Source organism: Salvelinus fontinalis, chromosome 25, assembly GCF_029448725.1.
Source record: "Salvelinus fontinalis isolate EN_2023a chromosome 25, ASM2944872v1, whole genome shotgun sequence".
NCBI classification, from domain to species: Eukaryota; Metazoa; Chordata; class Actinopteri; order Salmoniformes; family Salmonidae; genus Salvelinus; species Salvelinus fontinalis.
The window spans coordinates 42,733,441-42,805,529 of record NC_074689.1 but is presented as its reverse complement, the minus strand read 5'-3'; the positions used below and the strand labels follow the sequence as shown (position 1 = coordinate 42,805,529).

At 46.8% G+C, this 72,089-nt stretch overlaps 1 protein-coding gene across 1 annotated transcript; it reads right to left on the bottom strand.

Moving 5' to 3' along the window:
- Window positions 1–18,517: 18,517 nt before the first annotated feature.
- gars1 (glycyl-tRNA synthetase 1) lies at window positions 18,518–58,086 on the bottom strand. Its single transcript, XM_055882227.1, has 16 exons — window positions 57,780–58,086; window positions 37,881–37,982; window positions 37,593–37,695; window positions 32,898–33,039; window positions 28,950–29,038; window positions 27,260–27,336; window positions 26,982–27,127; window positions 24,561–24,710; window positions 21,523–21,685; window positions 21,282–21,446; window positions 19,806–20,059; window positions 19,630–19,715; window positions 19,392–19,501; window positions 19,144–19,237; window positions 18,802–18,992; window positions 18,518–18,692 (listed from the first exon to the last, which is right to left on the bottom strand). The coding sequence occupies exons 1-16, from the start codon at window positions 58,026–58,028 to the stop codon at window positions 18,567–18,569; spliced, it is 2,247 nt and encodes a 748-aa protein (XP_055738202.1). The 5' UTR covers window positions 58,029–58,086; the 3' UTR covers window positions 18,518–18,566.
- Window positions 58,087–72,089: the final 14,003 nt, after the last annotated feature.

Genomic DNA, 72,089 nt, shown 5'->3' with positions numbered 1-72,089 from the left:
AAAGTAGTGATGCTAGGGGCCTGGTCTAAAGTAGTGATGCTAGGGGCCTGGTCTAAAGTAGTGATGCTAGGGGCCTGGTCTAAAGTAATGCAGGCTAGGGGCCTGGTCTAAAGTAGTGATGCTAGGGGCCTGGTCTAAAGTAGTGATGCTAGGGGCCTGGTCTAAAGTAGTGACGCTAGGGGCCTGGTCTAAAGTAATGCAGGCTAGGGGCCTGGTCTAAAGTAATGCAGGCTAGGGGCCTGGTCTAAAGTAATGCAGGCTAGGGGCCTGGTCTAAAGTAGTGATGCTAGGGGCCTGGTCTAAAGTAATGCAGGCTAGGGGCCTGGTCTAAAGTAATGCAGGCTAGGGGCATGGTCTAAAGTAGTGATGCTAGGGGCCTGGTCTAAAGTAATGCAGGCTAGGGGCCTGGTCTAAAGTAGTGACGCTAGGGGCCTGGTCTAAAGTAATGCAGGCTAGGGGCCTGGTCTAAAGTAATGCAGGCTAGGGGCCTGGTCTAAAGTAGTGACGCTAGGGGCCTGGTCTAAAGTAGTGACGCTAGGGGCCTGGTCTAAAGTAGTGACGCTAGGGGCCTGGTCTAAAGTAGTGATGCTAGGGGCCTGGTCTAAAGTAGTGATGCTAGGGGCCTGGTCTAAAGTAGTGATGCTAGGGGCCTGGTCTAAAGTAGTGATGCTAGGGGCCTGGTCTAAAGTAGTGATGCTAGGGGCCTGGTCTAAAGTAGTGATGCTAGGGGCCTGGTCTAAAGTAGTGATGCTAGGGGCCTGGTCTAAAGTAGTGATGCTAGGGGCCTGGTCTAAAGTAGTGATGCTAGGGGCCTGGTCTAAAGTAGTGATGCTAGGGGCCTGGTCTAAAGTAGTGATGCTAGGGGCCTGGTCTAAAGTAGTGATGCTAGGGGCCTGGTCTAAAGTAGTGATGCTAGGGGCCTGGTCTAAAGTAGTGATGCTAGGGGCCTGGTCTAAAGCAGTGATGCTAGGGGCCTGGTCTACAGTAGTGATGTTAGGGGCCTGGTCTAAAGTAGTGATGCTAGGGGCCTGGTCTAAAGTAGTGATGCTAGGGGCCTGGTCTAAAGTAATGCAGGCTAGGGGCCTGGTCTAAAGTAGTGATGCTAGGGGCCTGGTCTAAAGTAGTGATACTAGGGGCCTGGTCTAAAGTAATGCAGGCTAGGGGCCTGGTCTAAAGTAGTGATGCTAGGGGCCTGGTCTAAAGTAGTGATGCTAGGGGCCTGGTCTAAAGTAGTGATGCTAGGGGCCTGGTCTAAAGTAGTGATGCTAGGGGCCTGGTCTAAAGTAGTTACGCTAGGGGCCTGGTCTAAAGTAATGCAGGCTAGGGGCCTGGTCTAAAGTAATGATGCTAGGGGCCTGGTCTAAAGTAATGCAGGCTAGGGGCCTGGTCTAAAGTAGTGATGCTAGGGGCCTGGTCTAAAGTAGTGATGCTAGGGGCCTGGTCTAAAGTAATGCAGGCTAGGGGCCTGGTCTAAAGTAGTGATGCTAGGGGCCTGGTCTAAAGTAATGCAGGCTAGGGGCCTGGTCTAAAGTAGTGACGCTAGGGGCCTGGTCTAAAGTAGTGATGCTAGGGGCCTGGTCTAAAGTAATGCAGGCTAGGGGCCTGGTCTAAATTAGTGACGCTAGGGGCCTGGTCTAAAGTAGTGATGCTAGGGGCCTGGTCTAAAGTAGTGATACTAGGGGCCTGGTCTAAAGTAATGCAGGCTAGGGGCCTGGTCTAAAGTAGTGATGCTAGGGGCCTGGTCTAAAGTAGTGATGCTAGGGGCCTGGTCTAAAGTAGTGATGCTAGGGGCCTGGTCTAAAGTAGTGATGCTAGGGGCCTGGTCTAAAGTAGTGACGCTAGGGGCCTGGTCTAAAGTAATGCAGGCTAGGGGCCTGGTCTAAAGTAGTGATGCTAGGGGCCTGGTCTAAAGTAGTGATGCTAGGGGCCTGGTCTAAAGTAGTGATGCTAGGGGCCTGGTCTAAAGTAGTGATGCTAGGGGCCTGGTCTAAAGTAGTGATGCTAGGGGCCTGGTCTAAAGTAGTGATGCTAGGGGCCTGGTCTAAAGTAGTGACGCTAGGGGCCTGGTCTAAAGTAATGCAGGCTAGGGGCCTGGTCTAAAGTAGTGATGCTAGGGGCCTGGTCTAAAGTAGTGACGCTAGGGGCCTGGTCTAAAGTAGTGACGCTAGGGGCCTGGTCTAAAGTAGTGATGCTAGGGGCCTGGTCTAAAGTAGTGATGCTAGGGGCCTGGTCTAAAGTAGTGATGCTATGGGCCTGGTCTAAAGTAGTGATGCTAGGGGCCTGGTCTAAAGTAGTGATGCTAGGGGCCTGGTCTAAAGTAGTGATGCTAGGGGCCTGGTCTAAAGTAGTGATGCTAGGGGCCTGGTCTAAAGTAGTGATGCTAGGGGCCTGGTCTAAAGTAGTGATGCTAGGGGCCTGGTCTAAAGTAGTGACGCTAGGGGCCTGGTCTAAAGTAGTGACGCTAGGGGCCTGGTCTAAAGTAGTGACGCTAGGGGCCTGGTCTAAAGTAGTGATGCTAGGGGCCTGGTCTAAAGTAGTGATGCTAGGGGCCTGGTCTAAAGTAGTGATGCTAGGGGCCTGGTCTAAAGTAGTGATGCTAGGGGCCTGGTCTAAAGTAGTGCAGGCTAGGGGCCTGGTCTAAAGTAATGCAGGCTAGGGGCCTGGTCTAAAGTAATGATGCTAGGGGCCTGGTCTAAAGTAATGCAGGCTAGGGGCCTGGTCTAAAGTAGTGAAGCTAGGGGCCTGGTCTAAAGTAATGCAGGCTAGGGGCCTGGTCTAAAGTAGTGATGCTAGGGGCCTGGTCTAAAGTAGTGATGCTAGGGGCCTGGTCTAAAGTAGTGCAGGCTAGGGGCCTGGTCTAAAGTAATGCAGGCTAGGGGCCTGGTCTAAAGTAATGATGCTAGGGGCCTGGTCTAAAGTAATGCAGGCTAGGGGCCTGGTCTAAAGTAGTGATGCTAGGGGCCTGGTCTAAAGTAGTGACGCTAGGGGCCTGGTCTAAAGTAATGCAGGCTAGGGGCCTGGTCTAAAGTAGTGATGCTAGGGGCCTGGTCTAAAGTAGTGCAGGCTAGGGGCCTGGTCTAAAGTAATGCAGGCTAGGGGCCTGGTCTAAAGTAATGATGCTAGGGGCCTGGTCTAAAGTAATGCAGGCTAGGGGCCTGGTCTAAAGTAGTGACGCTAGGGGCCTGGTCTAAAGTAATGCAGGCTAGGGGCCTGGTCTAAAGTAGTGATGCTAGGGGCCTGGTCTAAAGTAGTGATGCTAGGGGCCTGGTCTAAAGTAGTGCAGGCTAGGGGCCTGGTCTAAAGTAATGCAGGCTAGGGGCCTGGTCTAAAGTAATGATGCTAGGGGCCTGGTCTAAAGTAATGCAGGCTAGGGGCCTGGTCTAAAGTAGTGATGCTAGGGGCCTGGTCTAAAGTAGTGACGCTAGGGGCCTGGTCTAAAGTAATGCAGGCTAGGGGCCTGGTCTAAAGTAGTGATGCTAGGGGCCTGGTCTAAAGTAGTGATGCTAGGGGCCTGGTCTAAAGTAGTGATGCTAGGGGCCTGGTCTAAAGTAATGATGCTAGGGGCCTGGTCTAAAGTAATGATGCTAGGGGCCTGGTCTAAAGTAATACAGGCTAGGGGCCTGGTCTAAAGTAGTGACGCTAGGGGCCTGGTCTAAAGTAATGCAGGCTAGGGGCCTGGTCTAAAGTAGTGATGCTAGGGGCCTGGTCTAAAGTAGTGATACTAGGGGCCTGGTCTAAAGTAGTGCAGGCTAGGGGCCTGGTCTAAAGTAATGCAGGCTAGGGGCCTGGTCTAAAGTAATGATGCTAGGGGCCTGGTCTAAAGTAATGCAGGCTAGGGGCCTGGTCTAAAGTAGTGACGCTAGGGGCCTGGTCTAAAGTAATGCAGGCTAGGGGCCTGGTCTAAAGTAGTGATGCTAGGGGCCTGGTCTAAAGTAGTGATGCTAGGGGCCTGGTCTAAAGTAGTGATGCTAGGGGCCTGGTCTAAAGTAGTGACGCTAGGGGCCTGGTCTAAAGTAATGCAGGCTAGGGGCCTGGTCTAAAGTAGTGATGCTAGGGGCCTGGTCTAAAGTAGTGATGCTAGGGGCCTGGTCTAAAGTAATGCAGGCTAGGGGCCTGGTCTAAAGTAGTGATGCTAGGGGCCTGGTCTAAAGTAGTGATGCTAGGGGCCTGGTCTAAAGTAATGCACGCTAGGGGCCTGGTCTAAAGTAGTGACGCTAGGGGTCTGGTCTAAAGTAGTGATGCTAGGGGCCTGGTCTAAAGTAATGCAGGCTAGGGGTCTGGTCTAAAGTAGTGATGCTAGGGGTCTGGTCTAAAGTAGTGATGCTAGGGGTCTGGTCTAAAGTAATGCAGGCTGGGGTCTGGTCTAAAGTAATGCAGGCTAGGGGTCTGGTCTAAAGTAATGCAGGCTAGGGGTCTGGTCTAAAGTAATGCAGGCTAGGGGTCTGGTCTAAAGTAATGCAGGCTAGGGGTCTGGTCTAAAGTAGTGACGCTAGGGGCCTGGTCTAAAGTAATGCAGGCTAGGGGCCTGGTCTAAAGTAATGCAGGCTAGGGGCCTGGTCTAAAGTAATGCAGGCTAGGGGCCTGGTCTAAAGTAATGCAGGCTAGGGGCCTGGTCTAAAGTAATGCAGGCTAGGGGCCTGGTCTAAAGTAATGCAGGCTAGGGGCCTGGTCTAAAGTAGTGATGCTAGGGGCCTGGTCTAAAGTAATGCAGGCTAGGGGCCTGGTCTAAAATAATGCAGGCTATAGGCCTGGTCTAAAGTAGTGATGCTAGGGGCCTGGTCTAAAGTAGTGACGCTAGGGGCCTGGTCTAAAGTAATGCAGGCTAGGGGCCTGGTCTAAAGTAGTGATGCTAGGGGCCTGGTCTAAAGTAGTGATGCTAGGGGCCTGGTCTAAAGTAATGCAGGCTAGGGGCCTGGTCTAAAGTAGTGATGCTAGGGGCCTGGTCTAAAGTAGTGATGCTAGGGGCCTGGTCTAAAGTAGTGATGCTAGGGGCCTGGTCTAAAGTAATGCACGCTAGGGGCCTGGTCTAAAGTAGTGACGCTAGGGGCCTGGTCTAAAGTAGTGACGCTAGGGGTCTGGTCTAAAGTAGTGACGCTAGGGGCCTGGTCTAAAGTAGTGATGCTAGGGGCCTGGTCTAAAGTAGTGACGCTAGGGGCCTGGACTAAAGTAGTGACGCTAGGGGCCTGGTCTAAGGTAGTGATGACAGGGGCCTGGTCTAAAGTAATGCAGGCTAGGGGCCTGGCCTAAAGTAGTGACGCTAGGGGCCTGGTCTAAAGTAGTGACGCTAGGGGCCTGGTCTAAAGTAGTGACGCTAGGGGCCTGGTCTAAAGTAGTGACGCTAGGGGCCTGGTCTAAAGTAGTGACGCTAGGGGCCTGGTCTAAAGTAGTGACGCTAGGGGCCTGGTCTAAAGTAGTGACGCTAGGGGCCTGGTCTAAAGTAGTGACGCTAGGGGCCTGGTCTAAAGTAGTGATGCTAGGGGCCTGGTCTAAAGTAATGCAGGCTAGGGGCCTGGTCTAAAGTAATGCAGGCTAGGGGCCTGGTCTAAAGTAGTGACGCTAGGGGCCTGGTCTAAAGTAGTGACGCTAGGGGCCTGGTCTAAAGTAGTGACGCTAGGGGCCTGGTCTAAAGTAGTGACGCTAGGGGTCTGGTCTAAAGTAGTGACGCTAGGGGCATGTTCTAAAGTAATGCAGGCTAGGGGCCTGGTCTAAAGTAATGCAGGCTAGGGGCCTGGTCTAAAGTAATGCAGGCTAGGGGCCTGGTCTAAAGTAATGCAGGCTAGGGGCCTGGTCTAAAGTAATGCAGGCTAGGGGCCTGGTCTAAAGTAATGCAGGCTAGGGGCCTGGTCTAAAGTAATGCAGGCTAGGGGCCTGGTCTAAAGTAATGCAGGCTAGGGGCCTGGTCTAAAGTAATGCAGGCTAGGGGCCTGGTCTAAAGTAGTGATGCTAGGGGCCTGGTCTAAAGTAATGCAGGCTAGGGGCCTGGTCTAAAGTAGTGATGCTAGGGGCCTGGTCTAAAGTAATGCAGGCTAGGGGCCTGGTCTAAAGTAGTGACGCTAGGGGCCTGGTCTAAAGTAGTGACGCTAGGGGCCTGGTCTAAAGTAATGCAGGCTAGGGGCCTGGTCTAAAGTAGTGATGCTAGGGGCCTGGTCTAAAGTAGTGATGCTAGGGGCCTGGTCTAAAGTAGTGATGCTAGGGGCCTGGTCTAAAGTAGTGATGCTAGGGGCCTGGTCTAAAGTAGTGATGCTAGGGGCCTGGTCTAAAGTAGTGAGTCTAGGGGCCTGGTCTAAAGTAGTGATGCTAGGGGCCTGGTCTAAAGTAATGCAGGCTAGGGGCCTGGTCTAAAGTAGTGATGCTAGGGGCCTGGTCTAAAGTAGTGATGCTAGGGGCCTGGTCTAAAATAGTGATGCTAGGGGCCTGGTCTAAAGTAGTGATGCTAGGGGCCTGGTCTAAAGTAGTGATGCTAGGGGCCTTGTCTAAAGTAGTGATGCTAGGGGCCTGGTCTAAAGTAGTGATGCTAGGGGCCTGGTCTAAAGTAATGCAGGCTAAGGGCCTGGTCTAAAGTAGTGATGCTAGGGGCCTGGTCTAAAGTAGTGATGCTAGGGGCCTGGTCTAAAGTAATGCAGGCTAGGGGCCTGGTCTAAAGTAATGCAGGCTAGGGGCCTGGTCTAAAGTAATGCAGGCTAGGGGCCTGGTCTAAAGTAATGCAGGCTAGGGGCCTGGTCTAAAGTAATGCAGGCTAGGGGCCTGGTCTAAAGTAGTGATGCTAGGGGCCTGGTCTAATGTAATGCAGGCTAGGGGCCTGGTCTAAAGTAGTGATGCTAGGGGCCTGGTCTAATGTAATGCAGGCTAGGGGCCTGGTCTAAAGTAGTGATGCTAGGGGCCTGGTCTAAAGTAGTGATGCTAGGGGCCTGGTCTAAAGTAGTGATGCTAGGGGCCTGGTCTAAAGTAGTGATGCTAGGGGCATGGTCTAAAGTAATGCAGGCTAGGGGCATGGTCTAAAGTAATGCAGGCTAGGGGCATGGTCTAAAGTAGTGATGCTAGGGGTCTGGTCTAAAGTAGTGATGCTAGGGGTCTGGTCTAAAGTAGTGATGCTAGGGGTCTGGTCTAAAGTAGTGATGCTAGGGGTCTGGTCTAAAGTAGTGATGCTAGGGGCCTGGTCTAAAGTAATGCAGGCTAGGGGCCTGGTCTAAAGTAATGCAGGCTAGGGGCCTGGTCTAAAGTAATGCAGGCTAGGGGCCTGGTCTAAAGTAGTGATGCTAGGGGCCTGGTCTAAAGTAATGCAGGCTAGGGGCCTGGTCTAAAGTAGTGATGCTAGGGGCCTGGTCTAAAGTAGTGACGCTAGGGGCCTGGTCTAAAGTAATGCAGGCAAGGGGCCTGGTCTAAAGTAGTGACGCTAGGGGCCTGGTCTAAAGTAATGCAGGCTAGGGGCCTGGTCTAAAGTAATGCAGGCTAGGGGCCTGGTCTAAAGTAGTGACGCTAGGGGCCTGGTCTAAAGTAGTGATGCTAGGGACCTGGTTTAAAGTAGTGATGCTAGGGGCCTGGTCTAAAGTAGTGATGCTAGGGGCCTGGTCTAAAGTAATGATGCTAGGGGCCTGGTCTAAAGTAATGCAGGCTAGGGGCCTGGTCTACAGTAGTGATGCAGGCTAGGGGCCTGGTCTAAAGTAGTGATGCTAGGGGCCTGGTTTAAAGTAGTGACGCTAGGGGCCTGGTCTAAAGTAATGATGCTAGGGGCCTGGTCTAAAGTAGTGATGTTAGGGGCCTGGTCTAAAGTAGTGATGCTAGGGGCCTGGTCTAAAGTAATGCAGGCTAGGGGCCTGGTCTAAAGCAGTGATGCTAGGGGCCTGGTCTAAAGTAATGCAGGCTAGGGGCCTGGTCTAAAGTAGTGACGCTAGGGGCCTGGTCTAAAGTAGTGACGCTAGGGGCCTGGTTTAAAGTAGTGACGCTAGGGGCCTGGTCTAAAGTAGTGATGCTAGGGGCCTGGTCTAAAGTAATGATGCTAGGGGCCTGGTCTAAAGTAGTGATGCTAGGGGCCTGGTCTAAAGTAGTGATGCTAGGGGCCTGGTCTAAAGTAGTGATGCTAGGGGCCTGGTCTAAAGTAGTGATGCTAGGTGCCTGGTCTAAAGTAGTGATGCTAGGGGCCTGGTCTAAAGTAGTGATGCTAGGGGCCTGGTCTAAAGTAGTGATGCTAGGGGCCTGGTCTAAAGTAATGCAGGCTAGGGGCCTGGTCTACAGTAGTGATGCAGGCTAGGGGCCTGGTCTAAAGTAGTGATGCTAGGGGCCTGGTTTAAAGTAGTGACGCTAGGGGCCTGGTCTAAAGTAATGATGCTAGGGGCCTGGTCTAAAGTAGTGATGCTAGGGGCCTGGTCTAAAGTAGTGATGCTAGGGGCCTGGTCTAAAGTAGTGATGCTAGGGGCCTGGTTTAAAGTAGTGACGCTAGGGGCCTGGTCTAAAGTAATGACGCTAGGGGCCTGGTCTAAAGTAGTGACGCTAGGGGCCTGGTCTAAAGTAGTGATGCAGGCTAGGGGCCTGGTCTAAAGTAGTGATGCAGGCTAGGGGCCTGGTCTAAAGTAGTGACGCTAGGGGCCTGGTCTAAAGTAGTAATGCAGGCTAGGGGCCTGGTCTAAAGTAATGCAGGCTAGGGGCCTGGTCTAAAGTAGTGATGCTAGGGGCCTGGTCTAAAGTAATGCAGGCTAGGGGCCTGGTCTAAAGTAGTGATGCTAGGGGCCTGGTCTAAAGTAGTGACGCTAGGGGCCTGGTCTAAAGTAGTGACGCTAGGGGCCTGGTCTAAAGTAATGATGCTAGGGGCCTGGTCTAAAGTAGTGATGCTAGGGGCCTGGTCTAAAGTAGTGATGCTAGGGGCCTGGTCTAAAGTAATGCAGGCTAGGGGCCTGGTCTAAAGCAGTGATGCTAGGGGCCTGGTCTAAAGTAATGCAGGCTAGGGGCCTGGTCTAAAGTAGTGACGCTAGGGGCCTGGTGTAAAGTAGTGACGCTAGGGGCCTGGTTTAAAGTAGTGATGCTAGGGGCCTGGTCTAAAGTAGTGATGCTAGGGGCCTGGTCTAAAGTAATGATGCTAGGGGCCTGGTCTAAAGTAGTGATGCTAGGGGCCTGGTCTAAAGTAGTGATGCTAGGGGCCTGGTCTAAAGTAGTGATGCTAGGGGCCTGGTCTAAAGTAGTGATGCTAGGGGCCTGGTCTAAAGTAGTGATGCTAGGGGCCTGGTCTAAAGTAGTGACGCTAGGGGCCTGGTCTAAAGTAGTGACGCTAGGGGCCTGGTCTAAAGTAGTGACGCTAGGGGCCTGGTCTAAAGTAGTGACGCTAGGGGCCTGGTTTAAAGTAGTGACGCTAGGGGCCTGGTCTAAAGTAATGACGCTAGGGGCCTGGTCTAAAGTAATGACGCTAGGGGCCTGGTCTAAAGTAGTGATGCAGGCTAGGGGCCTGGTCTAAAGTAGTGATGCAGGCTAGGGGCCTGGTCTAAAGTAGTGACGCTAGGGGCCTGGTCTAAAGTAGTAATGCAGGCTAGGGGCCTGGTCTAAAGTAATGCAGGCTAGGGGCCTGGTCTAAAGTAGTGATGCTAGGGGCCTGGTCTAAAGTAATGCAGGCTAGGGGCCTGGTCTAAAGTAGTGATGCTAGGGGCCTGGTCTAAAGTAGTGACGCTAGGGGCCTGGTCTAAAGTAATGCAGGCAAGGGGCCTGGTCTAAAGTAGTGACGCTAGGGGCCTGGTCTAAAGTAATGCAGGCTAGGGGCCTGGTCTAAAGTAATGCAGGCTAGGGGCCTGGTCTAAAGTAATGCAGGCTAGGGGCCTGGTCTAAAGTAATGCAGGCTAGGGGCCTGGTCTAAAGTAATGCAGGCTAGGGGCCTGGTCTAAAGTAATGCAGGCTAGGGGCCTGGTCTAAAGTAGTGATGCTAGGGGCCTGGTCTAAAGTAATGCATGCTAGGGGCCTGGTCTAAAGTAGTGATGCTAGGGGCCTGGTCTAAAGTAATGCAGGCTAGGGGCCTGGTCTAAAGTAGTGACGCTAGGGGCCTGGTCTAAAGTAGTGACGCTAGGGGCCTGGTCTAAAGTAATGCAGGCTAGGGGCCTGGTCTAAAGTAGTGATGCTAGGGGCCTGGTCTAAAGTAGTGATGCTAGGGGCCTGGTCTAAAGTAGTGATGCTAGGGGCCTGGTCTAAAGTAGTGATGCTAGGGGCCTGGTCTAAAGTAGTGATGCTAGGGGCCTGGTCTAAAGTAGTGATGCTAGGGGCCTGGTCTAAAGTAGTGATGCTAGGGGCCTGGTCTAAAGTAATGCAGGCTAGGGGCCTGGTCTAAAGTAGTGATGCTAGGGGCCTGGTCTAAAGCAGTGATGCTAGGGGCCTGGTCTAAAGTAATGCAGGCTAGGGGCCTGGTCTAAAGTAGTGACGCTAGGGGCCTGGTCTAAAGTAGTGACGCTAGGGGCCTGGTTTAAAGTAGTGATGCTAGGAGCCTGGTCTAAAGTAGTGATGCTAGGGGCCTGGTCTAAAGTAATGATGCTAGGGGCCTGGTCTAAAGTAATGATGCTAGGGGCCTGGTCTAAAGTAATGCAGGCTAGGGGCCTGGTCTACAGTAGTGATGCAGGCTAGGGGCCTGGTCTAAAGTAGTGATGCTAGGGGCCTGGTTTAAAGTAGTGACGCTAGGGGCCTGGTCTAAAGTAATGATGCTAGGGGCCTGGTCTAAAGTAGTGATGCTAGGGGCCTGGTCTAAAGTAGTGATGCTAGGGGCCTGGTCTAAAGTAGTGATGCTAGGGGCCTAGTTTAAAGTAGTGACGCTAGGGGCCTGGTCTAAAGTAATGACGCTAGGGGCCTGGTCTAAAGTAGTGACGCTAGGGGCCTGGTCTAAAGTAGTGATGCAGGCTAGGGGCCTGGTCTAAAGTAGTGATGCAGGCTAGGGGCCTGGTCTAAAGTAGTGACGCTAGGGGCCTGGTCTAAAGTAGTAATGCAGGCTAGGGGCCTGGTCTAAAGTAGTGATGCAGGCTAGGGGCCTGGTCTAAAGTAGTGATGCTAGGGGCCTGGTCTAAAGTAGTGATGCTAGGGGCCTGGTCTAAAGTAGTGACGCTAGGGGCCTGGTCTAAAGTAGTGACGCTAGGGGCCTGGTCTAAAGTAGTGACGCTAGGGGCCTGGTCTAAAGTAATGCAGGCTAGGGGCCTGGTCTAAAGTAATGCAGGCTAGGGGCCTGGTCTAAAGTAGTGATGCTAGGGGCCTGGTCTAAAGTAGTGATGCTAGGGGCCTGGTCTAAAGTAATGCAGGCTAGGGGCCTGGTCTAAAGTAGTGATGCTAGGGGCCTGGTCTAAAGTAGTGATGCTAGGGGCCTGGTCTAAAGTAATGCAGGCTAGGGGCCTGGTCTAAAGTAATGCAGGCTAGAGGCCTGGTCTAAAGTAGTGACGCTAGGGGCCTGGTCTAAAGTAGTGACGCTAGGGGCCTGGTCTAAAGTAGTGACGCTAGGGGCCTGGTCTAAAGTAGTGACGCTAGGGGCCTGGTCTAAAGTAGTGACGCTAGGGGCCTGGTCTAAAGTAGTGACGCTAGGGGCCTGGTCTAAAGTAGTGACGCTAGGGGCCTGGTCTAAAGTAGTGAGGCTAGGGGCCTGGTCTAAAGTAGTGAGGCTAGGGGCCTGGTCTAAAGTAGTGAGGCTAGGGGCCTGGTCTAAAGTAGTGAGGCTAGGGGCCTGGTCTAAAGTAGTGAGGCTAGGGGCCTGGTCTAAAGTAGTGACGCTAGGGGCCTGGTCTAAAGTAGTGACGCTAGGGGCCTGGTCTAAAGTAGTGACGCTAGGGGCCTGGTCTAAAGTAGTGAGGCTAGGGGCCTGGTCTAAAGTAGTGAGGCTAGGGGCCTGGTCTAAAGTAGTGAGGCTAGGGGCCTGGTCTAAAGTAGTGAGGCTAGGGGCCTGGTCTAAAGTAGTGAGGCTAGGGGCCTGGTCTAAAGTAATGCAGGCTAGGGGCCTGGTCTAAAGTAGTGATGCTAGGGGTCTGGTCTAAAGTAGTGATGCTAGGGGTCTGGTCTAAAGTAGTGATGCTAGGGGTCTGGTCTAAAGTAGTGATGCTAGGGGTCTGGTCTAAAGTAGTGATGCTAGGGGCCTGGTCTAAAGTAGTGATGCTAGGGGCCTGGTCTAAAGTAGTGATGCTAGGGGCCTGGTCTAAAGTAGTGATGCTAGGGGCCTGGTCTAAAGTAGTGATGCTAGGGGCCTGGTCTAAAGTAGTGACGCTAGGGGCCTGGTTTAAAGTAGTGATGCTAGGGGCCTGGTCTAAAGTAGTGATGCTAGGGGCCTGGTCTAAAGTAATGATGCTAGGGGCCTGGTCTAAAGTAGTGATGCTAGGGGCCTGGTCTAAAGTAATGATGCTAGGGGCCTGGTCTAAAGTAATGCAGGCTAGGGGCCTGGTCTACAGTAGTGATGCAGGCTAGGGGCCTGGTCTAAAGTAGTGATGCTAGGGGCCTGGTTTAAAGTAGTGACGCTAGGGGCCTGGTCTAAAGTAATGATGCTAGGGGCCTGGTCTAAAGTAGTGATGCTAGGGGCCTGGTCTAAAGTAGTGATGCTAGGGGCCTGGTCTAAAGTAGTGATGCTAGGGGCCTGTTCTAAAGTAGTGATGCTAGGGGCCTGGTCTAAAGTAATGATGCTAGGGGCCTGGTCTAAAGTAGTGATGCTAGGGGCCTGGTCTAAAGTAATGATGCTAGGGGCCTGGTCTAAAGTAATGCAGGCTAGGGGCCTGGTCTACAGTAGTGATGCAGGCTAGGGGCCTGGTCTAAAGTAGTGATGCTAGGGGCCTGGTTTAAAGTAGTGACGCTAGGGGCCTGGTCTAAAGTAATGATGCTAGGGGCCTGGTCTAAAGTAGTGATGCTAGGGGCCTGGTCTAAAGTAGTGATGCTAGGGGCCTGGTCTAAAGTAGTGATGCTAGGGGCCTGGTTTAAAGTAGTGACGCTAGGGGCCTGGTCTAAAGTAATGACGCTAGGGGCCTGGTCTAAAGTAGTGACGCTAGGGGCCTGGTCTAAAGTAGTGATGCAGGCTAGGGGCCTGGTCTAAAGTAGTGATGCAGGCTAGGGGCCTGGTCTAAAGTAGTGACGCTAGGGGCCTGGTCTAAAGTAGTAATGCAGGCTAGGGGCCTGGTCTAAAGTAATGCAGGCTAGGGGCCTGGTCTAAAGTAGTGATGCTAGGGGCCTGGTCTAAAGTAATGCAGGCTAGGGGCCTGGTCTAAAGTAGTGATGCTAGGGGCCTGGTCTAAAGTAGTGACGCTAGGGGCCTGGTCTAAAGTAATGCAGGCAAGGGGCCTGGTCTAAAGTAGTGACGCTAGGGGCCTGGTCTAAAGTAATGCAGGCTAGGGGCCTGGTCTAAAGTAATGCAGGCTAGGGGCCTGGTCTAAAGTAATGCAGGCTAGGGGCCTGGTCTAAAGTAGTGACGCTAGGGGCCTGGTCTAAAGTAGTGATGCTAGGGGCCTGGTTTAAAGTAGTGATGCTAGGGGCCTGGTCTAAAGTAGTGATGCTAGGGGCCTGGTCTAAAGTAATGATGCTAGGGGCCTGGTCTAAAGTAATGCAGGCTAGGGGCCTGGTCTACAGTAGTGATGCAGGCTAGGGGCCTGGTCTAAAGTAGTGATGCTAGGGGCCTGGTTTAAAGTAGTGACGCTAGGGGCCTGGTCTAAAGTAATGATGCTAGGGGCCTGGTCTAAAGTAGTGATGCTAGGGGCCTGGTCTAAAGTAGTGATGCTAGGGGCCTGGTCTAAAGTAATGCAGGCTAGGGGCCTGGTCTAAAGCAGTGATGCTAGGGGCCTGGTCTAAAGTAATGCAGGCTAGGGGCCTGGTCTAAAGTAGTGACGCTAGGGGCCTGGTCTAAAGTAGTGACGCTAGGGGCCTGGTTTAAAGTAGTGATGCTAGGGGCCTGGTCTAAAGTAGTGATGCTAGGGGCCTGGTCTAAAGTAATGATGCTAGGGGCCTGGTCTAAAGTAGTGATGCTAGGGGCCTGGTCTAAAGTAGTGATGCTAGGGGCCTGGTCTAAAGTAGTGATGCTAGGGGCCTGGTCTAAAGTAGTGATGCTAGGGGCCTGGTCTAAAGTAGTGATGCTAGGGGCCTGGTCTAAAGTAGTGATGCTAGGGGCCTGGTCTAAAGTAGTGACGCTAGGGGCCTGGTTTAAAGTAGTGACGCTAGGGGCCTGGTCTAAAGTAATGACGCTAGGGGCCTGGTCTAAAGTAGTGACGCTAGGGGCCTGGTCTAAAGTAGTGATGCAGGCTAGGGGCCTGGTCTAAAGTAGTGACGCTAGGGGCCTGGTCTAAAGTAGTAATGCAGGCTAGGGGCCTGGTCTAAAGTAATGCAGGCTAGGGGCCTGGTCTAAAGTAGTGATGCTAGGGGCCTGGTCTAAAGTAATGCAGGCTAGGGGCCTGGTCTAAAGTAGTGATGCTAGGGGCCTGGTCTAAAGTAGTGACGCTAGGGGCCTGGTCTAAAGTAATGCAGGCAAGGGGCCTGGTCTAAAGTAGTGACGCTAGGGGCCTGGTCTAAAGTAATGCAGGCTAGGGGCCTGGTCTAAAGTAATGCAGGCTAGGGGCCTGGTCTAAAGTAATGCAGGCTAGGGGCCTGGTCTAAAGTAATGCAGGCTAGGGGCCTGGTCTAAAGTAATGCAGGCTAGGGGCCTGGTCTAAAGTAGTGATGCTAGGGGCCTGGTCTAAAGTAATGCAGGCTAGGGGCCTGGTCTAAAGTAGTGATGCTAGGGGCCTGGTCTAAAGTAATGCAGGCTAGGGGCCTGGTCTAAAGTAGTGACGCTAGGGGCCTGGTCTAAAGTAGTGACGCTAGGGGCCTGGTCTAAAGTAATGCAGGCTAGGGGCCTGGTCTAAAGTAGTGATGCTAGGGGCCTGGTCTAAAGTAGTGATGCTAGGGGCCTGGTCTAAAGTAGTGATGCTAGGGGCCTGGTCTAAAGTAGTGATGCTAGGGGCCTGGTCTAAAGTAGTGATGCTAGGGGCCTGGTCTAAAGTAGTGATGCTAGGGGCCTGGTCTAAAGTAGTGATGCTAGGGGCCTGGTCTAAAGTAATGCAGGCTAGGGGCCTGGTCTAAAGTAATGATGCTAGGGGCCTGGTCTAAAGCAGTGATGCTAGGGGCCTGGTCTAAAGTAATGCAGGCTAGGGGCCTGGTCTAAAGTAGTGACGCTAGGGGCCTGGTCTAAAGTAGTGATGCTAGGGGCCTGGTTTAAAGTAGTGATGCTAGGGGCCTGGTCTAAAGTAGTGATGCTAGGGGCCTGGTCTAAAGTAATGCAGGCTAGGGGCCTGGTCTACAGTAGTGATGCAGGCTAGGGGCCTGGTCTAAAGTAGTGATGCTAGGGGCCTGGTTTAAAGTAGTGAAGCTAGGGGCCTGGTCTAAAGTAATGATGCTAGGGGCCTGGTCTAAAGTAGTGATGCTAGGGGCCTGGTCTAAAGTAGTGATGCTAGGGGCCTGGTCTAAAGTAGTGATGCTAGGGGCCTGGTTTAAAGTAGTGACGCTAGGGGCCTGGTCTAAAGTAATGACGCTAGGGGCCTGGTCTAAAGTAGTGATGCAGGCTAGGGGCCTGGTCTAAAGTAGTGACGCTAGGGGCCTGGTCTAAAGTAGTGACGCTAGGGGCCTGGTCTAAAGTAGTAATGCAGGCTAGGGGCCTGGTCTAAAGTAGTGATGCAGGCTAGGGGCCTGGTCTAAAGTAGTGATGCTAGGGGCCTGGTCTAAAGTAGTGATGCTAGGGGCCTGGTCTAAAGTAGTGATGCTAGGGGCCTGGTCTAAAGTAGTGATGCTAGGGGCCTGGTCTAAAGTAGTGACGCTAGGGGCCTGGTCTAAAGTAGTGACGCTAGGGGCCTGGTCTAAAGTAATGCAGGCTAGGGGCCTGGTCTAAAGTAATGCAGGCTAGGGGCCTGGTCTAAAGTAGTGATGCTAGGGGCCTGGTCTAAAGTAGTGATGCTAGGGGCCTGGTCTAAAGTAATGCAGGCTAGGGGCCTGGTCTAAAGTAGTGATGCTAGGGGCCTGGTCTAAAGTAGTGATGCTAGGGGCCTGGTCTAAAGTAATGCAGGCTAGGGGCCTGGTCTAAAGTAATGCAGGCTAGAGGCCTGGTCTAAAGTAGTGACGCTAGGGGCCTGGTCTAAAGTAGTGACGCTAGGGGCCTGGTCTAAAGTAGTGACGCTAGGGGCCTGGTCTAAAGTAGTGACGCTAGGGGCCTGGTCTAAAGTAGTGACGCTAGGGGCCTGGTCTAAAGTAGTGACGCTAGGGGCCTGGTCTAAAGTAGTGACGCTAGGGGCCTGGTCTAAAGTAGTGACGCTAGGGGCCTGGTCTAAAGTAGTGACGCTAGGGGCCTGGTCTAAAGTAGTGAGGCTAGGGGCCTGGTCTAAAGTAGTGAGGCTAGGGGCCTGGTCTAAAGTAGTGAGGCTAGGGGCCTGGTCTAAAGTAATGCAGGCTAGGGGCCTGGTCTAAAGTAGTGATGCTAGGGGTCTGGTCTAAAGTAGTGATGCTAGGGGTCTGGTCTAAAGTAGTGATGCTAGGGGTCTGGTCTAAAGTAGTGATGCTAGGGGCCTGGTCTAAAGTAGTGATGCTAGGGGCCTGGTCTAAAGTAGTGATGCTAGGGGCCTGGTCTAAAGTAGTGATGCTAGGGGCCTGGTCTAAAGTAGTGATGCTAGGGGCCTTGTCTAAAGTAGTGATGCTAGGGGCCTGGTCTAAAGTAGTGACGCTAGGGGCCTGGTCTAAAGTAGTGATGCTAGGGGCCTGGTCTAAAGTAATGCAGGCTAGGGGCCTGGTCTAAAGTAGTGACGCTAGGGGCCTGGTGTAAAGTAGTGACGCTAGGGGCCTGGTCTAAAGTAGTGACGCTAGGGGCCTGGTCTAAAGTAATGCAGGCTAGGGGCCTGGTCTAAAGTAATGCAGGCTAGGGGCCTGGTCTAAAGTAGTGAGGCTAGGGGCCTGGTCTAAAGTAGTGATGCTAGGGGCCTGGTCTAAAGTAGTGATGCTAGGGGCCTGGTCTAAAGTAGTGACGCTAGGGGCCTGGTCTAAAGTAGTGATGCTAGGGGCCTGGTCTAAAGTAATGATGCTAGGGGCCTGGTCTAAAGTAGTGATGCTAGGGGCCTGGTCTAAAGTAGTGATGCTAGGGGCCTGGTCTAAAGTAGTGATGCTAGGGGCCTGGTCTAAAGTAGTGATGCTAGGGGCCTGGTCTAAAGTAGTGATGCTAGGGGCCTGGTCTAAAGTAGTGATGCTAGGGGCCTGGTCTAAAGTAGTGATGCTAGGGGCCTGGTCTAAAGTAGTGATGCTAGGGGCCTGGTCTAAAGTAGTGATGCTAGGGGCCTGGTCTAAAGTAGTGATGCTAGGGGCCTGGTCTAAAGTAGTGACGCTAGGGGCCTGGTCTAAAGTAGTGATGCTAGGGGCCTGGTCTAAAGTAATGCAGGCTAGGGGCCTGGTCTAAAGTAGTGACGCTAGGGGCCTGGTCTAAAGTAGTGATGCTAGGGGCCTGGTCTAAAGTAATGCAGGCTAGGGGCCTGGTCTAAAGTAGTGACGCTAGGGGCCTGGTCTAAAGTAGTGATGCTAGGGGCCTGGTCTAAAGTAATGCAGGCTAGGGGCCTGGTCTAAAGTAATGCAGGCTAGGGGCCTGGTCTAAAGTAGTGAGGCTAGGGGCCTGGTCTAAAGTAGTGATGCTAGGGGCCTGGTCTAAAGTAGTGATGCTAGGGGCCTGGTCTAAAGTAGTGACGCTAGGGGCCTGGTCTAAAGTAGTGATGCTAGGGGCCTGGTCTAAAGTAATGCAGGCTAGGGGCCTGGTCTAAAGTAATGCAGGCTAGGGGCCTGGTCTAAAGTAGTGAGGCTAGGGGCCTGGTCTAAAGTAGTGATGCTAGGGGCCTGGTCTAAAGTAGTGATGCTATGGGCCTGGTCTAAAGTAGTGATGCTAGGGGCCTGGTCTAAAGTAATGCAGGCTAGGGGCCTGGTCTAATGTAGGGCAGCATAAATGTTATTTTCCAGTCATTGACACAGACACAGGCTGGTTCCAGTAAGAGCAGGCTCACTTTATTGAACCAGAGATGTTTTCCATTTATTCAGTCCTGAAACTGGAAGCCTCTCTTCCCACACAAGACTACCTGAACACATTTCCCTTTTTATACCAGGCTGAGATCCCTTCCCCCCTCACGCTCTCTCCCTCCTCCCTTCTCCACCCCATCCCCCTCTTTCTCTCCACCCCATCCCCCTCTTTCTCTCCACCCCATCCCCCTCTTTCTCTCCACCCCATCCCCCTCTTTCTCTCCACCCCATCCCCCTCTTTCTCTCCACCCCATCCCCCTCTTTCTCTCCACCCCATCCCCCTCTTTCCCCCCCGCCTCTCTCTCCAACTCTGAGCAGATTCCAGTACACAGGTGAATATTTACCAGAACATGGACAAATTATTACTCTGTCACCCTATTTATAATTGTTCGGTACAATGATTATATTAGATTTATTTTGAAGTTTAATTTCAGTGGTTGCAGGTGTGTGTTAGGACACGGTGAGGACTGACTGCTTCCCTAATTACAGTTGCAGTAAAATCGTCCCTATGGATGCAGAAATGTAAAAATGTCTGTGGGCGTTTCATAGGAGTGACTTGACAGACATACGGAGTAAGATTAAGTTCATTCCTCGGCCGTGTCCTTCTTGCTGGTCTCCTGTCCCTCAAAGACAGGGTACTTGCTTTCCACCTCGGCCCACGTCATGACACCGTTTGCCAGATCACGGATGATTCCTGGCAACTCACTAACCTGGAGAGGTAACGGAAAACAGTCAAGCCAGTTCATTAACTTTCCCTTTCCGTTAATCACTTGTAGTACAGAGCGGTACGTTGACATGTATGAAGCAAAGACGGCGTACCTCGGCCCTGATCTGCCTCATGGAGTCGCGGTCCCTCAGAGTGGCGGTGTGGGGCGTCTTGTTCACCGTGTCAAAGTCGATGGTGATGCCGAACGCCACTCCGATCTCGTCTGTCCTGGCGTAGCGCCTCCCAATGGATCCTGACGAGTCGTCCACCTTGTGGGACACGCCCTGTTTGGTCATCGCTTCGGCTGCAGGGAGGGAGGGAGGGGAAAGGGTGGGGGGGGGGAGACCGTACATGTTAGTTAAATAACGTATGTAGAATCTGACACTGAACTGTTCAACGTTTGTTCTGAGATAGTCTTGTTTTAAACAGAAACGGAGCGTGGAAGGAGGACTTACAGAGTTCCTTAACAAAAGGCACAAATTCCTGGTTTTGGCTCAAAGGAAGGACGGAGCATTTATACGGAGCTACAGTGGCAGGGAAGCTGAAGAACTGGAGACGGAGACAAAACCATTATTACACTGGAAAAAAACCATTAAAGAACTGGAGACAGAGACAAAACCATTATTACACTGGAAAAAACACCATTGAAGAACTAAGTTCTAACAGCCCAGTCAGTGGTTGTAACATCTGATGCCTCCCTTACCGTTCTCTGTTCGTCTCCCTCTCGGACTTGGAATGTGTGCTCGAAGATGGAGTACATGACTCTACCGATGCCAAAGGAGGGTTCGATGACATTAGGGACCACCTCCTCCACTGTAGTGAAGCAAAAACACATTCGGGAATCAGTTACACAAAGTACAGTCTTCCTGCATGTCTTCCATCCAGTAGAAAGAGGACGTCATTCAACAACCTCCTCTAGAAGATGTCTAGGTTGTCCTCACCATGCAGGGTCTTCTGAAAGCGCTTCACACTGACCATGTCCTTGGTGAGTTTAAAAGTCTTTCCCTCCGTCTCTATGGTGAACTCCCTGGGGGGAAGGTGGCCATTAGGTTGAGCATTACGGAGGTTAAAGTATAACATCTATCGATTCTGTCACATATGGACCTTCACTACTCACCCGCTGCTGTTGAGTAGCATCTCCTGTTCAGTGATGAAACACTCGTCACAGACAGCTAGGTACTCCATCGCTAGTTTGGCGTCCTTCTTATAGGCTTTCCCGATGGCTCCCTTATTGGGCTCAAACTGGACGATATCTACTACTTTGGGTTCTTTAAGAGGCTTCTCGGCCACTAGAGGGACCTTGGTAGCCCGGGCGTGGCACAGCAGGTCGAAACAGGAGCGGTCGGCACAGCCCACTATCTCGATCCAGCCCTGCAGGAAGCAGGAGGAACACAGGGTTATTATGGGCTGAGCACTATCTCGATCCAGCCCTGCAGGAAGCAGGAGGAACACGGGTTTATTATGGGCTGAACACTATCTCGATCCAGCCCTGCAGGAAGCAGGAGGAACACAGGTTTATTATGGGCTGAACACTATCTCGATCCAGCCCTGCAGGAAGCAGGAGGAACACGGGTTTATTATGGGCTGAACACTATCTCGATCCAGCCCTGCAGGAAGCAGGAGGAACACGGGTTTATTATGGGCTGAACACTATCTCGATCCAGCCCTGCAGGAAGCAGGAGGAACACGGGTTTATTATGGGCTGAACACTATCTCGATCCAGCCCTGCAGGAAGCAGGAGGAACACGAGTTTATTATGGGCTGAACACTATCTCGATCCAGCCCTGCAGGAAGCAGGAGGAACACGGGGTAATTATGGGCTGAACACTATCTCGATCCAGCCTTTCAGGAAGCAGGAGGAACACGGGGTTATTATGGGCTGAACACTATCTCGATCCAGCCCTGCAGGAAGCAGGAGGAACACGGGGTAATTATGGGCTGAACACTATCTCGATCCAGCCCTGCAGGAAGCAGGAGGAACACGGGGTTATTATGGGCTGAGCACTATCTCGATCCAGCCCTGCAGGAAGCAGGAGGATCACAGGGTTTATTATGGGCTGAACACTATCTCGATCCAGCCCTGCAGGAAGCAGGAGGAACACAGGGTTTATTATGGGCTGAACACTATCTCGATCCAGCCCTGCAGGAAGCAGGAGGAACACAGGGTTTATTATGGGCTGAACACTATCTCGATCCAGCCCTGCAGGAAGCAGGAGGAACACAGGGTTTATTATGGGCTGAACACTATCTCGATCCAGCCCTGCAGGAAGCAGGAGGAACACGGGTTTATTATGGGCTGAACACTATCTCGATCCAGCCCTGCAGGAAGCAGGAGGAACACAGATAACTACTTCAAAGTGTAGACACGGCTAGCAGTGGAGGGTGGGACTTACGTAGGATGTTTTGGTCTCTGCGTCCCAGCAGTCAGTGGGGTAAGGTTAGAGGTTAGGGGTCATGGAGGATGATTTGGTCTCTGCGTCCCAGCAGTCAGTGGGGTAAGGTTAGAGGTTAGGGGTCATGGAGGATGTTTTGGTCTCTGCGTCCCAGCAGTCAGTGGGTTAAGGTTAGAGGTTAGGGGTCATGGAGGACTTACATAGGATGTTTTGGTCTCTGCGTCCCAGCAGTCACAGGCGTAGTGGGCCATCTCGTTGTCCATGTGCTGACGGAAGCGAAGCTTGTCTTTGGCCACACCCACTTTAGTGAGGTAGAGGTAGATTCTCCCGATGAAATATCCCAGGACGGAGTTATTGATCACCCCCTGAGAGAGACAAAGTTATCAATATGACTCTGGTATTGGTTACTTCCTTACTGAAGCTACTGCTATAGCATCCTACCTGCTCCACAGCATCGCCCAGCCTCATGACGTGAGCAGACTGGCCGCTGGTCTGGGCCTTGGAGGAGTACAGGATGATCTCCAGGTCAGCCACGTTGGGGAACTTGGGGTGGAACTTCTCAGTCGGGTCCACAAAGTGCTCAATCTCAGCCATGGTGAACTCTCTGGATGCACCAGGACAACCATTACTATCTCAACAGACCCTCTAACACCACAGACTGACTGACAGGTAGAAACTAACACCACAGACTGACAGGTAGAAACTAACACCACAGACTGACTGACAGGTAGAAACTAACACCACAGACTGACAGGTAGAAACTAACACCACAGACTGACAGGTAGAAACTAACACCACAGACTGACAGGTAGAGACTAACACCACAGACTGACAGGTAGAGACTAACACCACAGACTGACTGACAGGTAGAGACTAACACCACAGACTGACTGACAGGTAGAAACTAACACCACAGACTGACTGACAGGTAGAAACTAACACCACAGACTGACAGGTAGAAACTAACACCACAGACTGACAGGTAGAAACTAACACCACAGACTGACAGGTAGAAACTAACACCACAGACTGACAGGTAGAAACTAACACCACAGACTGACTGACAGGTAGAAACTAACACCACAGACTGACTGACAGGTAGAAACTAACACCACAGACTGACTGACAGGTAGAAACTAACACCACAGACTGACTGTCAGGTAGAAACTAACACCACAGACTGACTGTCAGGTAGAAACTAACACCACATACTGACTGTCAGGTAGAAACTAACACCACAGACTGACTGTCAGGTAGAAACTAACACCACAGACTGACTGTCAGGTAGAAACTAACACCACAGACTGACTGTCAGGTAGAAACTAACACCACAGACTGACTGTCAGGTAGAAACTAACACCACTGACTGTCAGGTAGAAACTAACACCACAGACTGACAGGTAGAAACTAACACCACAGACTGACAGGTAGAAACTAACACCACAGACTGACAGGTAGAAACTAACACCACAGACTGACAGGTAGAAACTAACACCACAGACTGACAGGTAGAAACTAACACCACAGACTGACTGACAGGTAGAAACTAACACCACAGACTGACTGACAGGTATAAACTAACACCACAGACTGACAGGTAGAAACTAACACCACAGACTGACAGGTAGAAACTAACACCACAGACTGACAGGTAGAAACTAACACCACAGACTGACTGACAGGTATAAACTAACACCACAGACTGACAGGTAGAAACTAACACCACAGACTGACCGACAGGTAGAAACTAACACCACAGACTGACTGTCAGGTAGAAACTAACACCACAGACTGACTGTCAGGTAGAAACTAACACCACAGACTGACTGTCAGGTAGAAACTAACACCACAGACTGACAGGTAGAAACTAACACCACAGACTGACTGACAGGTAGAAACTAACACCACAGACTGACAGGTAGAAACTAACACCACAGACTGACAGGTAGAAACTAACACCACAGACTGACAGGTAGAGACTAACACCACAGACTGACTGACAGGTAGAAACTAACACCACAGACTGACAGGTAGAAACTAACACCACAGACTGACAGGTAGAAACTAACACCACAGACTGACAGGTAGAAACTAACACCACAGACTGACAGGTAGAAACTAACACCACAGACTGACAGGTAGAAACTAACACCACAGACTGACAGGTAGAAACTAACACCACAGACTGACAGGTAGAGACTAACACCACAGACTGACAGGTAGAAACTAACACCACTGACTGACAGGTAGAAACTAACACCACAGACTGACTGACAGGTAGAAACTAACACCACAGACTGACAGGTAGAAACTAACACCACAGACTGACTGGTAGAAACTAACACCACAGACTGACAGGTAGAAACTAACACCACAGACTGACTGACAGGTAGAAACTAACACCACAGACTGACAGGTAGAAACTAACACCACAGACTGACAGGTAGAGACTAACACCACAGACTGACTGACAGGTAGAAACTAACACCACAGACTGACTGACAGGTAGAGACTAACACCACAGACTGACTGACAGGTAGAAACTAACACCACAGACTGACTGACAGGTAGAAACTAACACCACAGACTGACTGACAGGTAGAAACTAACACCACAGACTGACAGGTAGAAACTAACACCACAGACTGACAGGTAGAGACTAACACCACAGACTGACTGACAGGTAGAAACTAACACCACAGACTGACTGACAGGTAGAAACTAACACCACAGACTGACTGACAGGTAGAAACTAACACCACAGACTGACAGGTAGAAACTAACACCACAGACTGACAGGTAGAGACTAACACCACAGACTGACTGACAGGTAGAAACTAACACCACAGACTGACAGGTAGAAACTAACACCACAGACTGACAGGTAGAAACTAACACCACAGACTGACAGGTAGAAACTAACACCACAGACTGACAGGTAGAAACTAACACCACAGACTGACAGGTAGAAACTAACACCACAGACTGACAGGTAGAAACTAACACCACAGACTGTCAGGTAGAAACTAACACCACAGACTGACAGGTAGAAACTAACACCACAGACTGACTGGTAGAAACTAACACCACAGACTGACAGGTAGAAACTAACACCACAGACTGTCAGGTAGAAACTAACACCACAGACTGACAGGTAGAAACTAACACCACAGACTGACTGACAGGTAGAGACTAACACCACAGACTGACTGACAGGTAGAAACTAACACCACAGACTGACTGACAGGTAGAAACTAACACCACAGACTGACAGGTAGAAACTAACACCACAGACCGTCAGGTAGAAACTAACACCACAGACTGACAGGTAGAAACTAACACCACAGACCGTCAGGTAGAAACTAACACCACAGACTGACAGGTAGAAACTAACACCACAGACCGACAGGTAGAAACTAACACCACAGACTGACTGACAGGTAGAAACTAACACCACAGACTGTCAGGTAGAAACTCACCTGACACGGATGAGTCCTGAGCGAGGTGAGATCTCGTTCCTGAAGGAGTTGCCGATCTGAGCAGCAGCGAAGGGAAGCTTCCCCTGGTTGAATTCCAACAGACGCTTGAAGTTCAGGAAGATTCCCTGAGCAGTTTCAGGCCTCAAGTAACTGCAGAACACAGACACAGTATAACACCGGTTCTGGTCCACAACACAGTCAGTATAACACCGGTTCTGGTCCACAGTCAGTACAACACCGGTTCTGGTCCACAGTCAGTATAACACCGGTTCTGGTCCACAGTCAGTATAACACCGGTTCTGGTCCACAACACAGTCAGTATAACACCGGTTCTGGTCCACAACACAGACACAGTATAACACCGGTACTGGTCCACAACACAGTCAGTATAACACCGGTTCTGGTCCACAACACAGTCAGTATAACACCGGTTCTGGTCCACAACACACTCAGTATAACACCGGTTCTGGTCCACAACACAGTCAGTATAACACCGGTACTGGTCCACAACACAGTATAACACCGGTACTGGTCCACAACACAGTATAACACCGGTACTGGTCCACAACACAGTCAGTAAAACACCGGTTCTGGTCCACAACACAGTATAACACCGGTACTGGTCCACAACACAGTATAACACCGGTACTGGTCCACAACACAGTCAGTACAACACCGGTTCTGGTCCACAACACAGTATAACACCGGTACTGGTCCACAACACAGTATAACACCGGTACTGGTCCACAACACAGTCAGTACACCGGTTCTGGTCCACAACACAGTCAGTACAACACCGGTTCTGGTCCACAACACAGTATAACACCGGTACTGGTCCACAACACAGTCAGTACAACACCGGTTCTGGTCCACAACACAGTCAGTATAACACCGGTACTGGTCCACAACACAGTATAACACCGGTACTGGTCCACAACACAGTCAGTATAACACCGGTTCTGGTCCACAACACAGTCAGTATAACACCGGTTCTGGTCCACAACACAGTCAGTAAAACACCGGTTCTGGTCCACAACACACTCAGTATAACACCGGTTCTGGTCCACAACACAGTCAGTATAACACCGGTTCTGGTCCACAACACACTCAGTAAAACACCGGTTCTGGTCCACAACACAGTCAGTACAACACCGGTTCTGGTCCACAACACAGTCAGTACAACACCGGTTCTGGTCCACAACACAGTCAGTACAACACCGGTTCTGGTCCACAACACAGTCAGTACAACACCGGTTCTGGTCCACAACACACTCAGTAAAACACCGGTTCTGGTCCACAACACACTCAGTAAAACACCGGTTCTGGTCCACAACACAGTCAGTATAACACCGGTACTGGTCCACAACACACTCAGTAAAACACCGGTTCTGGTCCACAACACAGTCAGTATAACACCGGTACTGGTCCACAACACAGTCAGTACAACACCGGTTCTGGTCCACAACACAGTATAACACCGGTTCTGGTCCACAACACAGTCAGTACAACACCGGTACTGGTCCACAACACAGTATAACACCGGTACTGGTCCACAACACAGTATAACACCGGTTCTGGTCCACAACACAGTCAGTATAACACCGGTTCTGGTCCACAACACAGTCAGACACACTCAGTAAAACACCGGTTCTGGTCCACAACACAGTCAGTAAAACACCGGTACTGGTCCACAACACAGTCAGACACAGTCAGTAAAACACCGGTTCTGGTCCACAACACAGTCAGACACACTCAGTAAAACACCGGTTCTGGTCCACAACACAGTCAGTAAAACACCGGTACTGGTCCACAACACAGCCAGACACACTCAGTAAAACACCGGTTCTGGTCCACAACACAGTCAGTATAACACCGGTACTGGTCCACAACACAGTCAGTATAACACCGGTACTGGTCCACAACACAGTCAGTACAACACCGGTTCTGGTCCACAACACAGTCAGACACACTCAGTATAACACCGGTACTGGTCCACAACACAGTCAGACACACTCAGTAAAACACCGGTTCTGGTCCACAACACAGTCAGACACACTCAGTATAACACCGGTACTGGTCCACAACACAGTCAGACACACTCAGTAAAACACCGGTTCTGGTCCACAACACAGCCAGACACACTCAGTAAAACACCGGTTCTGGTCCACAACACAGTCAGACACACTCAGTATAACACCGGTACTGGTCCACAACACAGTCAGACACACTCAGTAAAACACCGGTTCTGGTCCACAACACAGCCAGACACACTCAGTATAACACCGGTACTGGTCCACAACTAGTGAGGTAATTGGAACTAAAAGGGACAGCAAACTACCAATGGCAGCATTGGAAACCCTACAGTACATCCCACCCTGTAGAACCAACACCCGGGTACAGAGCGAGTAATGACGTCATTACCCCGTCATGTTTCCCCCCGGTCCGATAGACGTCTGGAACATCAGGTTGAAGAGATGAGGGGCCGAAACGTCATTTCCTGTGGTGGGGGACTTGACACTGTATTTCACAAAGAGGTCCGTCAACTCCTGCTGGGTGTAGTTGTCCATCTGGAGACCCACGAAAACACCGTCAGGTCACGTGTCGACAGAAACAATAACTTTGAGCTCCGTTTTATTGCATTCTGGGATCGCTGAAAGTCTATATCTATGTCTCTAAACCAACGTCCGCCACTTCCTCACCTGAGTGACGACTTCCTCCATCTCTGCCTTGTTCTTTGCAGGACACTTCTTGTCCGACATCAGCTTCTGGAGATGAGCTGAACAGAGGAAACACAGTCATATATCTACTGGGACACGTTGTGGTTTCAGACAAAGACAAGTCGGACTAGTCGTATGTACAGGATACACATGGTACACACCGTCCAACCAAATGCTGACTGCAGGTTCCTTCTCCACAATATCAACAATAAGACATAAAATATAAGAATAGCAACAAAGTAAAACCTCAGTAGAATAGAATACCTGTTTTAGTATAATACAGGAAGGAACCATTTATAGTCCAATATTGACACGTTTTGGGGAAGAGGGGACAGTGGAGAAACTGAACAATATAATAACAGTCTGGTAGCAGCAGTTGTGATGTGTGGAGCAGAGTACTGACAGGCCTCAGCCAACTGATGCAGAGACAACAGTACTGACAGGCCTCAGCCAACTGATGCAGAGACAACAGTACTGACAGGCCTCAGCCAACTGATGCAGAGACAACAGTACTGACAGACCTCAGCCAACTGATGCAGAGACAACAGTACTGACAGGCCTCAGCCAACTGATGCAGAGACAACAGTACTGACAGGCCTCAGCCAACTGATGCAGAGACAACAGTACTGACAGGCCTCAGCCAACTGATGAAGAGGGACAACAGTACTGACAGGCCTCAGCCAACTGATGCAGAGACAACAGTACTGACAGGCCTCAGCCAACTGATGAAGAGGGACAACAGTACTGACAGACCTCAGCCAACTGATGTAGAGGGACAACAGTACTGACAGACCTCAGCCAACTGATGCAGAGGGACAACAGTACTGACAGGCCTCAGCCAACTGATGAAGAGGAACAACAGTACTGACAGGCCTCAGCCAACTGATGCAGAGGGACAACAGTACTGACAGACCTCAGCCAACTGATGAAGAGGGACAACAGTACTGACAGGCCTCAGCCAACTGATGAAGAGGAACAACAGTACTGACAGGCCTCAGCCAACTGATGCAGAGAGACAACAGTACTGACAGGCCTCAGCCAACTGATACAGAGACAACAGTACTGACAGGCCTCAGCCAACTGATGAAGAGGAACAACAGTACTGACAGGCCTCAGCCAACTGATGAAGAGGAACAACAGTACTGACAGGCCTCAGCCAACTGATGAAGAGAGACAACAGTACTGACAGGCCTCAGCCAACTGATGAAGAGGAACAACAGTACTGACAGGCCTCAGCCAACTGATGCAGAGAGACAACAGTACTGACAGGCCTCAGCCAACTGATGCAGAGAGACAACAGTACTGACAGGCCTCAGCCAACTGATACAGAGAGACAACAGTACTGACAGGCCTCAGCCAACTGATGTAGAGGGACAACAGTACTGACAGGCCTCAGCCAACTGATGAAGAGGGACAACAGTACTGACAGACCTCAGCCAACTGATGAAGAGGGACAACAGTACTGACAGGCCTCAGCCAACTGATGCAGAGACAACAGTACTGACAGGCCTCAGCCAACTGATGAAGAGGGACAACAGTACTGACAGGCCTTGTTTGACTACTGTAATGTCAGGGCTCAATTGTATTGATGTGGAGGTTGGGGTAAGTTGGGGTAAATACCAGTGAATAGGGCATTTCTGGTTTTCAAACCATGTCAAGGGTAAAGACTAACCTTTGAGGAGGTGGTCTGCCCTGAAACACTCTCCGTTCTTCACGTCTTTCACCATGTAGTCCGCAAACTTGTCCACGTGTCCAGACGTCCTGTAGACATAATAGCACATTATACCCAAATATTCTGATTGGAACAGAGCAGTCACTCCCTGTCCGTCTGTCTGTCTCTAGGAACCTCCTGTCTGTCTGTCTGTCTGTCTCTAGGACTAACCAGGCACCCCCTGTCTGTCTGTCTGTCTCTAGGAACCACCAGGCACCCCCTGTCTGTCTGTCTGTCTGTCTGTCTCTAGGAACCACCAGGAACCCCCTGTCTGTCTGTCTCTAGGAACCACCAGGAACCCCCTGTCTGTCTGTCTGTCTCTAGGAACCACCAGGCACCCCCTGTCTGTCTGTCTGTCTGTCTGTCTCTAGGAACCACCAGGAACCCCCTGTCTGTCTGTCTGTCTCTAGGACTAACCAGGAACCCCCTGTCTGTCTGTCTGTCTCTAGGAACCACCAGGAACCCCCTGTCTGTCTGTCTGTCTCTAGGAACCACCAGGCACCCCCTGTCTGTCTGTCTGTCTGTCTCTAGGAACCACCAGGCACCCCCTGTCTGTCTGTCTGTCTGTCTGTCTGTCTCTAGGACTAACCAGGAACCCCCTGTCTGTCTGTCTGTCTGTCTCTAGGAACCACCAGGCACCCCCTGTCTGTCTGTCTGTCTGTCTCTAGGAACCACCAGGCACCTCCTGTCTGTCTGTCTGTCTGTCTGTCTCTAGGAACCACCAAGCACCCCCTGTCTGTCTGTCTGTCTCTAGGAACCACCAGGCACCCCCTGTCTGTCTGTCTGTCTGTCTGTCTGTCTCTAGGAACCACCAGGAACCCCCTGTCTGCCTGTCTGTCTCTAGGAACCACCAGGAACCCCCTGTCTGTCTGTCTGTCTGTCTGTCTCTAGGAACCACCAGGAACCCCCTGTCTGTCTGTCTGTCTGTCTCTAGGAACAACCAGGCACCCCCTGTCTGTCTGTCTGTCTGTCTGTCTCTAGGAACAACCAGGCACCCCCTGTCTGTCTGTCTGTCTGTCTGTCTCTAGGAACAACCAGGCACCCCCCGTCTGTCTGTCTGTCTGTCTGTCTCTAGGAACCACCAGGAACCCCCTGTCTGTCTGTCTGTCTCTAGGAACCACCAGGAACCCCCCGTCTGTCTGTCTGTCTGTCTCTAGGAACCACCAGGCACCCCCTGTCTGTCTGTCTGTCTGTCTGTCTCTAGGAACCACCAGGTACCCCGTCTGTCTGTCTGTCTGTCTGTCTGTCTGTCTGTAGGAACCACCAGGCACCCCGTCTGTCTGTCTGTCTGTCTGTCTGTCTCTAGGAACCACCAGGCACCCCGTCTGTCTGTCTGTCTGTCTGTCTGTCTGTCTGTCTCTAGGAACCACCAGGCACCCCGTCTGTCTGTCTGTCTGTCTCTAGGAACCACCAGGAACCCCCTGTCTGTCTGTCTGTCTCTAGGAACCACCAGGCACCGCCTGTCTGTCTGTCTGTCTGTCTGTCTGTCTCTAGGAACCACCAGGAACCCCCTGTCTGTCTGTCTGTCTGTCTCTAGGAACCACCAGGAACCCCCTGTCTGTCTGTCTGTCTCTAGGAACCACCAGGAACCCCCTGTCTGTCTGTCTGTCTCTAGGAACCACCAGGAACCCCCTGTCTGTCTGTCTGTCTGTCTCTAGGAACCACCAGGAACCCCCTGTCTGTCTGTCTGTCTCTAGGAACCACCAGGAACCCCCTGTCTGTCTGTCTGTCTCTAGGAACCACCAGGAACCCCCTGTCTGTCTGTCTGTCTCTAGGACTAACCAGGAACCCCCTGTCTGTCTGTCTGTCTCTAGGAACCACCAGGCACCCCCTGTCTGTCTGTCTGTCTGTCTGTCTGTCTGTCTCTAGGAACCACCAGGCACCCCCTGTCTGTCTGTCTGTCTGTCTGTCTGTCTCTAGGAACCACCAGGAACCCCCTGTCTGTCTGTCTGTCTGTCTGTCTCTAGGAACCACCAGGCACCCCCTGTCTGTCTGTCTGTCTCTAGGAACCACCAGGAACCCCCTGTCTGTCTGTCTGTCTCTAGGAACCACCAGGAACCCCCTGTCTGTCTGTCTGTCTCTAGGAACCACCAGGCACCTCCTGTCTGTCTGTCTGTCTGTCTGTCTGTCTCTAGGAACCACCAGGCACCCCCTGTCTGTCTGTCTGTCTGTCTCTAGGAACCACCAGGAACCCCCTGTCTGTCTGTCTGTCTGTCTCTAGGAACCACCAGGAACCCCCTGTCTGTCTGTCTGTCTGTCTCTAGGAACCACCAGGCACCCCCTGTCTGTCTGTCTGTCTGTCTCTAGGAACCACCAGGCACCCCCTGTCTGTCTGTCTGTCTGTCTCTAGGAACCACCAGGAACCCCCTGTCTGTCTGTCTGTCTGTCTCTAGGAACCACCAGGCACCGCCTGTCTGTCTGTCTGTCTGTCTGTCTCTAGGAACCACCAGGAACCCCCTGTCTGTCTGTCTGTCTGTCTCTAGGAACCACCAGGAACCCCCTGTCTGTCTGTCTGTCTCTAGGAACCACCAGGAACCCCCTGTCTGTCTGTCTGTCTCTAGGAACCACCAGGAACCCCCTGTCTGTCTGTCTGTCTCTAGGACTAACCAGGAACCCCCTGTCTGTCTGTCTGTCTCTAGGAACCACCAGGCACCCCCTGTCTGTCTGTCTGTCTGTCTGTCTGTCTCTAGGAACCACCAGGCACCCCCTGTCTGTCTGTCTGTCTGTCTGTCTGTCTCTAGGAACCACCAGGAACCCCCTGTCTGTCTGTCTGTCTGTCTGTCTGTCTCTAGGAACCACCAGGCACCCCCTGTCTGTCTGTCTGTCTCTAGGAACCACCAGGAACCCCCTGTCTGTCTGTCTGTCTGTCTCTAGGAACCACCAGGAACCCCCTGTCTGTCTGTCTGTCTGTCTCTAGGAACCACCAGGCACCTCCTGTCTGTCTGTCTGTCTGTCTGTCTCTAGGAACCACCAGGAACCCCCTGTCTGTCTGTCTGTCTGTCTCTAGGAACCACCAGGAACCCCCTGTCTGTCTGTCTGTCTGTCTCTAGGAACCACCAGGCACCCCCTGTCTGTCTGTCTGTCTGTCTCTAGGAACCACCAGGCACCCCCTGTCTGTCTGTCTGTCTGTCTCTAGGAACCACCAGGAACCCCCTGTCTGTCTGTCTGTCTGTCTGTCTCTAGGAACCACCAGGCACCTCCTGTCTGTCTGTCTGTCTGTCTGTCTGTCTCTAGGAACCACCAGGCACCCCCTGTCTGTCTGTCTGTCTGTCTGTCTCTAGGAACCACCAGGAACCCCCTGTCTGTCTGTCTGTCTGTCTCTAGGAACCACCAGGCACCCCCTGTCTGTCTGTCTGTCTGTCTCTAGGAACCACCAGGCACCCCCTGTCTGTCTGTCTGTCTGTCTCTAGGAACCACCAGGAACCCCCTGTCTGTCTGTCTGTCTGTCTGTCTCTAGGAACCACCAGGCACCCCCTGTCTGTCTGTCTGTCTGTCTGTAGGACTAACCAGGCACCCCCTGTCTGTCTGTCTGTCTGTCTGTCTGTCTGTAGGAACCACCAGGAACCCCCTGTCTGTCTGTCTGTCTGTCTGTCTGTAGGACTAACCAGGCACCCCCTGTCTGTCTGTCTGTCTGTCTGTAGGAACCACCAGGCACCCCCTGTCTGTCTGTCTGTCTGTCTCTAGGAACCACCAGGCACCCCCTGTCTGTCTGTCTGTCTGTCTGTAGGAACCACCAGGCACCCCCTTCCTATACAGATATCTAACCACATACCACTAAATCAGGACTCCAACTCTACATGTCCATAGTAACAGAAGTCTGATGGACATTGGATCCTACAGTCCCTCCCTTTCTATTAGCTCTCTATGTTAGTCAAGTTAGGCTCGTTGCAGTGTAGCGTCAGGACCCACTTGAGAACGGTCTCCGGGGTGAGCATGGTGCAGTCTATCTCCAGGATCTGCTCCTCCTGGATGAAGTGCTGCCTCCAGGCCTGTAAGATGTTGTTCTTCAGGGCACAGCCCACAGGGCCAAAGTCATACAGCCCGCTCACACCTGTAGAGGGGACAATACAGACCACTCACACCTGTAGAGGGGACATTACAGACCACTCACACCTGTAGAGGGAACATTACAGACCACTCACACCTGTAGAGGGGACATTACAGACCGCTCACACCTGTAGAGGGGACATTACAGACCGCTCACACCTGTAGAGGGGACATTACAGACCACTCACACCTGTAGAGGGGACATTACAGACCGCTCACACCTGTAGAGGGGACATTACAGACCGCTCACACCTGTAGAGGGGACATTACAGACCGCTCACACCTGTAGAGGGGACATTACAGACCGCTCACACCTGTAGAGGGGACATTACAGACCGCTCACACCTGTAGAGGGGACATTACAGACCGCTCACACCTGTAGAGGGGACATTACAGACCGCTCACACCTGTAGAGGGGACATTACAGACCGCTCACACCTGTAGAGGGGACATTACAGACCACTCACACCTGTAGAGGGGACATTACAGACCGCTCACACCTGTAGAGGGGACATTACAGACCGCTCACACCTGTAGAGGGGACATTACAGACCACTCACACCTGTAGAGGGGACATTACAGACCACTCACACCTGTAGAGGGGACATTACAGACCGCTCACACCTGTAGAGGGGACATTACAGACCGCTCACACCTGTAGAGGGGACATTACAGACCACTCACACCTGTAGAGGGAACATTACAGACCGCTCACACCTGTAGAGGGGACATTACAGACCACTCACACCTGTAGAGGGGACATTACAGACCACTCACACCTGTAGAGGGGACATTACAGACCACTCACACCTGTAGAGGGGACATTACAGACCACTCACACCTGTAGAGGGGACATTACAGACCACTCACACCTGTAGAGGGGACATTACAGACCACTCACACCTGTAGAGGGGACATTACAGACCGCTCACAGCTGTAGAGGGGACATTACAGACCGCTCACACCTGTAGAGGGGACATTACAGACCACTCACACCTGTAGAGGGGACATTACAGACCACTCACACCTGTAGAGGGGACATTACAGACCACTCACACCTGTAGAGGGGACATTACAGACCACTCACACCTGTAGAGGGGACATTACAGACCACTCACACCTGTAGAGGGGACATTACAGACCACTCACACCTGTAGAGGGGACATTACAGACCACTCACACCTGTAGAGGGGACATTACAGACCACTCACACCTGTAGAGGGGACATTACAGACCACTCACACCTGTAGAGGGGACATTACAGACCACTCACACCTGTAGAGGGGACATTACAGACCGCTCACACCTGTAGAGGGGACATTACAGACCGCTCACACCTGTAGAGGGGACATTACAGACCGCTCACACCTGTAGAGGGGACATGACAGACCGCTCACACCTGTAGAGGGGACATTACAGACCACTCACACCTGTAGAGGGGACATTACAGACCACTCACACCTGTAGAGGGGACATTACAGACCACTCACACCTGTAGAGGGGACATTACAGACCGCTCACACCTGTAGAGGGGACATTACAGACCACTCACACCTGTAGAGGGGACATTACAGACCGCTCACACCTGTAGAGGGGACATTACAGACCACTCACACCTGTAGAGGGGACATTACAGACCGCTCACACCTGTAGAGGGGACATTACAGACCACTCACACCTGTAGAGGGGACATTACAGACCACTCACACCTGTAGAGGGGACATTACAGACCGCTCACACCTGTAGAGGGGACATTACAGACCGCTCACACCTGTAGAGGGGACATGACAGACCACTCACACCTGTAGAGGGGACATTACAGACCACTCACACCTGTAGAGGGGACATTACAGACCACTCACACCTGTAGAGGGGACATTACAGACCACTCACACCTGTAGAGGGGACATTACAGACCACTCACACCTGTAGAGGGGACATTACAGACCACTCACACCTGTAGAGGGAACATTACAGACCGCTCACACCTGTAGAGGGGACATTACAGACCGCTCACACCTGTAGAGGGGACATTACAGACCGCTCACACCTGTAGAGGGGACATTACAGACCGCTCACACCTGTAGAGGGGACATTACAGACCGCTCACACCTGTAGAGGGGACATTACAGACCACTCACACCTGTAGAGGGGACATTACAGACCACTCACACTTGTAGAGGGGACATTACAGACCACTCACACCTGTAGAGGGGACATTACAGACCACTCACAGCTGTAGAGGGGACAATACAGACCGCTCACACCTGTAGAGGGGACATTACAGACCGCTCACACCTGTAGAGTGGACATTACAGACCACTCACACCTGTAGAGGGGACATTACAGACCACTCACACCTGTAGAGGGGACATTACAGACCACTCACACCTGTAGAGGGGACATTACAGACCACTCACACCTGTAGAGGGGACATTACAGACCACTCACACCTGTAGAGGGGACATTACAGACCACTCACACCTGTAGAGGGGACATTACAGACCACTCACACCTGTAGAGGGGACATTACAGACCACTCACACCTGTAGAGGGGACATTACAGACCACTCACACCTGTAGAGGGGACATTACAGACCGCTCACACCTGTAGAGGGGACATTACAGACCGCTCACACCTGTAGAGGGGACATTACAGACCACTCACACCTGTAGAGGGGACATTACAGACCACTCACACATGTAGAGGGGACATTACAGACCACTCACACCTGTAGAGGGGACATTACAGACCACTCACACCTGTAGAGGGGACATTACAGACCACTCACACCTGTAGAGGGGACATTACAGACCGCTCACACCTGTAGAGGGGACATTACAGACCACTCACACCTGTAGAGGGGACATTACAGACCGCTCACACCTGTAGAGGGGACATTACAGACCACTCACACCTGTAGAGGGGACATTACAGACCCCTCACACCTGTAGAGGGGACATTACAGACCGCTCACACCTGTAGAGGGAACATTACAGACCACTCACACCTGTAGAGGGAACATTACAGACCACTCACACCTGTAGAGGGAACATTACAGACCGAGGTGTATATACCAGGTGTATAACTAGGTGTATAACTAGGTGTATAACTAGGTGTATATACTAGGTGTATAACCAGGTGTGTAACCAGGTGTGTAACCAGGTGTGTAACTAGGTGTATAACTAGATGTATAACCAGGTGTATATACCAGGTGTATAACTAGATGTGTAACCAGGTGTATAACTAGGTGTATAACTAGATGTATAACCAGGTGTATATACCAGGTGTATAACTAGGTGTGTAACCAGGTGTATAACTAGGTGTATAACCAGGTGTGTAACCAGGTGTGTAACTAGGTGTATATACTAGGTGTATAACCAGGTGTGTAACCAGGTGTGTAACCAGGTGTGTAACCAGGTGTATATACTAGGTGTATATACTAGGTGTATATACTAGGTGTATATACTAGGTGTATAACCAGGTGTATAACTAGGTGTATAACCAGGTGTATATACCAGGTGTATATACCAGGTGTATAACTAGGTATATAACTAGGTGTATAACCAGGTGTGTAACCAGGTGTGTAACCAGGTGTGTAACCAGGTGTATAACCAGGTGTATATACTAGGTGTATAACCAGGTTTATAACCAGGTGTATATACTAGGTGTATAACCAGGTGTATAACCAGGTGTATAACCAGGTGTATATACTAGGTGTATAACCAGGTGTGTAACCAGGTGTATAACCAGGTGTATAACCAGGTGTATAACCAGGTGTATAACCAGGTGTATATACTAGGTGTATAACCAGGTGTATAACCAGGTGTATAACTAGGTATATAACTAGGTGTATAACCAGGTGTGTAACCAGGTGTGTAACCAGGTGTATAACCAGGTGTATATACTAGGTGTATATACTAGGTGTATATACTAGGTGTATATACTAGGTGTATAACCAGGTGTATAACTAGGTGTATATACTAGGTGTATAACCAGGTGTATATACCAGGTGTATAACTAGGTGTATAACTAGGTGTATAACTAGGTGTATAACTAGGTGTATATACTAGGTGTATAACCAGGTGTGTAACCAGGTGTGTAACTAGGTGTATAACTAGATGTATAACCAGGTGTATATACCAGGTGTATAACTAGATGTATAACCAGGTGTGTAACCAGGTGTATAACTAGGTGTATAACTAGATGTATAACCAGGTGTATATACCAGGTGTATAACTAGGTGTGTAACCAGGTGTATAACTAGGTGTATAACCAGGTGTGTAACCAGGTGTATAACTAGGTGTATATACTAGGTGTATATACTAGGTGTATAACCAGGTGTGTAACCAGGTGTATAACTAGGTGTATAACTAGGTGTATAACTAGGTGTATAACCAGGTGTGTAACCAGGTGTATAACCAGGTGTATAACTAGGTGTATATACTAGGTGTATATACTAGGTGTATATACTAGGTGCATATACTAGGTGTATAAACTAGGTGTATAACTAGGTGTATAACTAGGTGTATAACTAGGTGTTACATAGATCTCACCTCCATAGATAGCGAAGGCCTGGTCGTAGAAGAATCTCCTCTTCAACGTATCTTCCATCTTGGCTCTGTCAACAATGTCGTCTTTGGGCTGCAGAGACAGTTCCTGAAATGGAAACCGTCGTGTGGTGATTAACAGTTAGAGAAGACACAACCCTACAGATCTAAGGCACACCTACCTGATTTCAGCTTTTAAAAGACGACCGATTGTACAGTTACTGGAAAGATAAAAGTATCTGGTGTGATTCTGGCATACTGTAGTGTAGTGGGCTATACTTTAACAGAGCTCACCTTCGTTTCCAGAGTTCTCTTCCTGGCTTTCAGTTCAGCCACAGCTTTAAGGACGTCAACATCAGGGGTACCATCCTGCTTCATCTGGCGCACCAGCTCCCCCTGTAACATGACGATGACAGAATACTACTCCTTCCCCCACTGAACCTTTCTGATGACGTTACGAGACCTTCGTGGTAAATAGTAAATGACAATTTGTTCCTAACTGACTTGCCTAGTTCAATAAATAAAAGGTCTCTAGAGTTTCTGCTAAAGATTCATATATAGACGGCAGAGAGGACCGACTCCAACCCGCCCACCCAGTGTTTCCCCTAGATGTATTGCAGGCCGCCATTCCAAGAAATAGGATGTGGGGGGGAAAAAAAGATAAGGTGTTCCTAATGTTTTGTACACTCTAATATTTTCCCCCCCCCCCCCCCCCCCCCCCACACACATTGTGTTTTGTTCAGTGTGTGTAAGTTTTGTTTCATGAGCTGAAATAAAAGACCCCAGAAATGTTCCATACGCACAAAATGTGACACCTACAGTGGTTCTTCCTGGTTCTTCCTGTAAAAGTTACATCATACTGCAGCACACCTTCCGGCCCGCCGCAGAATTCTACGCACGTTATCTAATTGTCAGCCATCGTTACCATTAATGCTGTAATGTTAATGTTAGACCACCAGAGGGCACCTTTGAGGAGCACTTGATAGTTTTCTATATTGGCTGTACAAGAGAATTGAAAACCATTTTTGTAAGAATATAGTATATGGGATTGATTAAGAGATGTAGCTTAATAATATGGTGTTTCTATTCCAAGACCAACGAAACCCTCAGGGTTTAGGAAAACGTGACCTTTACAACGTGACCTTTACTTAACTAGACAAGTCAGGTAAGAAAAACATTCTTATTTAAAACTAACCTCTGTCTCCAAAATGGAAATGTAAAAAATTGTATATACAGTACTAGTCAGAAGTTTGGACACCTACTCATTCAATATTTTTTCTTTAGTTGTACTTTTTTTAATACATTGTAGAATAATAGTGAAGACAAAACAGACATGGAATCATGTAGTAACCAAAAGTGTCAAATTCTTCCAAGTAGCCAACCTTTGCCATGACAGCTTTGCACACTCTTGGCATTCTGTCAACCAGCTTCACCTGGAACCTGCACCTGGAATGCAGTTGTGAAGGCGTTCCCACACATGCGGAGCACTTGTTGGCTGCTTTTCCTTCACTGTACGGTCCAGCTCATCCCAAACCATCTCAATTGGGTTGAGGTCAGGTGATTGTGGAGGCCAGGTCATCTGATGCAGCACTACATCACTCTCCTTCTTGGTCAAATAGCCCTTACACAGCCTGGAGGTGTGTTTTGGGTCATTGTCCTGTTGAAAAACAAATGATAGTGGGACTAAGCCCAAACCAGATGGGATGGTGTATTGCTGCGGAAATGCTTTGGTAACCATGCTGGTGAAGTGTGCCTTGAATTCTAAATAAATCACTGACAGTGTCACCAGCAAAGCTCCCCACAACATCACACCTCCTCCTCCATGCTTCATGGTGGGAACCACACATGCAGAGATCATCTGTTCACCTACTCTGCATCTCACAAAGACACGGCGGTTGGAACCAAAAATCTCAAATTTGGACTCATCAGACCAAAGGACACATTACCACAGGTCTAATGTCCATTGCTCGTGTTTCTTGGCCCAAGCAAGTCTCTTCTTCTTATTGGTGTCCTTTAGTAGTGGTTTCTTTTCAGCACTTCGACCATGAAGGCCTGATTCACACAGTCTCCTCTGAACAGTTGATGTTGAGATGTGTCTGTTACTTGAACTCTGTGAAGCATTTATTTGGGGTGCAGTCTGAGGCTGGTAACTCTAATGAACTTATCCTCTGCAGCAGAGGTAACTCTGGGTCTTCCATTCCTGTGGCGGTCCTCATGAGAACCAGTTTCATCATAGGGCTTGATGGTTTTTGCGACTGCACTTGAAGAAACTTTCAAAGTTCTTTACATTTTCCAGATTGACTGACCTTCATGTCTTAAAATAATGATGGCCTGTCGTTTCTCTTTGCTTATTTGAGCTGTTCTTGCCATAATATGGACTTGGTCTTTTACTAAATAGGGCTGGGCGGTATACCGTATTATTTACCGGTATTGACGCAGGGACCGGTTTGAGTTTTTACTTTACCTTCTATACCGGTATTTGAATGTTTGGTTTTGTTCAATGTGTAAAGTACATTTTTTATAGTTTACTTCGCTACTTGAGTCATCTCTCTTGCTCTTTCTCTCCGTGCCACTTTCCACACAGACCTAGTCCCGCCCCCCTGTCACTCAAGGAACACATTTGTTGTTCCTCGACCACGAGACGTTCAGTCTGGTCAAAGCAGCACATGAAATAATGTTGATGACAACCATGCTGTTATCACTTTGCTTCGTAATATAAATCCACTAGCGTCCTATAATTACACTATTCGTTTGTGTTTCATACATCAGCAAACAGCTAGTTTGTCCTTTCTTAGCAAGTTGACATAAATCTCGTGAGACTTTTCTAGACCATGTGTGTTAATTACTAATTGCAGGAGAACTAGTAAGATGGGTGCTCTGGGTCATTAGACACCATTAGACATGCACCCGTCTGGGGTGTGGACACGACTGGTTATTCCTGTAACGGTGTTATGGCTTAATATGTACTGTTGCTATGGTTACACCTCTTGGGACATTTCCAGAACATGTGTGTTCCTTTCAGAGGAGCGAAGAAGAGAGGAGAAGGAAGACATGTTATTTCTGTAAAGTACGACGGACCGTTGCTATGGTCCTACATGCACCCGTCTTAGTCGAGAACATGTCTGTATTTTTGAACTGTTGCTGTGGCTCTACAGTTTCCATGCCCCTAATATGAAACATAACTAAAATGAGTGCAAGGCAATAAGATAACGTTGGCTAAATGCCAGAGGGGATGAGACATTAAGAGTTAAGAGTTACTGTACTAACCCTAAAGTTAGTTGTTTTCATGAACCAGCTCGGCTTGTATTACAACATAATAAAAGTCTATTCTTCTACACCTGCATTCTAGCTGTTTGGGGTTTTAGGCTGGGTCTCTGTACAGCACTTCGAGATATTAGCTGATGTACGAAGGGCTATATAAAATAAACTTGATTGAAACTTGATTGATATTTGAACTCACAGGCTCCGGTATTTGAGAAATATGATTGACTAAATATTTCCATGACAGACACTAATTGTTAGCCGCTAATGCTAATAGCTAGCTAATAAATGTACTGAGTAGGAGCAAGCGTAGCTAGCTAATACAGCCTGATAATAGCAGTGATGGTGTAGACCTAAATCAGCATGTTGTTTGTGCAACAGTATCTTCTAAATCAAAGAGGAATATGCAAAACAAGAATATGTTAGCTACATGAAGTAGCTAAGAGAAAACATGCAATGTAGCCAAAGCTTATAGGGTCCCCTAGGAAACACGTACCAACACTTTAGTTCCTACCCTGTCACAATAACTCCTCCCTGGCATTTTCATTCATTGTCATCTCAAACACAGTATTCAAAGTATTCAAAGTGCCCACTATTATAATCTAACTATAGATTAGTCATTATATTTCCATGATTCCAACAGTTTTGCTCTAATTCACAAAGTCAAATCGTAATATTTGATTAAAAATAAGTACAATTTTTAGGGGGTATCTGTACTTTATTATTTTTGACAACTATTACTTCACTACATTCCTCATGAAAATACTTTTTACTCCATACATTTTCCCTGACACCTAAAAGTACTCGTTACATTGTGAATGCTTAGAAGGACAGGAAAATGGTCCAATTCACACACTTATCAAGAGAAAATCCCTGGTCATCCCTACTGCCTCTGATCTGGAGGACTCACTAAACAGAGAACATCCCTGGTCATCCCCACTGCCTCTGATCTGGAGGACTCACTAAACAGAGAACATCCCTGGGCATCCCTACTGCCTCTGATCTGGAGGACTCACTAAACAGAGAACATCCCTGGTCATCCCTACTGCCTCTGATCTGGAGGACTCACTAAACAGAGAACATCCCTGGTCATCCCTACTGCCTCTGATCTGGAGGACTCACTAAACAGAGAACATCCCTGGTCATCCCTACTGCCTCTGATCTGGAGGACTCACTAAACAGAGAACATCCCTGGTCATCCCTACTGCCTCTGATCTGGAGGACTCACTAAACAGAGAACATCCCTGGTCATCCCTACTGCCTCTGATCTGGAGGACTCACTAAACAGAGAACATCCCTGGTCATCCCTACTGCCTCTGATCTGGAGGACTCACTGAACAGAGAACATCCCTGGTTATCCCTACTGCCTCTGATCTGGAGGACTAACTAAACAGAGAACATCCCTGGTCACCCCTACTGCCTCTGATCTGGAGGACTCACTAAACAGAGAACATCCCTGGTCATCCCTACTGCCTCTGATCTGGAGGACTCACTAAACAGAGAACATCCCTGGTCACCCCTACTGCCTCTGATCTGGAGGACTCACTAAACAGAGAACATCTCTGGTCACCCCTACTGCCTCTGATCTGGAGGACTCACTAAACAGAGAACATCCCTGGTCATTCCTACTGCCTCTGATCTGGAGGACTAACTAAACAGAGAACATCCCTGGTCATCCCTACTGTCTCTGATCTGGAGGACTCACTAAACAGAGAACATCCCTGGTCATTCCTACTGCCTCTGATCTGGAGGACTAACTAAACAGAGAACATCCCTGGTCATCCCTACTGCCTCTGATCTGGAGGACTCACTAAACAGAGAACATCCCTGGTCATCCCTACTGCCTCTGATCTGGAGGACTCACTAAACAGAGAACATCCCTGGTCATCCCTACTGTCTCTGATCTGGAGGACTCACTAAACACAAATGCTTTGTTTGTAAATCATGTCTTGAGAGTTGGAGCCCCTGGCTATCTGTAAATAAAAATAAAATTGTGCCACCTGGTTTGCTTAATATAAGGAATTTGAAATGATCTGATACTTAAGTATATTTGATCAATTATACTTAAATATATCTAAAACCAAACACTTTAGGACTTCTACTCAAGTAGTATTTGACTCGGTGACTTTCACTTTTCTATTAAGGTATCTTCACTTTTACTCAAGTATGACAATTGGGTACTTTTTCCACCACTGCAATTGAGTGGAAATACAGAAACTATAAAAGTGCTGAACTTTGTTTAGGTTGAAGTTGAGTTGAACAGTATAAAAGAATCAGAATGGAGAGACATTCTAATTTTAATGAGTCTGTGTTGCCACCCTAGGATCACTCACTACTCTTAAAGCAAATGTAGAGCGTTTATTATTCAAAAACAACAAATACCTTCCATAAAATAAAATAAAATTATACCGTGATATAATATTTTGGCCATATTGCCCAGCCCTACCATCTACTGTATGCCACCCCTACCTGGTCACAAAACAACTGATTGGCTCAAAACGCATTAAGGGAAGAAATTCCACAAATTAACTTTTAACAAGGCACACCTTTTAATTGAAATGCATTCCAGGTGACTACCTCATGAAGCTGGTTGAGAGAATGCCAAGAGTGTGCAAAGCTGTCATCAAGGCAAATGGTGGATACTTTGAAAAATAGATTTTGATTTGTTGACTACATGCTTCCATATTTGTTATTTCATAGATTTGATGTCTTCATTATTGGTCTACCATGTATAAAATAATAAAAATAAAGAAAAACCATTGAATGGGTAGGTGTCCAAACTTTTGACTGGTACTGTACACACACACAACATTTTCAGGATGGTAAATAATTTTCAGTATAAATTTAAAACAACTAAAACCAGATAGAAAAAGTCTGTAGAAAAAGGGAGCTGGGCAGCTGTCTAGGCCCCTTACTTAATTCAATCTTTAGTAACGACATGCATTGAGTAGAGCCAATGTGTCTATGTACGCGGATAACTCAACACTAAACACGTCAGCTACTACAGCGACTGAAATGACTGCAACACTCAACAAAGAGCTGCAGTTAGTTTCAGAGTGGGTGGCAAGGAATAAATTAGTCCTAAATATTTCTAAAAACCATTGCATTTGGGGCAAATCATTCACTAAACCCTAAACCTCACTAAACATTGTAATGAATAATGTGGTAATTGAGCAAGAACTACTTGAAGTAACCCTGGATTGTAAACTGTCAACATCAAAACATATTGATACAACAGTAGCTAGGATGGGGAGCAGTCTGTCCATAATAAAGCGCTGCTCTACCTTTTTAACAACACTATCAACAAGGCAGGTCCTACAGGCCCTAGTTTCTACCTTCTTAACAACACTATCAACAAGGCAGGTCCTACAGGCCCTAGTTTCTACCTTCTTAACAACACTATCAACAAGGCAGGTCCTACAGGCCCTAGTTTCTACCTTCTTAACAACACTATCAACAAGGCAGGTCCTACAGGCCCTAGTTTCTACCTTCTTAACAACACTATCAACAAGGCAGGTCCTACAGGCCCTAGTTTCTACCTTCTTAACAACACTATCAACAAGACAGGTCCTACAGGCCCTAGTTTCTACCTTCTTAACAACACTATCAACAAGGCAGGTCCTACAGGCCCTAGTTTCTACCTTCTTAACAACACTATCAACAAGGCAGGTCCTACAGGCCCTAGTTTCTACCTTCTTAACAACACTATCAACAAGGCAGGTCCTACAGGCCCTAGTTTCTACCTTCTTAACAACACTATCAACAAGGCAGGTCCTACAGGCCCTAGTTTCTACCTTCTTAACAACACTATCAACAAGGCAGGTCCTACAGGCCCTAGTTTCTACCTTCTTAACAACACTATCAACAAGGCAGGTCCTACAGGCCCTAGTTTCTACCTTCTTAACAACACTATTAACAAGGCAGGTCCTACAGGCCCTAGTTTCTACCTTCTTAACAACACTATTAACAAGGCAGGTCCTACAGGCCCTAGTTTCTACCTTCTTAACAACACTATCAACAAGGCAGGTCCTACAGGCCCTAGTTTCTACCTTCTTAACAACACCATCAACAAGGCAGGTCCTACAGGCCCTAGTTTCTACCTTCTTAACAACACTATCAACAAGGCAGGTCCTACAGGCCCTAGTTTCTACCTTCTTAACAACACTATCAACAAGGCAGGTCCTACAGGCCCTAGTTTCTACCTTCTTAACAACACTATCAACAAGGCAGGTCCTACAGGCCCTAGTTTCTACCTTCTTAACAACACTATCAACAAGGCAGGTCCTACAGGCCCTAGTTTCTACCTTCTTAACAACACTATCAACAAGGCAGGTCCTACAGGCCCTAGTTTCTACCTTCTTAACAACACTATCAACAAGGCAGGTCCTACAGGCCCTAGTTTCTACCTTCTTAACAACACTATCAACAAGGCAGGTCCTACAGGCCCTAGTTTTGTCGCACCTGGACTACTGTTCAGTCGTGTGGTCAGGTGCCACAAAGAGTGACTTAGGAAAATTGAAATTGGCTCAGAACAGGGCAGCATGGCTGGCTTTGGATGTACACAGATAGCTAATATTAATAATATGCATGTCAATCTCTCCTGGCTCAAAGTTGAGGAGAGGTTGACTTCATCACTACTTTTATTTATGAGCGGTATTGACATGTTGAATGCACCAAGCTGTCTGTTTAAACTACTGGCACACAGCTCAGACACCCCATGCATACCCCACAAGACATGCCACCAGAGGTCTCTTCACAGTCCCCCCATGCATACCCCACAAGACATGCCACCAGAGGTCTCTTCACAGTCCCCCCATGCATACCCCACAAGACATGCCACCAGAGGTCTCTTCACAGTCCCCCCATGCATACCCCACAAGACATGCCACCAGAGGTCTCTTCACAGTCCCCCCATGCATACCCCACAAGACATGCCACCAGAGGTCTCTTCACAGTCCCCCCATGCATACCCCACAAGACATGCCAGCAGAGTAGAGGTCAACCGATTATGATTTTTCAATGCTGATTCCGATACCGATTATTGGAGGACCAAAAAAAAGCCGATACCGATTAATCGGTCGATTTTTATTTATTTATTTGTAATAATGACAATTACAACAATACTGAATGAACACTTATTTTAAATATATTTTAACTTAATCAATTTAGCCTCAAATAAATAATGAAACATGTTCAATTTGGTTTAAATAATGCAAAAACAAAGTGTTGGAGAAGAAAGTAAAAGTGCAATATGTGCCATGTAAGAAAGCTAACGTTTCAGTTCCTTGCTCAGAACATGAGAACATATGAAAGCTGGTGGTTCCTTTTAACATGAGTCTTCAATATTCCCAGGTAAGAAGTTTTAGGTTGTAGTTATTATAGGAATTATAGGACTATTTCACTCTATACGTTTTGTATTTCATATACCTTTGACTATTGGATGTTCTTATAGGCACTTTAGTATTGCCAGTGTAACAGTATAGCTTCCATCCCTCTCCTCGCCGCTACCTGGGCTCGAACCAGGAACACATCGACAACAGCCACCCTCGAAGCAGCGTTACCCATGCAGAGCAAGGGGAACAACTACTCCAAGTCTCAGAGCAAGTGACGTTTGAAACGCTATTAGTGCGCACCCCGCTAACTAGCTAGCCATTTGACATCGGTTACACCAGCCTAATCTCGGGAGTTGATAGGCTTGAAGTCATAAACAGCGCATTGCGAAGAGCTGCTGGCAAAACGCATGAAAGTGCTGTTTGAGTGAATGCTTACGAGCCTGCTGGTGCCTACCATCGCTCAGTCAGACTGCTCTATCAAATCATAGACTTAATTATAACATAATAACACACAGAAATACGAGCCTTTGGTCATTAATATGGTCGAATCCGAAAACTATCATCTCGAAAACAAAACGTTTATTCTTTCAGTGAAATATGGAACCGTTCCGTATTTTATCTAACGGGTGGCATCCATCAGTCTAAATATTCCTGTTAAATTGCACAACCTTCAATGTTATGTCATAATTACGTAAAATTCTGGCAAATTAGTTCGTAGTGAGCCAGGCTGCCCAAACTGTTGCATATACCCTGACTCTGCGTGCAATGAACGCAAGAGAAGTGACACAATTCCACCTGGTTAATAATACCTGCTAACCTGGATTTCTTTTAGATAAATATGCAGGTTTAGAAATATATACTTCTGTGTATTGATTTTAAGAAAGGCATTGATGTTTATGGTTAGGTACACGGAGCAACGACACGCACCGCATCGATTATATGCAACGCAGGACACACTAGATAAACTAGTAATATCATCAACCATGTGTAGTTAACTAGTGATTATGAATGATTGTTGTTTTTTATAAGATAAGTTTAATGCTAGCTAGTGTAACGGATGTGAAATGGCTAGCTAGTTAGCGGGTACGCGCTAGTAGCGTTTCAATCAGTTACGTCACTTGCTCTGAAAACCTAGATATAGTGTTGCCCCTTGCCCTGCAAGGGCCGCGGCCTTTGTGGCGCGATGAGTAACGATGCTTCGTGGGTGACCGTTGTTGATGTGTGCAGAAGGTCCCTGGTTCGCGCCCGTGTCGGGGCGAGGGGACGGTTTAAAGTTATACTGTTACACTAGTAACTTACCTTAGCTTCTTACTGCATTCACGTAATAGGCAGGCTCCTCGTGGAGTGCAATGTAATCAGGTGGTTAGAGCGTTGGACTAGTTAACTGTAAGGTTGCAAGATTGAATCCCCGAGCTGACAAGGTAAAAATCTGTCGTTCTGCCCCTGAACAAGGCAGTTAACCCACCATCATCATCCTAGGCCGTCATTGAAAATAAGAATGTGTTCTTAACTGACTTGCCTAGTTAAATAAAGGTGTAAAAAAATTATTATAATAATAAATAAAAAAAAATAAAAAAACGGCAAAATCGGCGACCAAAATGACCGATTTCCGATTGTTATGAAAACTTGAAATCGGCCCTAATGAATCGGCCGACCTCTAGTTAAAACACAGTGTCGGGGTTATAGTTCACATGAGGCCGTCGTGGGCGAAGCTAATGGCTGAGAACTGTAGGGGGAAGGCAGAATGCCACCTAGCTAATCCAACTGGAGTACTAAATCCCCTCGAGCTAAACATTTTAATGGAAACTAACAGTAAGTTCTAAGACTAAATACACTCCTTCTAGCTCGTCGGATGTGGCAGGGCTTGCAAACGATAACGGACTACAAAGGGAAGCACAGCCGCGAGCTGCCCAGTGACACGAGCCTACCAGACGAGCTAAATGACTTCTATGCGCGCTTCAAGGCAAGCAACATTGAGGTGTAACGGATGTGAAATGGCTATCTAGTTAGCGGTGGTGCTCGCTAATAGCCTTTCAAATCGGTGATGTCACTTGCCTTGAGACCTTGAAGTAGTGGTTCCCCTTGCTCTGCAAGGGCCGCCGCTTTTGTGGAGCGATGGGTAATGATGCTTCGTGGGTGACTGTTGTTGATGTGTGCAGAGGGTCCCTGGTTCGCGTCCGGGTCGGGGCGAGGGGACGGACTAAAGTTAAACTGTTACAGAGGCATCGATGAGAGCACCAGCTGTTCTAGACGACTGTGTGATCACGCTTGCCGATTTGAGTAAGACCTTTAAACAGGGCATCATTCACAAGGCCGCAGGGCCAAATGGATTACCAGGACTTGTACTCTGAGCATGCGCTGATCAACTGTCAAATGTCTTCACTGACATTTTCAACCTGTCCCTGGCCGAGTCTGTAATACCAACATATTTCAAGCAGACAACCACAGTCCCTGTGCCCAAGAACACCAAGGGAACCTGCCTAAAGGACTACTGACCCGTAGCACTCACATCTGTAGCCATGAAGTGCTTTGAAAGGCTGGTCATGGCTCACAAAACTATCATCCCAGAAACCCTAGACCCATTCCAATTTCATAACGCTCTAACAGATCCTCAACACAGTGGCCCCTCAGGGGTGCGTGCTTAGTACCGTCCTGTACTCCCTGTTAACCCACCGTTCCTAGGCCGTCATTGAAAAAAATAATTTGTTCTTAACTGACTTGCCTAGTTAAATAAAGATTAAATAAAAAGGTGTAACAAAAACAAAACCTTTTTTGTTTTAATAATATATATACATATTTTTTTTAATCGGCCAAATCAGTGTCCAAAAATACCATTTCCCGATTGTTATGAAAACGGCCCTAATTAATCAGCCATTCCGATTAATCGGTTGACCTCTACAGCAGAGGTCTCTTCACAGTCCCCAAGTCCAGAACGGACTATGGGAGGCACACAGTACTACATAGAGCCATGACTACATGGAACTCTATTCCACAGTACTACATAGAGCCATGACTACATGGAACTCTATTCCACAGTACCACATAGAGCCATGACTACATGGAACTCTATTCCACAGTACCACATAGAGCCATGACTACATGGAACTCTATTCCACAGTACTACATAGAGCCATGACTACATGGAACTCTATTCCACAGTACTACATAGAGCCATGACTACATGGAACTCTATTCCACAGTACTACATAGAGCCATGACTCCATGGAACTCTATTCCACAGTACTACATAGAGCCATGACTACATGGAACTCTATTCCACAGTACTACATAGAGCCATGACTACATGGAACTCTATTCCACAGTACTACATAGAGCCACGACTCCATGGAACTCTATTCCACAGTACTACATAGAGCCGCGACTACATGGAACTCTATTCCACAGTACTACATAGAGCCGCGACTACATGGAACTCTATTCCACAGTACTACATAGAGCCGCGACTACATGGAACTCTATTCCACAGTACTACATAGAGCCGCGACTACATGGAACTCTATTCCACAGTACTACATAGAGCCGCGACTACATGGAACTCTATTCCACAGTACTACATAGAGCCGCGACTACATGGAACTCTATTCCACAGTACTACATAGAGCCGCGACTACATGGAACTCTATTCCACAGTACTACATAGAGCCGCGACTACATGGAACTCTATTCCACAGTACTACATAGAGCCGCGACTACATGGAACTCTATTCCACAGTACTACATAGAGCCGCGACTACATGGAACTCTATTCCACAGTACTACATAGAGCCACGACTACATGGAACTCTATTCCACAGTACTACATAGAGCCACGACTACATGGAACTCTATTCCACAGTACTACATAGAGCCACGACTACATGGAACTCTATTCCACAGCACTACATAGAGCCACGACTACATGGAACTCTATTCCACAGCACTACATAGAGCCACGACTACATGGAACTCTATTCCACAGCACTACATAGAGCCACGACTACATGGAACTCTATTCCACAGCACTACATAGAGCCACGACTACATGGAACTCTATTCCACAGCACTACATAGAGCCATGACTACATGGAACTCTATTCCACAGCACTACATAGAGCCATGACTACATGGAACTCTATTCCACAGCACTACATAGAGCCATGACTACATGGAACTCTATTCCACAGCACTACATAGAGCCATGACTACATGGAACTCTATTCCACAGCACTACATAGAGCCATGACTACATGGAACTCTATTCCACAGTACTACATAGAGCCATGACTACATGGAACTCTATTCCACAGTACTACATAGAGCCATGACTACATGGAACTCTATTCCACAGTACTACATAGAGCCATGACTACATGGAACTCTATTCCACAGTACTACATAGAGCCACGACTACACGGAACTCTATTCCACAGTACTACATAGAGCCACGACTACACGGAACTCTATTCCACAGTACTACATAGAGCCACGACTACACGGAACTCTATTCCACAGTACTACATAGAGCCACGACTACACGGAACTCTATTCCACAGTACTACATAGAGCCACGACTACACGGAACTCTATTCCACAGTACTACATAGAGCCACGACTACACGGAACTCTATTCCACAGTACTACATAGAGCCACGACTACACGGAACTCTATTCCACAGTACTACATAGAGCCACGACTACACGGAACTCTATTCCACAGTACTACATAGAGCCACGACTACACGGAACTCTATTCCACAGTACTACATAGAGCCACGACTACACGGAACTCTATTCCACAGTACTACATAGAGCCACGACTACACGGAACTCTATTCCACAGTACTACATAGAGCCACGACTACACGGAACTCTATTCCACAGTACTACATGGAGCCACGACTACACGGAACTCTATTCCACAGTACTACATGGAGCCACGACTACATGGAACTCTATTCCACAGTACTACATGGAGCCACGACTACATGGAACTCTATTCCACAGTACTACATGGAGCCACGACTACATGGAACTCTATTCCACAGTACTACATGGAGCCACGACTACATGGAACTCTATTCCACAGTACTACATAGAGCCACGACTACACGGAACTCTATTCCACAGTACTACATAGAGCCACGACTACACGGAACTCTATTCCACAGTACTACATAGAGCCACGACTACACGGAACTCTATTCCACAGTACTACATAGAGCCACGACTACACGGAACTCTATTCCACAGTACTACATAGAGCCACGACTACACGGAACTCTATTCCACAGTACTACATAGAGCCACGACTACACGGAACTCTATTCCACAGTACTACATAGAGCCACGACTACACGGAACTCTATTCCACAGTACTACATAGAGCCACGACTACATGGAACTCTATTCCACAGTACTACATGGAGCCACGACTACATGGAACTCTATTCCACAGTACTACATGGAGCCACGACTACATGGAACTCTATTCCACAGTACTACATGGAGCCACGACTACACGGAACTCTATTCCACAGTACTACATGGAGCCACGACTACACGGAACTCTATTCCACAGTACTACATAGAGCCACGACTACACGGAACTCTATTCCACAGTACTACATAGAGCCACGACTACACGGAACTCTATTCCACAGTACTACATAGAGCCACGACTACACGGAACTCTATTCCACAGTACTACATAGAGCCACGACTACACGGAACTCTATTCCACAGTACTACATAGAGCCACGACTACACGGAACTCTATTCCACAGTACTACATAGAGCCACGACTACACGGAACTCTATTCCACAGTACTACATAGAGCCACGACTACACGGAACTCTATTCCACAGTACTACATAGAGCCACGACTACACGGAACTCTATTCCACAGTACTACACAGAGCCACGACTACACGGAACTCTATTCCACAGTACTACACAGAGCCACGACTACACGGAACTCTATTCCACAGTACTACACAGAGCCACGACTACACGGAACTCTATTCCACAGTACTACACAGAGCCATGACTACACGGAACTCTATTCCACAGTACTACACAGAGCCACGACTACACGGAACTCTATTCCACAGTACTACACAGAGCCACGACTACACGGAACTCTATTCCACAGTACTACACAGAGCCACGACTACACGGAACTCTATTCCACAGTACTACACAGAGCCGCGACTACACGGAACTCTATTCCACAGTACTACATAGAGCCGCGACTACACGGAACTCTATTCCACAGTACTACATAGAGCCGCGACTACACGGAACTCTATTCCACAGTACTACATAGAGCCGCGACTACACGGAACTCTATTCCACAGTACTACATAGAGCCGTGACTACATGGAACTCTATTCCACAGTACTACATAGAGCCGTGACTACATGGAACTCTATTCCACAGCACTACATAGAGCCGTGACTACATGGAACTCTATTCCACAGCACTACATAGAGCCACGACTACATGGAACTCTATTCCACAGTACTACATAGAGCCACGACTACATGGAACTCTATTCCACAGTACTACATAGAGCCACGACTACATGGAACTCTATTCCACAGTACTACATAGAGCCACGACTACACGGAACTCTATTCCACAGTACTACATAGAGCCACGACTACACGGAACTCTATTCCACAGTACTACATAGAGCCACGACTACATGGAACTCTATTCCACAGTACTACATAGAGCCACGACTACATGGAACTCTATTCCACAGTACTACATAGAGCCACGACTACATGGAACTCTATTCCACAGTACTACATAGAGCCATGACTACATGGAACTCTATTCCACAGCACTACATAGAGCCATGACTACATGGAACTCTATTCCACAGCACTACATAGAGCCACGACTACATGGAACTCTATTCCACAGCACTACATGGAGCCACGACTACACGGAACTCTATTCCACAGTACTACATAGAGCCACGACTACACGGAACTCTATTCCACAGCACTACATAGAGCCATGACTACATGGAACTCTATTCCACAGTACTACATAGAGCCATGACTACATGGAACTCTATTCCACAGTACTACATAGAGCCACGACTACACGGAACTCTATTCCACAGTACTACATAGAGCCACGACTACACGGAACTCTATTCCACAGTACTACATAGAGCCACGACTACACGGAACTCTATTCCACAGTACAACATAGAGCCACGACTACACGGAACTCTATTCCACAGTACTACATAGAGCCACGACTACACGGAACTCTATTCCACAGTACTACATAGAGCCACGACTACACGGAACTCTATTCCACAGTACTACATAGAGCCACGACTACACGGAACTCTATTCCACAGTACTACATAGAGCCACGACTACACGGAACTCTATTCCACAGTACTACATAGAGCCACGACTACACGGAACTCTATTCCACAGTACTACATAGAGCCACGACTACACGGAACTCTATTCCACAGTACTACATAGAGCCACGACTACACGGAACTCTATTCCACAGTACTACATAGAGCCACGACTACACGGAACTCTATTCCACAGTACTACATAGAGCCACGACTACACGGAACTCTATTCCACAGTACTACATAGAGCCACGACTACACGGAACTCTATTCCACAGTACTACATAGAGCCACGACTACACGGAACTCTATTCCACAGTACTACATGGAGCCACGACTACATGGAACTCTATTCCACAGTACTACATGGAGCCACGACTACACGGAACTCTATTCCACAGTACTACATGGAGCCACGACTACACGGAACTCTATTCCACAGTACTACATGGAGCCACGACTACACGGAACTCTATTCCACAGTACTACATAGAGCCACGACTACACGGAACTCTATTCCACAGTACTACATAGAGCCACGACTACACGGAACTCTATTCCACAGTACTACATAGAGCCACGACTACACGGAACTCTATTCCACAGTACTACATAGAGCCAGGACTACACGGAACTCTATTCCACAGTACTACATAGAGCCATGACTACACGGAACTCTATTCCACAGTACTACATAGAGCCATGACTACACGGAACTCTATTCCACAGTACTACACAGAGCCATGACTACACGGAACTCTATTCCACAGTACTACACAGAGCCATGACTACACGGAACTCTATTCCACAGTACTACACAGAGCCATGACTACACGGAACTCTATTCCACAGTACTACACAGAGCCATGACTACACGGAACTCTATTCCACAGTACTACACAGAGCCATGACTACACGGAACTCTATTCCACAGTACTACACAGAGCCATGACTACACGGAACTCTATTCCACAGTACTACACAGAGCCATGACTACACGGAACTCTATTCCACAGTACTACACAGAGCCATGACTACACGGAACTCTATTCCACAGTACTACACAGAGCCATGACTACACGGAACTCTATTCCACAGTACTACACAGAGCCATGACTACACGGAACTCTATTCCACAGTACTACATAGAGCCATGACTACACGGAACTCTATTCCACAGTACTACATAGAGCCATGACTACATGGAACTCTATTCCACAGTACTACATAGAGCCATGACTACATGGAACTCTATTCCACAGTACTACATAGAGCCATGACTACATGGAACTCTATTCCACAGTACTACATAGAGCCATGACTACATGGAACTCTATTCCACAGTACTACATAGAGCCATGACTACATGGAACTCTATTCCACAGTACTACATAGAGCCATGACTACATGGAACTCTATTCCACAGTACTACATAGAGCCATGACTACATGGAACTCTATTCCACAGTACTACATAGAGCCATGACTACATGGAACTCTATTCCACAGTACTACATAGAGCCATGACTACATGGAACTCTATTCCACAGTACTACATAGAGCCATGACTACATGGAACTCTATTCCACAGTACTACATAGAGCCACGACTACATGGAACTCTATTCCACAGTACTAGATAGAGCCACGACTACATGGAACTCTATTCCACAGTACTAGATAGAGCCACGACTACATGGAACTCTATTCCACAGTACTAGATAGAGCCACGACTACATGGAACTCTATTCCACAGTACTACATAGAGCCACGACTACATGGAACTCTATTCCACAGTACTACATAGAGCCACGACTACATGGAACTCTATTCCACAGTACTACATAGAGCCACGACTACATGGAACTCTATTCCACAGTACTACATAGAGCCATGACTACATGGAACTCTATTCTACAGTACTACATAGAGCCATGACTACATGGAACTCTATTCCACAGTACTACATAGAGCCATGACTACATGGAACTCTATTCCACAGTACTACATAGAGCCATGACTACATGGAACTCTATTCCACAGTACTACATAGAGCCATGACTACATGGAACTCTATTCCACAGTACTACATAGAGCCATGACTACATGGAACTCTATTCCACAGTACTACATAGAGCCATGACTACATGGAACTCTATTCCACAGTACTACATAGAGCCATGACTACATGGAACTCTATTCCACAGTACTACATAGAGCCATGACTACATGGAACTCTATTCCACAGTACTACATAGAGCCATGACTACATGGAACTCTATTCCACAGTACTACATAGAGCCATGACTACATGGAACTCTATTCCACAGTACTACATAGAGCCACGACTACATGGAACTCTATTCCACAGTACTACATAGAGCCACGACTACATGGAACTCTATTCCACAGTACTACATAGAGCCACGACTACATGGAACTCTATTCCACAGTACTACATAGAGCCATGACTACATGGAACTCTATTCCACAGTACTACATAGAGCCACGACTACATGGAACTCTATTCCACAGTACTACATAGAGCCACGACTACATGGAACTCTATTCCACAGCACTACATAGAGCCACGACTACACGGAACTCTATTCCACAGTACTACATAGAGCCATGACTACATGGAACTCAATTCCACAGTACTACATAGAGCCATGACTACATGGAACTCTATTCCACAGTACTACATAGAGCCATGACTACATGGAACTCTATTCCACATCACTACATAGAGCCATGACTACATGGAACTCTATTCCACAGTACTACATAGAGCCATGACTACATGGAACTCTATTCCACAGTACTACATAGAGCCATGACTACATGGAACTCTATTCCACAGTACTACATAGAGCCATGACTACATGGAACTCTATTCCACAGTACTACATAGAGCCACGACTACATGGAACTCTATTCCACAGTACTACATAGAGCCATGACTACATGGAACTCTATTCCACAGTACTACATAGAGCCATGACTCCATGGAACTCTATTCCACAGTACTACATAGAGCCATGACTACATGGAACTCTATTCCACAGTACTACATAGAGCCATGACTACATGGAACTCTATTCCACATCAGGTAACTGATGCAGCAGTAGAATCAGATTTTTAGTTTTAAACATAAAAATACATTATGAAACAGCGGGGACTGTGAAAGCAACACAACATAAGCGCAGACACATGCATTCAAACACACGTACACAAGAATTTTGTGTTGTAGATATGTGGTAGGGGTCAGAGGGCACACAGTGTGTTGTGAATGTATTGTAATGTTTTTAAAAATGTATAACTGCCTTCATTTTGATGGACCCCAGGAAGAGTAGCTGCTGACTTGGCATAAATACAAACTCACAATCACCAATAAAAACTAGACAAGTCATAATTTTTTATTCCGAAAATGTCATGGGGACCCCATTGATTTTGTTATAATGTTTAAGTCACTCAGAGTAAGAACTCGGCATCAACCAAGGAAAAATGTCTAATTACAGGAAATAGCTTTTGAAACTGCACATTTTCTCTCAGTCCCATGACAACATGTGCATAATTGCAGGAAATTTGCATTAAAACAGCCCCGTGGTATCTTTGTGGCCAAGAGGAGGGCCTTTAAAAGCTTTGGTCGGAGACCTCACAATTGGCTTGCCACTACCTCGTCCCTCTCAACGCTAACTTTGACACGCCGCAACAGAAATAATACTAGGGGAAACACTGTCACCCAAATATCCGTGTGAATCAGCTCTGGGCTGAAACGTGGCATGGGGGGAAATGAGTCGCAGGGCGCAGGCATGGATGTTAACACAATTATTTATGAAATCATATCCAAGCTAGCTGGTATAACTGTCAACACAATATAGCTCTATTAAATCAGTTATTTACTGCTTCCATAAATCTGCTCTACAGATCTCCAACTAATAGGCAAAAAAATGAAATAATCAGTTAGCATGCTAGCTACCGGTAGCTATGGGGCGACCGGTTAGTGAGCTACATGGCTATGCTACATTCAAAGATCTCTGCTAACGTTGTATGGAAATGTTAGCCTGCAAAATAAACAGCTACAGCAGCTTTGTTTGAGCTGTCACTTCTGGGAGATAACTAATGAATGCATGGATGATGTGGGGATCTTTGGAGTGGATAAAATACGGTTTTAGCTTAATTCCCGTGGATTTAAAAGGCAATTTACCTGTTCTTTCACTGCCAGCCTCAGTGGGGCGAGGATTTCTTCAATATTGCCACTCATTTTGTGTCCTTCGGAAAGCTCCAGCCAAAGACTTTTCTTCTTCTTCCACAAGCAGACCGACAGAGATAACGACCTGTTTTGGGTCGGACAGCGCAGCAGCGACTGTAGAAACCGGCAGACCCTCGGCACCGAGCGAACAGTGCGAATCTCAATGCTGGTCCTCAGCAGTGCTGATGTTGCGCTACGAAGCATGGACCGCGGGCGGAGCGACAATGTGGATGGAACAGAATGATGAAATCTCAGAAGACAAGTAAATGAATGCTTCAGTTAGCAAGTGGCAGTTTCAACATGTCATTCACTAGAGAAACTGGATAAATACACTTGGTGCTGATTCGACAAAGTATTCCAGCTTTCACCAGCAGATGGCACTGTAACTCTGAGGAAGCGCATAATGGTTAATTGCATCTTTCATAACTCATGCATGGCCCGGTTGCATAAAACATCTTAAAGGTTTACCTTATTGTCCCTTACCTAAAGGAATTGTTTAAGGGCGTTGCATAGAGCCCCTGAAATATTTCCTAAGGTAGGGGATACTTAAACTATGCCACTTTGTTTACATACCCTACATTACTCATCTCATATGTATATACTGTACTTGATACCATCTACTGCATCTTGATGTAATGTATCACTAGTCACTTTAAACAATAACACTTTATATCATGTTTACATACCCTACATTACTCATCTCATATGTATATGTATATACTGTACTCTATATCATCTACTGCATCTTGCCATCTTTATGTAATACATGTATCACTAGCCACTTTAAACTATGCCACTTTATGTTTACATACCCTACATTACTCATCTCATATGTATATACTGTACTCTATACCATATACTGCATCTTGCCTATGCCGTTCTGTACCATCACTCATTCATATATCTTTATGTACATATTCTTTATCCCTTTACACTTGTGTTTATAAGGTAGTAGTTGTGGAATTGTTAGGTTAGATTACTCGTTGGTTATTACTGCATTGTCGGAACTAGAAGCACAAGCATTTCGCTACACTCGCATTAACATCTGCTAACCATGTGTATGTGACAAATACAATTTGATTTGATTTAAACAAACCCCGTAAAATAAATAAAAAAATAAATAAAAATACATTAAGTAGACCCTACTTTGAGATATCACAATCTCTTTCAATAATGACAGGAATGGAGGTCTATATTCCAGTGAGATTGCTAAGCGAACACCGCCATGTTTCATTTTGCTGAAGACAAAGTGTTATGGAGCACATTCAGTAAGGCACATTACTGAGTACCACTCTCCAAATTGTCAAGCATAGTGGTGGCCACATAATGCTATGGCTTGTAATCGTTAAAGGAATGGGGAGCTTATCAGGATAAAAAAGAACCTGAATGGAGTTGAGCACAGGTAAAATCAGAGAGGAAAACCTGGTTCAGTTTGCTTTCCACCAGAAACTTGGAGATGAATTTACCTTTCAGCGGGACAATAACCTAAAACACAAGGCCAAATCTCCACTGGAGTTGCTGACCAAGTAGACAGTAAATGTTTCTGAGTGGTCGAGTTAAAGTTTTGACTAAAATCGACCTGAAAATCTATGGCAAGACATGCCGGAGGGAAACCCGAGTGCCCTGCCTAAGGCTGATGCATCCGCTGAGAAGGCATCCATTAGAGGCTAGTAACAATCACCCCGACCATATTGGCTCTCTATTTAAGCCCACCGGGTCTGCCATCTCATCCGGCTGCTGTTTCCTGCTACTGTGCACTGGCTTCTTTTTCTGCATTTTTTCTGCATGCTGCTGTGTTACTAGATGTTTCTATGCTGCTGTGTTACTAGATGTTTCTCTCTATGCTGCTGTGTTACTAGATGTTTCTCTCTATGCTGTTGTGTTACTAGATGTTTCTCTCTATGCTGCTGTGTTACTAGATGTTTCCATGCTGCTGTGTTACTAGATGTTTCTCTCTATGCTGTTGTGTTACTAGATGTTTCTATGCTGCTGTGTTACTAGATGTTTCTCTCTATGCTGCTGTGTTACTAGATGTTTCTCTCTATGCTGCTGTGTTACTAGATGTTTCTATGCTGCTGTGTAACTAGATGTTTCTCTCTATGCTGCTGTGTAACTAGATGTTTCTATGCTGCTGTGTAACTAGATGTTTCTCTCTATCCTGCTGTGTAACTAGATGTCTCTCTCTATGCTGCTGTGTTACTAGATGTTTCTCTCTATGCTGCTGTGTTACTAGATGTTTCTCTCTATGCTGCTGTGTAACTAGATGTTTCTCTCTATGCTGCTGTGTTACTAGATGTTTCTCTCTATGCTGCTGTGTAACTAGATGTCTCTCTCTATGCTGCTGTGTAACTAGATGTTTCTCTCTATGCTGCTGTGTTACTAGATGTTTCTCTCTATGCTGCTGTGTTACTAGATGTTTCTATGCTGCTGTGTTACTAGATGTTTCTCTCTATGCTGCTGTGTTACTAGATGTTTCTATGCTGCTGTGTTACTAGATGTTTCTCTCTATGCTGCTGTGTTACTAGATGTTTCTCTCTATGCTGCTGTGTTACTAGATGTTTCTCTCTATGCTGCTGTGTTACTAGATGTTTCTATGCTGCTGTGTTACTAGATGTTTCTCTCTATGCTGCTGTGTTACTAGATGTTTCTATGCTGCTGTGTAACTAGATGTCTCTATGCTGCTGTGTTACTAGATGTTTCTCTTTATGCTGCTGTGTTACTAGATGTTTCTATGCTGCTGTGTTACTAGATGTTTCTATGCTGCTGTGTTACTAGATGTTTCTCTCTATGCTGCTGTGTTACTAGATGTTTCTCTCTATGCTGCTGTGTTACTAGATGTTTCTATGCTGCTGTGTTACTAGATGTTTCTCTCTATGCTGCTGTGTTACTAGATGTTTCTATGCTGCTGTGTTACTAGATGTTTCTCTCTATGCTGCTGTGTTACTAGATGTTTCTCTCTATGCTGCTGTGTTACTAGATGTTTCTATGCTGCTGTGTTACTAGATGTTTCTATGCTGCTGTGTAACTAGATGTTTCTATGCTGCTGTGTTACTAGGTGTTTCTCTCTATGCTGCTGTGTTACTAGATGTCTCTCTCTATGCTGCTGTGTTACTAGATGTTTCTATGCTGCTGTGTTACTAGATGTTTCTCTCTATGCTGCTGTGTTACTAGATGTCTCTATGCTGCTGTGTTACTAGATGTTTCTATGCTGCTGTGTTACTAGATGTTTCTCTCTATGCTGCTGTGTTACTAGATGTTTCTCTCTATGCTGCTGTGTTACTAGATGTTTCTCTCTATGCTGCTGTGTTACTAGATGTTTCTATGCTGCTGTGTTACTAGATGTTTCTCTCTATGCTGCTGTGTTACTAGATGTTTCTATGCTGCTGTGTTACTAGATGTTTCTCTCTATGCTGCTGTGTTACTTGATGTCTCTATGCTGCTGTGTTACTAGATGTTTCTCTCTATGCTGCTGTGTTACTAGATGTTTCTCTCTATGCTGCTGTGTTACTAGATGTTTCTCTCTATGCTGCTGTGTAACTAGATGTTTCTATGCTGCTGTGTAACTAGATGTTTCTATGCTGCTGTGTTACTAGATGTTTCTCTCTATGCTGCTGTGTTACTAGATGTTTCTCTCTATGCTGCTGTGTTACTAGATGTCTCTATGCTGCTGTGTAACTAGATGTTTCTCTCTATGCTGCTGTGTTACTAGATGTTTCTCTCTATGCTGCTGTGTTACTAGATGTCTCTCTCTATGCTGCTGTGTAACTAGATGTTTCTCTCTATGCTGCTGTGTTACTAGATGTTTCTCTCTATGCTGCTGTGTTACTAGATGTCTCTATGCTGCTGTGTTACTAGATGTTTCTCTCTATGCTGCTGTGTTACTAGATGTTTCTCTCTATGCTGCTGTGTTACTAGATGTCTCTATGCTGCTGTGTTACTAGATGTTTCTATGCTGCTGTGTAACTAGATGTTTCTCTCTATGCTGCTGTGTTACTAGATGTTTCTCTCTATGCTGCTGTGTTACTAGATGTCTCTATGCTGCTGTGTAACTAGATGTTTCTATGCTGCTGTGTTACTAGATGTTTCTCTCTATGCTGCTGTGTAACTAGATGTTTCTATGCTGCTGTGTTACTAGATGTTTCTCTCTATGCTGCTGTGTTACTAGATGTTTCTCTCTATGCTGCTGTGTTACTAGATGTTTCTCTCTATGCTGCTGTGTTACTAGATGTTTCTATGCTGCTGTGTTACTAGATGTTTCTATGCTGCTGTGTTACTAGATGTTTCTCTCTATGCTGCTGTGTTACTAGATGTCTCTATGCTGCTGTGTTACTAGATGTTTCTCTCTATGCTGCTGTGTTACTAGATGTCTCTATGCTGCTGTGTTACTAGATGTTTCTCTCTATGCTGCTGTGTTACTAGATGTTTCTCTCTATGCTGCTGTGTTACTAGATGTTTCTATGCTGCTGTGTTACTAGATGTTTCTATGCTGCTGTGTAACTAGATGTTTCTCTCTATGCTGCTGTGTTACTAGATGTTTCTCTCTATGCTGCTGTGTTACTAGATGTTTCTCTCTATGCTGCTGTGTTACTAGATGTTTCTCTCTATGCTGCTGTGTTACTAGATGTTTCTCTCTAAGCTGCTGTGTTACTAGATGTTTCTCTCTATGCTGCTGTGTTACTAGATGTTTCTCTCTATGCTGCTGTGTTACTAGATGTCTCTATGCTGCTGTGTTACTAGATGTTTCTCTCTATGCTGCTGTGTTACTAGATGTTTCTATGCTGCTGTGTAACTAGATGTTTCTCTCTATGCTGCTGTGTTACTAGATGTTTCTCTCTATGCTGCTGTGTAACTAGATGTTTCTCTCTATGCTGCTGTGTTACTAGATGTTTCTCTCTATCCTGCTGTGTAACTAGATGTTTCTCTCTATGCTGCTGTGTTACTAGATGTTTCTCTCTATGCTGCTGTGTTACTAGATGTTTCTCTCTATGCTGCTGTGTTACTAGATGTTTCTCTCTATGCTGCTGTGTTACTAGATGTTTCTATGCTGCTGTGTTACTAGATGTTTCTCTCTATGCTGCTGTGTTACTAGATGTTTCTATGCTGCTGTGTAACTAGATGTTTCTCTCTATGCTGCTGTGTTACTAAATGTTTCTATGCTGCTGTGTAACTAGATGTTTCTCTCTATGCTGCTGTGTTACTAGATGTTTCTCTCTATGCTGCTGTGTTACTAGATGTTTCTATGCTGCTGTGTTACTAGATGTTTCTATGCTGCTGTGTAACTAGATGTTTCTTTGCTGCTGTGTAACTAGATGTTTCTATACTGCTGTGTTACTAGATGTTTCTCTCTATGCTGCTGTGTTACTAGATGTTTCTCTCTATGCTGCTGTGTTACTAGATGTTTCTCTCTATGCTGCTGTGTTACTAGATGTTTCTATGCTGCTGTGTTACTAGATGTTTCTATGCTGCTGTGTTACTAGATGTTTCTCTCTATACTGCTGTGTTACTAGATGTCTCTATGCTGCTGTGTTACTAGATGTTTCTCTCTATGCTGCTGTGTTACTAGATGTTTCTCTCTATGCTGCTGTGTTACTAGATGTTTCTCTCTATGCTGCTGTGTTACTAGATGTTTCTCTCTATGCTGCTGTGTTACTAGATGTTTCTCTCTATGCTGCTGTGTTACTAGATGTTTCTCTCTATGCTGCTGTGTTACTAGATGTTTCTATCCTGCTGTGTAACTAGATGTTTCTCTCTATCCTGCTGTGTAACTAGATGTCTCTCTCTATGCTGCTGTGTTACTAGATGTTTCTATGCTGCTGTGTTACTAGATGTTTCTATGCTGCTGTGTTACTAGATGTTTCTCTCTATGCTGCTGTGTTACTAGATGTTTCTCTCTATGCTGCTGTGTAACTAGATGTTTCTATGCTGCTGTGTTACTAGATGTCTCTATGCTGCTGTGTTACTAGATGTTTCTATGCTGCTGTGTTACTAGATGTTTCTCTCTATGCTGCTGTGTTACTAGATGGTTCTATGCTGCTGTGTTACTAGATGTTTCTCTCTATGCTGCTGTGTTACTAGATGTTTCTCTCTATGCTGCTGTGTTACTAGATGTTTCTCTCTATGCTGCTGTGTTACTAGATGTTTCTATGCTGCTGTGTTACTAGATGTCTCTATGCTGCTGTGTTACTAGATGTTTCTCTCTATGCTGCTGTGTTACTAGATGTTTCTCTCTATGCTGCTGTGTTACTAGATGTCTCTATGCTGCTGTGTTACTAGATGTTTCTATGCTGCTGTGTTACTAGATGTTTCTCTCTATGCTGCTGTGTTACTAGATGTTTCTCTCTATGCTGCTGTGTTACTAGATGTTTCTCTCTATGCTGCTGTGTTACTAGATGTTTCTCTCTATGCTGCTGTGTTACTAGATGTTTCTCTCTATGCTGCTGTGTTACTAGATGTTTCTCTCTATGCTGCTGTGTTACTAGATGTCTCTATGCTGCTGTGTTACTAGATGTTTCTATGCTGCTGTGTTACTAGATGTTTCTCTCTATGCTGCTGTGTTACTAGATGTTTCTATGCTGCTGTGTTACTAGATGTTTCTATGCTGCTGTGTAACTAGATGTTTCTCTCTATGCTGCTGTGTAACTAGATGTTTCTCTCTATGCTGCTGTGTTACTAGATGTTTCTCTCTATGCTGCTGTGTTACTAGATGTTTCTCTCTATGCTGCTGTGTAACTAGATGTTTCTCTCTATGCCGCTGTGTAACTAGATGTTTCTATGCTGCTGTGTAACTAGATGTTTCTCTCTATCCTGCTGTGTAACTAGATGTCTCTCTCTATGCTGCTGTGTTACTAGATGTTTCTCTCTATGCTGCTGTGTTACTAGATGTTTCTCTCTATGCTGCTGTGTAACTAGATGTTTCTCTCTATGCTGCTGTGTTACTAGATGTTTCTCTCTATGCTGCTGTGTAACTAGATGTCTCTCTCTATGCTGCTGTGTAACTAGATGTTTCTCTCTATGCTGCTGTGTTACTAGATGTTCTCTCTATGCTGCTGTGTTACTAGATGTTTCTCTCTATGCTGCTGTGTTACTAGATGTTTCTCTCTATGCTGCTGTGTTACTAGATGTTTCTCTCTATGCTGCTGTGTTACTAGATGTTTTTCTCTATGCTGCTGTGTTACTAGATGTTTCTATGCTGCTGTGTTACTAGATGTTTCTATGCTGCTGTGTTACTAGATGTTTCTATGCTGCTGTGTTACTAGATGTTTCTCTCTATGCTGCTGTGTTACTAGATGTTTCTCTCTATGCTGCTGTGTTACTAGATGTTTCTCTCTATGCTGCTGTGTTACTAGATGTTTCTCTCTATGCTGCTGTGTTACTAGATGTTTCTCTCTATGCTGCTGTGTTACTAGATGTTTCTATGCTGCTGTGTTACTAGATGTTTCTCTCTATGCTGCTGTGTTACTAGATGTTTCTATGCTGCTGTGTTACTAGATGTTTCTATACTGCTGTGTTACTAGATGTTTCTATGCTGCTGTGTTACTAGATGTTTCTCTCTATGCTGCTGTGTTACTAGATGTTTCTCTCTATGCTGCTGTGTTACTAGATGTTTCTATGCTGCTGTGTAACTAGATGTCTCTATGCTGCTGTGTTACTAGATGTTTCTATGCTGCTGTGTTACTAGATGTTTCTCTTTATGCTGCTGTGTTACTAGATGTTTCTCTCTATGCTGCTGTGTTACTAGATGTTTCTCTCTATGCTGCTGTGTTACTAGATGTTTCTATGCTGCTGTGTTACTAGATGTTTCTCTCTATGCTGCTGTGTTACTAGATGTTTCTATGCTGCTGTGTTACTAGATGTTTCTCTCTATGCTGCTGTGTTACTAGATGTCTCTATGCTGCTGTGTAACTAGATGTTTCTCTCTATGCTGCTGTGTTACTAGATGTTTCTCTCTATGCTGCTGTGTTACTAGATGTTTCTCTCTATGCTGCTGTGTAACTAGATGTTTCTATGCTGCTGTGTAACTAGATGTTTCTCTCTATCCTGCTGTGTAACTAGATGTCTCTCTCTATGCTGCTGTGTTACTAGATGTTTCTCTCTATGCTGCTGTGTTACTAGATGTTTCTCTCTATGCTGCTGTGTAACTAGATGTTTCTCTCTATGCTGCTGTGTTACTAGATGTTTCTCTCTATGCTGCTGTGTAACTAGATGTCTCTCTCTATGCTGCTGTGTAACTAGATGTTTCTCTCTATGCTGCTGTGTTACTAGATGTTTCTCTCTATGCTGCTGTGTTACTAGATGTTTCTATGCTGCTGTGTTACTAGATGTTTCTCTCTATGCTGCTGTGTTACTAGATGTTTCTCTCTATGCTGCTGTGTTACTAGATGTTTCTCTCTATGCTGCTGTGTTACTAGATGTTTCTCTCTATGCTGCTGTGTTACTAGATGTTTCTCTCTATGCTGCTGTGTTACTAGATGTTTCTATGCTGCTGTGTTACTAGATGTTTCTCTCTATGCTGCTGTGTTACTAGATGTTTCTATGCTGCTGTGTTACTAGATGTTTCTATGCTGCTGTGTTACTAGATGTTTCTATGCTGCTGTGTTACTAGATGTTTCTCTCTATGCTGCTGTGTTACTAGATGTTTCTCTCTATGCTGCTGTGTTACTAGATGTTTCTCTCTATGCTGCTGTGTTACTAGATGTTTCTATGCTGCTGTGTTACTAGATGTTTCTCTCTATGCTGCTGTGTTACTAGATGTTTCTCTCTATGCTGCTGTGTTACTAGATGTTTCTATGCTGCTGTGTTACTAGATGTTTCTCTCTATGCTGCTGTGTTACTAGATGTTTCTATGCTGCTGTGTTACTAGATGTTTCTATGCTGCTGTGTTACTAGATGTTTCTATGCTGCTGTGTTACTAGATGTTTCTCTCTATGCTGCTGTGTTACTAGATGTTTCTCTCTATGCTGCTGTGTTACTAGATGTTTCTATGCTGCTGTGTAACTAGATGTCTCTATGCTGCTGTGTTACTAGATGTTTCTCTTTATGCTGCTGTGTTACTAGATGTTTCTCTCTATGCTGCTGTGTTACTAGATGTTTCTCTCTATGCTGCTGTGTTACTAGATGTTTCTATGCTGCTGTGTTACTAGATGTTTCTCTCTATGCTGCTGTGTTACTAGATGTTTCTATGCTGCTGTGTTACTAGATGTTTCTCTCTATGCTGCTGTGTTACTAGATGTTTCTCTCTATGCTGCTGTGTTACTAGATGTTTCTATGCTGCTGTGTTACTAGATGTTTCTATGCTGCTGTGTTACTAGATGTCTCTATGCTGCTGTGTTACTAGATGTTTCTATGCTGCTGTGTTACTAGATGTTTCTCTCTATGCTGCTGTGTTACTAGATGTTTCTCTCTATGCTGCTGTGTTACTAGATGTTTCTCTCTATGCTGCTGTGTTACTAGATGTTTCTCTCTATGCTGCTGTGTAACTAGATGTTTCTCTCTATGCTGCTGTGTTACTAGATGTTTCTCTCTATGCTGCTGTGTTACTAGATGTTTCTATGCTGCTGTGTAACTAGATGTCTCTATGCTGCTGTGTTACTAGATGTTTCTCTTTATGCTGCTGTGTTACTAGATGTTTCTCTCTATGCTGCTGTGTTACTAGATGTTTCTCTCTATGCTGCTGTGTTACTAGATGTTTCTATGCTGCTGTGTTACTAGATGTTTCTCTCTATGCTGCTGTGTTACTAGATGTTTCTATGCTGCTGTGTTACTAGATGTTTCTCTCTATGCTGCTGTGTTACTAGATGTCTCTATGCTGCTGTGTAACTAGATGTTTCTCTCTATGCTGCTGTGTTACTAGATGTTTCTCTCTATGCTGCTGTGTTACTAGATGTTTCTCTCTATGCTGCTGTGTAACTAGATGTTTCTATGCTGCTGTGTAACTAGATGTTTCTCTCTATGCTGCTGTGTAACTAGATGTCTCTCTCTATGCTGCTGTGTTACTAGATGTTTCTCTCTATGCTGCTGTGTTACTAGATGTTTCTCTCTATGCTGCTGTGTAACTAGATGTTTCTCTCTATGCTGCTGTGTTACTAGATGTTTCTCTCTATGCTGCTGTGTAACTAGATGTCTCTCTCTATGCTGCTGTGTAACTAGATGTTTCTCTCTATGCTGCTGTGTTACTAGATGTTTCTCTCTATGCTGCTGTGTTACTAGATGTTTCTATGCTGCTGTGTTACTAGATGTTTCTCTCTATGCTGCTGTGTTACTAGATGTTTCTCTCTATGCTGCTGTGTTACTAGATGTTTCTCTCTATGCTGCTGTGTTACTAGATGTTTCTCTCTATGCTGCTGTGTTACTAGATGTTTCTCTCTATGCTGCTGTGTTACTAGATGTTTCTATGCTGCTGTGTTACTAGATGTTTCTCTCTATGCTGCTGTGTTACTAGATGTTTCTATGCTGCTGTGTTACTAGATGTTTCTATGCTGCTGTGTTACTAGATGTTTCTATGCTGCTGTGTTACTAGATGTTTCTCTCTATGCTGCTGTGTTACTAGATGTTTCTCTCTATGCTGCTGTGTTACTAGATGTTTCTCTCTATGCTGCTGTGTTACTAGATGTTTCTATGCTGCTGTGTTACTAGATGTTTCTCTCTATGCTGCTGTGTTACTAGATGTTTCTCTCTATGCTGCTGTGTTACTAGATGTTTCTATGCTGCTGTGTTACTAGATGTTTCTCTCTATGCTGCTGTGTTACTAGATGTTTCTATGCTGCTGTGTTACTAGATGTTTCTATGCTGCTGTGTTACTAGATGTTTCTATGCTGCTGTGTTACTAGATGTTTCTCTCTATGCTGCTGTGTTACTAGATGTTTCTCTCTATGCTGCTGTGTTACTAGATGTTTCTATGCTGCTGTGTAACTAGATGTCTCTATGCTGCTGTGTTACTAGATGTTTCTCTTATGCTGCTGTGTTACTAGATGTTTCTCTCTATGCTGCTGTGTTACTAGATGTTTCTCTCTATGCTGCTGTGTTACTAGATGTTTCTATGCTGCTGTGTTACTAGATGTTTCTCTCTATGCTGCTGTGTTACTAGATGTTTCTATGCTGCTGTGTTACTAGATGTTTCTCTCTATGCTGCTGTGTTACTAGATGTTTCTCTCTATGCTGCTGTGTTACTAGATGTTTCTATGCTGCTGTGTTACTAGATGTTTCTATGCTGCTGTGTTACTAGATGTCTCTATGCTGCTGTGTTACTAGATGTTTCTATGCTGCTGTGTTTCTAGATGTTTCTCTCTATGCTGCTGTGTTACTAGATGTTTCTCTCTATGCTGCTGTGTTACTAGATGTTTCTCTCTATGCTGCTGTGTTACTAGATGTTTCTCTCTATGCTGCTGTGTAACTAGATGTTTCTCTCTATGCTGCTGTGTTACTAGATGTCTCTATTCTGCTGTGTTACTAGATGTTTCTCTCTATGCTGCTGTGTTACTAGATGTTTCTCTCTATGCTGCTGTGTTACTAGATGTTTCTCTCTATGCTGCTGTGTTACTAGATGTCTCTATGCTGCTGTGTTACTAGATGTTTCTATGCTGCTGTGTTACTAGATGTTTCTCTCTATGCTGCTGTGTTACTAGATGTCTCTATGCTGCTGTGTTACTAGATGTTTCTATGCTGCTGTGTTACTAGATGTTTCTATGCTGCTGTGTTACTAGATGTCTCTATGCTGCTGTGTTACTAGATGTTTCTATGCTGCTGTGTTACTAGATGTTTCTCTCTATGCTGCTGTGTTACTAGATGTCTCTATGCTGCTGTGTTACTAGATGTTTCTATGCTGCTGTGTTACTAGATGTTTCTCTCTATGCTGCTGTGTTACTAGATGTTTCTCTCTATGCTGCTGTGTTACTAGATGTTTCTCTCTATGCTGCTGTGTTACTAGATGTTTCTATGCTGCTGTGTTACTAGATGTTTCTCTCTATGCTGCTGTGTTACTAGATGTTTCTATGCTGCTGTGTTACTAGATGTTTCTCTCTATGCTGCTGTGTTACTAGATGTCTCTATGCTGCTGTGTTACTAGATGTTTCTCTCTATGCTGCTGTGTTACTAGATGTTTCTCTCTATGCTGCTGTGTTACTAGATGTTTCTCTCTATGCTGCTGTGTTACTAGATGTTTCTCTCTATGCTGCTGTGTTACTAGATGTTTCTCTCTATGCTGCTGTGTTACTAGATGTTTCTATGCTGCTGTGTTACTAGATGTTTCTATGCTGCTGTGTTACTAGATGTTTCTCTCTATGCTGCTGTGTTACTAGATGTTTCTCTCTATGCTGCTGTGTTACTAGATGTTTCTCTCTATGCTGCTGTGTTACTAGATGTTTCTATGCTGCTGTGTTACTAGATGTTTCTATGCTGCTGTGTTACTAGATGTCTCTATGCTGCTGTGTTACTAGATGTTTCTATGCTGCTGTGTTACTAGATGTTTCTCTCTATGCTGCTGTGTTACTAGATGTTTCTCTCTATGCTGCTGTGTTACTAGATGTTTCTCTCTATGCTGCTGTGTTACTAGATGTTTCTCTCTATGCTGCTGTGTAACTAGATGTTTCTCTCTATGCTGCTGTGTTACTAGATGTCTCTATGCTGCTGTGTTACTAGATGTTTCTCTCTATGCTGCTGTGTTACTAGATGTTTCTCTCTATGCTGCTGTGTTACTAGATGTTTCTCTCTATGCTGCTGTGTTACTAGATGTCTCTATGCTGCTGTGTTACTAGATGTTTCTATGCTGCTGTGTTACTAGATGTTTCTCTCTATGCTGCTGTGTTACTAGATGTCTCTATGCTGCTGTGTTACTAGATGTTTCTATGCTGCTGTGTTACTAGATGTTTCTATGCTGCTGTGTTACTAGATGTCTCTATGCTGCTGTGTTACTAGATGTTTCTATGCTGCTGTGTTACTAGATGTTTCTCTCTATGCTGCTGTGTTACTAGATGTCTCTATGCTGCTGTGTTACTAGATGTTTCTATGCTGCTGTGTTACTAGATGTTTCTCTCTATGCTGCTGTGTTACTAGATGTTTCTCTCTATGCTGCTGTGTTACTAGATGTTTCTCTCTATGCTGCTGTGTTACTAGATGTTTCTATGCTGCTGTGTTACTAGATGTTTCTCTCTATGCTGCTGTGTTACTAGATGTCTCTATGCTGCTGTGTTACTAGATGTTTCTCTCTATGCTGCTGTGTTACTAGATGTTTCTCTCTATGCTGCTGTGTTACTAGATGTTTCTCTCTATGCTGCTGTGTTACTAGATGTTTCTATGCTGCTGTGTTACTAGATGTTTCTATGCTGCTGTGTTACTAGATGTTTCTATGCTGCTGTGTTACTAGATGTTTCTCTCTATGCTGCTGTGTTACTAGATGTTTCTCTCTATGCTGCTGTGTTACTAGATGTTTCTCTCTATGCTGCTGTGTTACTAGATGTTTCTATGCTGCTGTGTTACTAGATGTTTCTCTCTATGCTGCTGTGTTACTAGATGTTTCTATGCTGCTGTGTTACTAGATGTTTCTCTCTATGCTGCTGTGTTACTAGATGTTTCTCTCTATGCTGCTGTGTTACTAGATGTTTCTATGCTGCTGTGTTACTAGATGTTTCTATGCTGCTGTGTTACTAGATGTTCTCTATGCTGCTGTGTTACTAGATGTTTCTATGCTGCTGTGTTACTAGATGTTTCTCTCTATGCTGCTGTGTTACTAGATGTTTCTCTCTATGCTGCTGTGTTACTAGATGTTTCTCTCTATGCTGCTGTGTTACTAGATGTTTCTCTCTATGCTGCTGTGTTACTAGATGTTTCTCTCTATGCTGCTGTGTTACTAGATGTTTCTCTCTATGCTGCTGTGTTACTAGATGTTTCTATGCTGCTGTGTTACTAGATGTCTCTATGCTGCTGTGTTACTAGATGTTTCTCTTATGCTGCTGTGTTACTAGATGTTTCTCTCTATGCTGCTGTGTTACTAGATGTTTCTCTCTATGCTGCTGTGTTACTAGATGTTTCTATGCTGCTGTGTTACTAGATGTTTCTCTCTATGCTGCTGTGTTACTAGATGTTTCTATGCTGCTGTGTTACTAGATGTTTCTCTCTATGCTGCTGTGTTACTAGATGTTCTCTATGCTGCTGTGTAACTAGATGTTTCTCTCTATGCTGCTGTGTTACTAGATGTTTCTCTCTATGCTGCTGTGTTACTAGATGTTTCTCTCTATGCTGCTGTGTTACTAGATGTTTCTATGCTGCTGTGTT

Excerpts from the sequence above, each read along its gene's own strand:
- gars1 (XM_055882227.1), bottom strand. The coding sequence starts at position 58,028 with ATGCTTCGTAGCGCAACATCAGCACTGCTGAGGACCAGCATTGAGATT. Across the intron at positions 19,502-19,629 it reads CTTTCAGAAGACCCTGCATG|TGGAGGAGGTGGTCCCTAAT; the intron begins GTGAGGACAACC and ends GCTTCACTACAG. Across the intron at positions 19,238-19,391 it reads AGGGAGACGAACAGAGAACG|TTCTTCAGCTTCCCTGCCAC; the intron begins GTAAGGGAGGCA and ends CTCCGTCTCCAG.